Raw genomic sequence first — 62,195 nt, 5'->3', positions numbered from 1 at the left:
TGCATCCCTTCAGCCAGCAGTGCACATTGTAAGTCGGTCTTTTGACTCTTTGCTATATAAAAAAGTGGCCATGGGAGTTACAGAATCAGGAAGGTTGTCCAAGCTTTCTTGGCCTGGAGTGTTTTGTGAACAGGGGCTTCAGTCAGAAGCTGAAGGATTTTCACCTAAAGAAATCTCGTTTCTTCTGGATTTCCGTCTTATGTTTGGTTTCTCAGCTGTCTAACAGGGCATCAACACTTCATTTAGTCCCTGTAATGGTGTTTGTGATGTCTCTCTGCCATTGAATTAACTGGTGTGTAAGGCTTAAACTTATGCTGTAGTCTTTCTGCAAGTGGGTAAGTAGCAGGGTCTCTTCTCTGTGAAGTTGCCCGCTGTCTTTGGCCAACAGGATCAGGACTTATTAGGGGAAGGGCAGGTAAATAGGAACACATACACATTCTATAGATATAATTTTCTTAGGAACTCCACCTCAAACAGATATTGCTGTCACTTAAAATAAAGCTGAGGCTGCTACTGCATTTGGTAAGGTTCTGAAGGCTGAGGCTATCCTGGCAAAGTACAGGGTTGTGTTCCAGGAGAATGTTAAACAGAGCACTAACTTGGCATAGTAAGAGAACTGAGTGAGAATGAAAACAAAAGATGTTTGCCTGTCTCCAATTTTGCCAGCATCATCCTTGCCTGTTTCTCATATGTACACTCCTATGTTTTATAGCCTTAAGTAAGTTTTGGATAAGAAAGAGAGATTTAGCTATCAGTTTGTGATAAACTCCAGGTCACCAGTTCAGTTGCCAAGACTTGATTTTACTCACTCTGTCACTCGTGTTGCTGGCACCACAGGCACACAGTCCCTCTGACCTGTAACCTCCAGTTGTTGGCACTTAGACCTCCAAGCACACAAATGCACACAGAATAGAGAGTCCCTCACCCAGGAATATGCTTAGAAATGAAGTTTAATAAGGAGACAGGACAGATCAGGTGCAGAGTTTGGCCAGATGAGCATACTGACCAGCCAATCATTCTTCCATGTTTGTTCCTCCCCGAACCAGCTTGTTCCCTTTTTTGCCTGCCTTTAATTCTAAGTGTCCCATATAAGTCTCGTACAATCCCCAAATGCTCTTCCTAGTATCACACAGTTTGTCCCATACCCCTAGGAAGTAACCCATCCACGACTTGAACAGCACCTGAACTTCAGGAAACACTTACTGTGAGGGGGACTGTTCACTGGCCCAAGTTGCTTAGATAGGTGGTGTAGTCTTCATCCTTGGAGATATTCAAAAGCTGTCTGGACATGATCCTGGACAACCACGTCTAGGTGGCCCTGCTTGGGCAGGGGGGTTGGACAAGATGACCTCCAGAGGTCCCTTCCAACCTCAATGACTCCGTGATTCTGTGCAGGTGGACTTGCCAGGTGAATAGTCACACTGCATAGAAGCATTTGCAATACCGAGGTCTTGGGAAGACCTACGAGGACAAAGAAATGGAAGTGAATAGCAAGATGATCCACAGATCCATCTATCCTGCCCTTTTATTGCTTGAGGAACGATCTCAAGTCTTTTTTTTATCCCTCTGCCCCATCCTTCTTCTTTTGCATCAACATTTACTGTAGTAGAAGGATCTTGGCATCCATGACTGATTTGTTTGTCAGCAGTCTTGGTCCTTCATGTTTCACATGAATCAGGTTAAAGTTCGATGTTTTTTATAGCAGGAAAAGTAAAAAAAAAAAGGATTATACACTACTGATGTGAATTTGAAGTCATGTTTACAGCAATATGCACCTGGCATAACAGTTAGGGTTTCTGTAGCAGGGGCTGCAGGGCTGCCCTGTGGTAGAAAAGGCCATGGGCTGATATACATAAGAAAGAGCATCAGCCCTTAAGGCAGGAGGCCCCCAGAGGGGACTGCTGAGGGTGCTGCAGATGCACTCTTGGAAGACGGCACTTCTGAAGGGACTGTGGCCCATGGTGGGGGACACACCAGGGCAGGGACAGCCCTGAGGACTCTGGCCAGCAAATGACCCACACTGGGACAGCAATCCTGGGAAGCATGAAGCAGCTTGGTATTTTTATGGAAAGGAAAGCTCCATACGCTAATTATTTTTGTGAGGACTACTCCAAATTCACATATGTGTGCTAGGCATAACTGGCAGGGTTTTGGTGGTGGTGAGCTGCAGGAATGGCCTGTGTGGGAGAGGGCTGTGAAGTGCCTATACCAGTCACAATTGCTTCCAGCCAGCTCAAAACTTGATGGAAAATCCATTTTAATGTATTTTCACATTTTTGTTTAATTATATTCACAATTCCGCAGCTGCTAATGACCAAGAAACTTGCAGTTTATTCCAACTGCCTTTGTGTGTACATGTACTTTGTTGCATGACAGGCTTTCTCACAGCTGCCCAACAGCCCTGCACTTCCTACAGCATCACCCTAGGTGCTCACTCAGTTCATGTCACTCATTACACTAGCCAGTAAGAGCTGCATGCTTTATCTGATGTTGGTAACTTGTACGGGCACATATTAGCATGCAAGTGAAAACACCTGTGAGCTGTACCTTATCATCATCAGTTCTGTGACTCATTAGACTCTGTTAATTACTCCATCTGAGCAGTCTTAGCTTTCAGTCAAGTAGAGGCAATTTGAAACTGCATTTGGAAAGAAGACTCAGTGCAGACCCAGAACTGTAGACAAACTTCAACCAGCAGCAGAACGCTGAGTTTCTTTAAGCTTACAATGGCACCCTGGAAGAGACCACATAAAGTTGCACTGTTAATCTTGAATGGAGGTTTTGTTTGTTATCTGGTGCACTTACTGCAAGATCATAGAAAGGGAAGACTTGATTCCTTGGATGTTAATCCTCGATCTCTGAACCAAGACAATAACATCCTTCAGAGACTGGACCATTTGGACTGGAACATTCATAACCTCTGTAAGTAAAATGCCATACTGCTTAACTTTTTGAGGATTAGGTATCTAGATTTCCTGAAGGACAGAATAATAGATAGCAGTGATAATGTTTATTTGGGTTTCCCTGGACACTTTTGATTGTTTTGTTTGTTTGTTTTTCTTCTTGTAATCATGAAAAAGATCTGATAGCTTCTCTATTTACACACAAAACAATAAAGTCTTTCACAGTCATCATGGTGGTTTTTTGCTTATTAGACAGCTCCTGACCCTGAAGTCTTTTAGCAGTGTTAAGCAATTTCAAGGTGGTGGTTGTACCAGCATACTCATCTCAGGCATTGTTCCTGTCATTATTTTGTTTGCCATAAAAAACTATTTTTGAGAGAAACTGGAAATGCCCCGTTTCCTCTGCCTCTGCTGTGTGGGTGAGCAACAAGGGGAACTGTGACTCACTCAGTCTTTTTTCTTCATGTACCTTGAGCATAGACAAAACGGAGTTGCTGTGGGGAAAAGACTTTGATGAACTGCATCACCTGCTCGATTGGACTGTGTTCCCAAGCAGCATTAGCTGAAATATGCTGGCAGGACTGTTTCTCTCTCATCCCATGACAGTGAAAGACAAACAGCATCCCAGCAGATGTGCTTGTATATGAGCAATATTAATTTAGAAAGGGCCTTTTCTTTCTCACAGTGGGGTTTGTGAATTTTGACCTTGTTTTCAGGTATCTGCTGTAGGTTAGGCTGTTGGGAAGTGGGCACAATAGAGCCATCTGAATAAGGGCTGAAGAATCCACCTCTTTATTTCCTTTAGGCCCCTTGATTTCCCACTTTTTTCATGTCATTTGAATCTCATCACCTCATGGCAGTGGTAGGAGGGCTAAAGCAGAACCCTGCTGGCTGGTATTGCTTTAACTGTTATGTTGTCCACATCTCCTCACATTAGAGCTAGATGTGTGGTAAGTAGGAGAGAAGAAGAAACTTAAAATGTCTCGATCACCCACGCCTGAAACTAGCTGTTTGAAATGCCTCAAGTGGCACCCTTGAACTTGATAAGGAGTTTTTCCTGTATAGCTTGGGCATGTTTAATATCCCCTATCCCGTAATGTTACTGTTATTGCTGACAGTGTCTTCACTGGCACCTATTCTCATGGGCATCAATAGTTGGGCATAGTTTTTGTCGATTATTTTCGAGCCATTTGAAAGAAAGCTAAAGTCTTCACATCAGTGCTTAGTCACAGAATCACATAATAGTTGAGGTTGGAAGGCACCTGTGGAGATGGTCTATTCTAATTCCCCTGCTGAAAGCATCATCAGCTAGAGCAGGTTGCCCAGGATATTGTCCAGTTGGGATTTGAATATCTCCAAGGATGGAGACTTAACAACCTATCTATCTGGTCTACCTGTTCCAGTTTTCAGTCACTCCAGCAGTTAAAAAAAAAATAATAAAATAATTCTTACATTTAAATGGATATCCCTGGGTTTCAATTTGTGCCCACTGCCTCTTGTCCTTTCACTGGACACCAGGAGAAGACTCCTCCTCTGTCTTTGTTTGTCCCTCTCATAAAATATTTATATGTATCAATAAGTCCCTGTCCCCCCTGCCGCCCCCAAGCCTTCTCAGGCTCTCTCAGCCTCTCCTTGTGTAACAGATGCTCCCGTCTCATAATCATCTTAGTGGCTCTTTGTAAGGTTTGCTCCAGTATGTCCATGTCTGTCTGGTACTGAAGAGGCCAGAACCAGACACAGTACTCCAGATGTTGCCTCACCAGTGCTGAGTAGAGGGGAAGGATCACCTTCCTCGGCCTGCTGGCAATGCTCTTCCTAATGCAGCTCAGGGTACTGTTGTCCTTCTTTGCCATGAGGGTGAAATGTTGGCTCATGTTCAACTTGGTGTCCACCAGGACCCCCAGGTCCTTTTCTGCAAAGCTGTTTTTCAGCTGGTGCTAGTCCATGGGGTTGTTCCTTCACAGGTGCAGGACTTTGCACCTGCCTATATTGAACTTCATGAAGTTTCTGTTGGCCTGTCTCTCCAGCCTCTTCAGGTCCCTCTGAATGGCAGCAGGACTCTCTCTGACAATGAGCTTTTCAAAAGACACTGAAAAAGGCTCACTTTTACCTTCAAGAAAAATATTTACCTTCGAGTATTTACCTTCAAGAAAAATATGTCCTAAACACCCTCACACAGGCTATCTGTGCCTTTTCTTTATGCCACAATGTTGTGAACCTAATAAAACCTTGAGAGATTAGGGTTCACCATGTTCAAATCTTTCTAAGCGGAAGTCAAAAAATTCCAGTAAGCTTTTTAAAGGAAATGACAAAGGGCTTATTTACTGTGTTTACCTTCAAGATTGATATGGTATCAAAAACGTGACTTAGATGGGAATCCTGTTATGGATCCTTAACACATTAATGTAACTCAAGCATAACATCATGGAAAGTATTTGGGCCCAATTTAATAATTTGCGTGTTGCCTCTACTCCCAGATTTCTCCGCTGATGCCAACACAGTGTCCCTTGCTCTGCGCTCGTGCAATTGAGAGCAGAATCTGGTGCAGGGTATTGTGAAATGTGATGTTTAAAAACTGTCCTCATGTAGGAGGGATGGTCTGATGCTACTTTCATGTGCATATCAGTTTAGCTGTAACTTCACAGATCTCTTGACCTTCAGTGTTATAAGGAGAATTTGGCTCAGTTATGATGATGGAGAGTGTTCTCAATTACTGGTATAATCAATCCTTTTTTATTTTCAATCAGCAAAATCAATGGAAACATTCCATGAAAATATAAAACAAATAGAACGTGATCTGAAGCTACAAGATAACTCCAAGACTGAAGAACGCAAAACTAGTAATGCAAAGGAGAAAAAGAAGATTGTACACCGTTTGCTGTACCCGGACTCAGTTTTGTTTAAACGCTGGGGTGCAGATTTAAGTGAAGAGGAGCAAACTGTTGCACAGGATCTGTTCTTAAGTTATGGGTATAATGTTTATCTCAGTGATCATCTACCTCTGGATCGACCTATCAGAGACACCAGATCTCCCAGGTGCAGTATAAGCCCTCTCTACATTCACAAGGAGACATGAAATTAAAGGGAAAGGCATCCACATTGCTTTGGACTAAGTTAAAATAATCTAACAGATCTCAATCTGTGCTCTGTTTGTTTAGGGGTTTTTTTCTATCATTTTCTTCCAAATCTTGCTCAGACTTGTAATACTTCAAAGACTGTGAAAAGAAGTCACAATGTAGAGAAGACACTAAGGAAAAAGAATATAATGTTAACATTATAATTGCTATAGGACTTCTAACTGTCAGTAAAAAGGGGAAAAACTAACCATAGTATTCAGAAGATATCATACCTTCTGGTCTGCTTACATTCTATTTAAGCCCCAAAGCCCAGGACATCTGAAGCATGCTTTCTCTTGTCTCTTATGTTGTCTTATATAAGAGATATATTTGAGATATCCAAAGTGGTGTTTTTTAACTCCTTTAGAAGTGTTTTTAACTTTCCTTTGGAAAACTCCCAAGATATTATCAATGAAGAGGTAATCCCCTACATTGTAAAATTCTGTCCTTTTTGAGAAAATGCTTGTTGTTCTTAGCCATGTTGCAGACAGGAAGTGGGGAATACCTATACTGCTTATTAAAAGATAGTAAGAAATCAGATGAGAGGTGGCTGGAACTAATTATTGGCCAGTGAACCCCTTGAAGGGTGAGGGAAGATTCAGCACTTGAGCTGAATCCCTGGCACTCTTATCTTTAGTATTGTAGGCATAGCCATAATGGACTGGTGACCTTGTGAGTTACCTTATAGCTTTATTTTCTCTCTCTGTTTCCCTCTCAAGTTACCAAAGAGTCTGAGGGTTAATTACGTGGAAAATATAGTGGGGTAAACATCTAATGGATTAAGATGTGGGTAAGCAGTCCACTTCATAAGAGGAAGCTTAAGGGATTTTTTTTCCAGGAGTTGGTTGGTTCTTGAAGCCAACTTTTTAAGAAGACCAGTGGTACTATGGCAGGTCTCATAAGTAACCATCAAAATCCTCATTAGGAACAAGCATCTGTTAAAAAAAGCAAACGCATTTTTTTCTGAATAGTATGATAAGACATGGAATTTATTGCAGAAGATAATAGTAAGCTTTACAGGAATTAACTGGTGTAAACACAGAAGAATGCCACAGATATACTGCAGGGCTACACCTTTGTACCTATGGTCACTTGTACTAAATCTGATGGAGCATTTCAGAAAAGGGTGTGGGCGGCAGAGTTTATTGCAAACTGGGTGTGAATTAACAATGTCACACTTGGGAAAAGGGGAATTGTCTTACTGGCAGCCCTCAGAAAGGTGTAAAGAGCAGGTTATGCAACTGGGTGGGTCCTCATCATACTGCTTGGGTAGAGCTGGTTCAGTCTAGGGCAGACAGTAATACATTGCCCCTGACTGTGGGTGTCCTCTGAGTCTTGGATCAAGCCTTAACTCTGGCATGTGTTTCTCAGTTCATAGTGTCTGAAGTAGTGTGAGGGCTGTGTAGTAGCTTCCAGAGTGAGTTTCAAGGGGCTTTCTGTGCAGCATATCTTGGGGTGCTGAGGCAGAGGGTGTGGAGTTGTGTGAGGGCACAAAGTGGTGAGCCAGACACAGATCCTCCTGAGGCAGCCCTGAGCTGAACGATCCACACTCTGCTGGGGGATCATTTTGGGGAGAACTGCCTGGAGCAGCCACCGCAGAGGTGGCCGGAGCAAGTGCATGATTAGTCTGTGTGGTCCCAAAGAATGGCTGCAGTGCCTGGTGCTCTTCTGCTTCGCTATGAAGATGTATTTCCAGAGACCACCTTTTGCAAATATCCATTCAGGCTCTTGCGCTAATGGATGATAAAGCTAATGGAGAAATTCCAACAAAAATGCAATCCATTCATGCACAATTGCCACTGTAGAGGTCTACTTGGAGCACAAGCCTGGGTCTCAGATTGCTGCATTATGTAGCCACACAACTCATGCAGTCTGAGTATTGCTTTCATAAACGTGTTTCTACAGGAAGGGAATGATCAGCCTGAGAATCCAGCTATGCTCTTGGCTGCTCTAGAGGGAGTTAGTACTTAACACCATGAAGAAGACCCAGTCCTCACCATCTGCCTGGTGGCCAGAACGTTAATTAGCACAGCTGACAAATATCCCAAACATATACTTAAAAAAAAAAATTAAAAATTCTTTTGACAGTAAGCAGGAAGTCCAGAAGTATTCTGGACTTGAAACAAAAAAGTTTGTTTCAGCACTGGAAACAACTTATTCTGGGGCAGCATGGAGTTCCACAAGGCCTGGTTTGCTCTGTAAGAAGGATTTTGGAAGCTCTTTCAAGAATTTCTAAAGAGATCCCTTGTACAAGGAAATCCTTCTCCCATGTCAGTTAAGTATAGCTAGACCTACTTTGTTCTTCATCATTGCACATACAAAGGATTATTGTCTAATTTGCTTTTGTCTGTTGTCAGATTTGGCTATTGTCATCTCCTTCTGTAAATGCAAAAAGCCAAATTTCACTCACATGTCCACTGCCTTGTAAGCTAATCATTCCTCACTGAGTCAACTGTATTCTTTAGTTTCAATATTTGAGAAACGTTTTGGATTGAGAAACACTAATTGTTCTTTCTTGCTGTCTTAACAGAAATTTTAACTTTAGCTAAATGGTTATGTACATACATAACACAACTCAAATGAATAATGAAGCCTGGATTTGGGAATTCCTTTTTTTTGCTCTTATGCTGATTTTCACTGTATGTTTTAAGCCCAATATCCTAATTCTGCCTTCTTGCAGCTGTCTTGCTCTCTGACTTTCTTTAGAAACTGTGCTAAAGTTGTTGTTCTTCTATTACAGCTGTAAAATGAAAACATATCCAAAAGACCTTCCAACACTCAGTGTTATACTTATATTTATGAATGAAGCACTGTCAATCATCTTGCGTGCAATTACTAGTGTAATTAACCGAACACCTTCTCATTTATTGAAAGAAATCATCCTGGTAGATGATTACAGTTCAAATGGTAAGTGACCCAGGAAAGGCAGGAGTCTTGCTAATTTATGGTGCTATTGTGTTAAATGACTGTTGGTGGCCTTTTGGGTGAACACAGAGTAGACCGCTCAAAATTAAGAAGTAAATTGAGTACAGGAAAAAAACCAAACACCTTAATAGCCTGCAAAGAGGCAGCTAATAAGGAACAGGATGATGCTTTGCAAGTATTTGAAAAGGTTAAAAATTTAAATGGGAGAGTAACTAACTACATCAGTGGATGAGGAAAGAGCTACGGATGTCATCTATCTGGACTTCTGTAAGGCCTTTGACATGGTCCCCCACAATATCCTTCTTTCTAAATCGGAAGGATATGGATTTGATGGGCAGACTGTTCAGTGGATAGCAAGCTGGCTGGCTGGTTGCATCCAGAGGGATGTGGGTCAATGGCTCAATGTCCAGATGGAGATCAGTGACAAGTGGTGTCCCTCAGGGGTCAGTACTGGGGCCAGTGCTGTTCAGTATCTTCATCAATGACATAGACAGCGGTATTGAGTGCACCCTCAGCAAGTTTGCAGATGACACCAAGCTGAGTGGTGCAGTTGACACACCTGAGGGACAGGATGCCATCCAGAGGGATCTGGACAAGCTTGAGAAGTGGGCCTGTGTGAATGTCATGAGGTTCAACAAGGCAAAGTGCAAGGTCCTGCACTTGAGTCGGGGCAATCCCCGGTATCTGTACAGGCTGGGGGATGAAGGGATTGAGAGCAGCCCTGAGGAAAAGGACCTGGGGATACTGATAGATGAAAAGCTGGACATGAGCCAGCAATGTGCTCTCGCAGCCCAGAAGGCCAACCGTATCCTGGGCCGCATCAAAAGAAGCGTGGCCAGCAGGTCCAAGGGAGGTGATTCTGCCCCTCTACTCTGCTCTGGTGAGACCCCACCTGGCGTACTGCATCCAGCTCTGGGGTCCTCAGTACAAGAAGGACATGGACCTGTTGGAGAGTGTCCAGAGGAGGGCCACAGAAATGATCAGAGGGATGGAACACCTCTGCTACGAGGAAAGGCTGAAAGAGCTGGGGTTGTTCAGCCTGGAGGAGGGAAGGCTGCGGGGAGACCTTATTGCAGCCTTTTAATACTTAAAGGGGGCTTATAAGAAAGGTGGGGACAGACTTTTTAGCAGGGCCAGTAGCGATAGGACAAGGGGTATTGGTTTTAAGCTAAAAGAGGGTAGATTCAGACTAGATATAAGGAAGACATTTTTTACAATGAGGGTGGTGAAACACTGGAATGGGTTGCCCAGAGAGCTGGTAGATGCCCCATCCTTGGAAACATTGAAGGACAGGCTGGATGGGGCTCTGAGCAACCTGATCGAGTTGTAGATGTCCCTGCCAATTGCAGGGGGATTGGACTAGATGGCCTTTAAAGGTCCCTTCCATCCCAAAGCATTCTATGATTTATTACCACTGGCTCATTGGACATAGTACCAAAGTAAGAGTATGCTAAGAAAACTATCTCTGTAAGTATCTGAAATAACTCCTTGAAGAGTGGTGTCCTGGGTTGTGGAAAATAGTCCTAGGGGAAGCAGTAGGTGCATCGTTGCTCTTAAAATTGAGCTGAACAAAGCATTGTAAAATCATCTGTAAGAAAGAGATGCCCCTGATCTTAAGGGTGCTTTTTTTTTTTTTTTTTTTCCTTGCCTGATGAGATGTGTTTGATTTCTCATTTTTCTAAGGCTTTGTAGCTGCTAGAAAAATGTGTCAGTTTGGGTGGAGCAACAGTTTAAGTGAATTTCCAAAACGATGCTAAGAGGTCCCAATTTTCTGTTTCTTTTCTCTGACACTATTTTTTTCTTTGGTGAGGGAGCTGGCATGCCTACAACTCTTACAGGAGCATTTCACATTTTCAGGGCTTGTTTATTTTCTCTTTTCCTTTCCACATGGTGGAAGATAGACACAGAAATTACTGCACTAAGACAGCTAATTTCTTGCTGTTATGGCACATGTCTAAAGTTTCTACATACTGATGTATTTGTGTACAATTTGGAAGACATACAACAGCACTATATGTAAAGGAAATCTAGCTACTTAACTGAACTCCTGGAATGGAAGCTGGTTTTAAAAATAAGCCTCTTCAATTCATGAGTACCTTAATAATTCTACCTTTTCTATTGCAAAGAACAAATTAGTTTTCGATCTGGAACTAGGAGAAGCTAGAAAGCCATTACCTACATAATCATTTCCATTTCTTAATATGGAGTAACTCTCTTTTATTTTATTTTTTTTTTATCATTAAAATGTGGGGGTTGGTTTTAGATGATCTGAAAGGACCTTTGGAAACACACATCAAAAATTACAATGTAAAACATCCTGGACTGCTGAAGATCATCAGGCATCAGAAAAGACAAGGCCTAACACAAGCCCGGATTTCTGGCTGGGAGGCATCAACTGCAGACGTTGTTGCAATTTTGGATGCCCATATTGAAGTGAACATGGCATGGTAAGACTATGAAGACTGGGGGGTTTCTGAAGTGGGGAGAGAGAGGTGGACAAGGAGTGTAACTGTGTAGCTGCGACAGGCATCCCATATACGGTTCTCCTTTCTGGCCTGCTCCATGTTAATTAACAGCCACCAAGTCACTTATTTCTGAGAGGGAAAGCAATACAATTATTTGAAATAAAGAGCAAAGCAGACAGGTAACAGAGTAAGCTGTTTAGTGAAGAAGAAGAGAGAAATGCCTGCCTTAAGAATGATGTGGGTTATTTAGTTCCACTGCCAGCAACTTTGGCCCTTTATAAGTATATTAGACAGCCATAATACCCAATGACTTTAAATTCGTTTGATTCTTGTTCCAACTTTGGCTAATATTTATTTGCTGTTGCATGTTAGTTTAATAGTGCATCGTAGTTCTGTAGGACTCTTCTTGCAAAGAGAGACAAAACAAGTGGCTGATGATGGATACTTACATTCTGTTAGGTAATGATATCTATGGTACTGTTTTGTGTGAAATGTATTTGCATTCTCTCCCCTCTGGGTTGTTGAATTCACTGGCTGACTATTGTCCATGTTGTCTCACTTTCTGGGAGTAAGGTTCTTCTCCCAGCCCTTCTCAGGCCAAAATGGCTCTGTGTGGTCCAGATCTCTGTTTGTCTCTTGGTAGCACACTAACTGACACTCCCTAGCTCTTACAGTTTTAAATGTAATGCTGAAGTACTTTAGTCATGGCTTTCAGGACTCATTGGGATAGGTTGGGCTGGCAAGCGTATGTAGGGAAAGAAAAGGTCAGTTCTTTTAGGCCTAACAACAATTGGGGTCCAGCAAAAAGACTCCCTCCATTGGAGTCCAATATTCTCTGACTGGATTCTTTTAGATATTCCACATGAGGAGGGTTTAATGTTTTAATCCTAAATTTACTTATTTGAAGATACATGGGATTTTGTTTTAGAAAAGTGATACAGCAACCTACTGAAATCACAACACAAGCACAATATAGCAATTGCAATATACAGTTGAATCGCAATACAAATTGTGATTCACATTACCACTCTCTATATGCTTACTGTCAAGATGCTGGGCATCCCTAGTTGCTGGGAAGGAATACATAGGTTGAAGCCAACTCAAGCATGTTGCTCTCTTCGAAGTTCATTTTTCTGGGTGTTCAATTTTTATACTCTATGTTGGGCTGAGCCACATATACACTTCCCCCATGTTGGTCTGTCTGGCTTAGGAAGATAATAATTTCTATTGATTATTTAAGAAGGCCGTGTACATAACCAGTTGAGCCACTCAACTGATACTGCTGTTTATCTGCAACAAAGGCCACTCTCCAGTCCCACTGGTGTTGGGATAAGTTCAGCTTCCTTTATGATAGCTGTGGCCACTCCCTACGTTCTCCTCTGAGCTTTACAAGCACATTGTCCTTGCCTATCTTCTCTGAGCCTTCTTCCATTGTAGGGATCCATTGATCGGTCACGCCCTTTCCCTCATACACCAGCTGTGCCACCAAAGCACAGGGGAAAGACATTGAGTGGTCAATCTCAGGGCTTACAGCGCTCCTCAGGGTCTCCTTCTTTTCTTTTTCCCTTCTTGTATCTTCATGCAGATAGTGAAGACTCTCTAGAGCCTGTAGGAAGCAGACCCAGGTAGCAATAAACGCAGCAAGTTAAGCGTGCAACTCACGGTTAATTTGGTTAGTGACAGTCAAAATGCAGAAGCAGCCTAATGGAAGGGAGAATTGAGCCATGGCATTAGCCATTAGTTTGGGTTGCTAGCACTCCAAGACTGGCCTGTAACTTTCTGCAGAGGCCAAAGCCAATGACTTAAATAAAGTAGCTAACCCAGTTTTAGAAACAGGTGGTAAAGTTTAGTACTGTTCATTAGCTTTCCACTTTTTCAAGCTGAATAGACTCCTTTTCTTAATTTTGGTAGGGCTGAACCAATTTTGTCTCGACTAAAAGAAGATCGCACTGTTATAATATCACCGGTATTTGACAATATTCGTTTTGATGACTTTGAGCTTCTTCAGTATTCAGTGGCTGCAGACGGGTTTGACTGGGCACTCTGGTGCCTTTATGAACCTTTACCAGCTGAATGGTATGCTCTGAAAGATGAAACAGCTCCAGTCCGGTAAGTATGAATAGCATTTGAGAGTGAGCCAAGATATATGATATCCAATGTAGAGCTAACAGAGGGAAGATGTTTCATAGGCAGTGGGATAGATACTTACAAAGCACATTATATCTAGATAGTTGGTTTGGAAGTGTGGGTTCTTTAGCAGCCCTGAAAATCTCAGTACACCAGTTGCAGGGTTGTATTACAGAATTTACCCAGTGCTGATACTGCTGTCAGATTTCCAGGAAAACCCCATGTCATTGATTTTTCTGTCATGTTCCTTAGCTAGGGGTGTGGTAGCAATATTTATTGACTGTACAAGATAAACTGTGGCCCCTTTCCATGCTTGCCCAACAATAAGGAGTGAATCTCACAATTTTGCTGGACAATTGCATGTCTGAGCTGTGAGGACTCACATGGATTCCAGTTGTGAAGTTCTTTGGAGATGTTGGAGTGACATACGATTACAGTGATCTCAGGCAGCCTTTTTCAACCCTTATCACTTGTGTATCACACAAAAGCAAGAAAAAGACATGGCCACAGTACACACAGCTGTTATACCTAAAGTGACACCTTACTGCTAGGCTTAGGATGCAATATATGTGCTTCTGTTCCTGATACCTTCCTTAACTGCTCAGATTAGTTTATGATGTATTCAACACAAGATGGTTGCTGCTACTATGATACTGTGCTGAATATGCAAACCCATTTGTTTCCTTGTTCTACAAGGGTGTCAGATGTTATTAACTGTCCCTTAGCAATTAACAACCATCTGTCAAGCAATATTAAAAAAAACTAACAAGAGATAAGATATACTCATCATATTTTCCTAGTCCTATCTTATCTTATTGGGTTTACATGGCAAGGTTTTGATAGTGGGGAAGGCTGCAGGGGTGGCTTCTGTGAGAAGAGGTGAGAGGCTGCCTCCGTGTTGGACACAGCCAGTTCCAGCTGGCTCCATGGTCATGGTGCTGGCCAAAGCTGAGCCAATCAATCAGCAACGCTGGTAGTGCCTCTGTAATAACATATTTAAGATAGGGTGAAAAATGCTGCACAGCAGCTGTGAGTGAGAGGAAAGAGGAAGAAATATGAGAGAAACCGTTCTGCATATACTGAGGTCAGTGAGGAAGGAGGGAGAGGAAGTGCTCCAGGCACCAGAGCAGAGATTCCCTTGCAGCCTGTGGAGAAGACCATGGTGAAGCAAGTTGCTCCCCTGCAGCCTGTGGAGGACCACACCAGAGCAGTTATCCACATGGCAGCCTGTGGAGGACCACACCAGAGCAAATATCACACGGCAGCCCATGGAAGACCACGCTGGAGCAGATATCCATATGGCAGCCCATAGAAGACCCCACACCAGAGCAGGTGGATATGCCCTGAAGGAAGATACAACCTGTGGAGACTCCACGCTGGAGCAGGCTCTTGGCAGGAGCTGCAGCTCATGGAGAAATGCTCGGGCAGGAACATGTTTTCTGGCAAGAACTGCAGCCTGTGTGGGACCCGTGCTGGAGCAGTCTTCTGAAGAACTGTACCCTGTGGAAAAGGACCCATTCTTGAGTTCTTGAAGAACTGCAGCCCATGGGAAGGACCCATGTTGGAGCAGCTCATGAAGGACTGTGTCCCATGGGAGGACTCCATGCTGGAGCAGGGGAAAAGTGTGAGGAGGAAAGACTGGCAGAGGTGAAATGTTATGAACGGACTAGAATCCCTGTTTTCCATCCTCATGCCCCGCTCGGGGCAGGGGGAGGAGGTAGAAGACTCAGGAGTGACGTTGAATCTGGAAAGAAGAGGGAATGGAGGGAAGGTGGTTTAGTTTTGGTTTTGCCTCTCTCACCATCCTCCTTTATTTTTAATTGGCATAAATTGAATTAGTATTCCCCAAGTTGAGTCTATTTTGCTGGTGATGGTAACCAGTGAACGACCTCCCTATCCTTATCTCGACCCATGAGCTTTTTCATCTTATTATCTTCCTCTGTCTTGCTGAGAAGAGGGAACGAGAGAGTGGCTTCATGGGCACCTGGTGGCAGCCAGCCAAGGTTAATCCACCATCCTTATTTATATAAAGGGCTTTAAGATTTGCTATGTAGATCCTGAGGAGGAAAGGCACTGTGAAAACATTTGAAAATAATGTACTTTGTTTATCAGATGAAATGGCAGATTTCTTCATTCATATACTACTACACCTGGTAGCCAAGCATTGGAGATAAGGCTGCACAGATACATAGATAAAGAACTATTAGTGAAATTGGCACCTGTATGTGTTCAAAAACATTATATAGTAAGCATTAATGGTTCAGACAGGAGAATGGAATGAAAGCAAGCCAAATGTAGGTTAAAGAATGTTTCATGGGAGGGTTGTCCACAATTCTTAGACCAGAGAAAATAGAAGCAGGTTTGATCATAGAGAATGGGGATACCAAAAGAGCCCCAAATCCCCTTTCAGTCCCCTTTCCGCCACCTCTAGGGTGGATTCATTTACAGTGGAACTGGTCCTGCCACACAATCGTCTCATCTCTCTTTCAAAACCTCAATTGACAGTGATTCCACAATCCCCCGTTCCAATGGGCTTTAGTGTTTAAGTTTCCTTAATGTTAGGCAAAATTTCATCATGTCCAACCTAATTCTTCCTTACTGCAGTTTAATCTGATTTCTTTCTTCTTGTTTTAAATATGTGAAAATTGTTGTTACATCTCCTCTCAAAACAGATCTAATTCTTTAAAAAATACTAAATCATTCTTTTTAGACCATTGATCAAGTGCATTTGCTGTCTTCTTGATTCTTTAATGTTGATGCACATGTTGTTCTGAATTAAATTGGATACAATGGGAATCCTTCCGGAAGTTCAAGATTTGATTGATGGCTAATTGACTTTACTTTATTTACATCATTGTTGCTTCTTTCTAATTTTACTTGTTTGGTTCTCCAGGAGCCCATCTGTAATGGGGATTCTTGCTGCAGATAGGAAATTTCTGGGTGAAATTGGTGTACTGGATGGTGGAATGCACATATATGGAGGAGAAAACGTGGAACTTGGCCTGAGGGTAAGCCTATTTTTTCATCTTTTTCTGAAAGACAGTGAAAATTAGTATGAGATTTTTTTTTTTTTAAAGCACTCAGGCCACTGGTTGTTGTCAAAAGCATGGGTTAATATCTCAGAACAATTCTGTTTTATTTTGGGTACCAAAGGGAAGTGATATATTTCCAAAAGTGTTTAAGGCTCATCAGCAGGCTTTTGTTGATATTTCTTAAGGATTTTGATTCCTGACACAAAAAACTAGTTCAGTGAGGAAATACTGAATCTTGCAAGATGTGGTTCTCTGCAGAAATTTAAGGTGTATGTCTTTTGGCTCAGCACAAGAATAAGATAAGATAAAGTTAAATGAAGTTATGTATTACGAAAAAAACCCAAACTGAACCAAAAGCAGAAAGAGGTCTGTCTGCCCTAGAAAGTAGTGTGTTCTTCAACTTTGGATGTCTTCAAATCAAGAATGGAGGCCTTTTTTTTTTTTTTTTTTTTTTTTTTTTTTTCCCCAGAATAGTTTTATCTGGAGTGTCTTCAGTTATTAGGGAACATGTGAGAGCACTAAAAATTCTATTGATGAGTATTTTTTAAAAATGATGGTGGTTAGAAATATTCTAGAAGACCTGAGAATAAATAAAATGAATACAGCGCTTATCTCTATAAAGAAGAGAAAGGATGGTAGGATGTGAAAATTATAAACCTGTTAGCAAGACTTAAATGTCTAGGAAAAAAGGGTTTGATTATTCTCTTTCTCTTTAAATATGAAAACTTAGGGGCTTTGAAAGAAGTTAGTTATGTGTTTCAAAATGAACATGAGGAGGAACTACTTCATTCTTCCAGTAGCAGATCAGACCAACAGACCAGAAGCAGATCTCCTTCTAAAGAGTATTGTGGGTCTTAAAAACTTGCAGCCAAAGTCCCCTGACCTGAAAATAATTTGGGACTGTGAGAGGCAACATATGTACTTGTCTTGCTCTTAACCTTCCCCAAGAATAAGTTTGCAGAAACTGCAGGATACAGAATATTAGGCTAGATGGACTGTTGGTCCAGTATGGGCATTTTCTCATGTTCTTACAGCTTTTTCTTTTTTGTTCTGGTATCTATTAGTAACCACATAAAAGGTAATACAGACAATATAAATTTGTCTGAATAAATCATGTCAAACAAGTCTAGGTTTTTTTTCTATAACAAGGTATCATGCTTTGTGCAAAGAAGAAAACCAGCAGTAATTAGGAGAAACATGAGGAATAAACAGCTACAGAGGTGCAGGTTGGGGAACATCCAGCTAGAAAAGAACTGGGAGTAACAGACTTCGTATCTGTCAACATGGCTGTGCAGCTGCATAGGAGAGGATGGCATTGATGATCCTTCTCTTCTGCTTTGGAGTTGTGTTTTGATTTCTGGGACCATACATCAGGAAAGATGTGGAAAAATTGAAGACTCTGAAGGAAAGGAAAAAGAACAAATAGAGTTCCTGCAATATGCAACATAATAGCAGAGATAGGCCTAAATGAGGTTTCTTGATTTGTAAAAGAGACAATCAAGAGGAAGTATAGCAACAGTCTTCCAAATGTGCCAAATCCTATGTTAAACAAAGCCGCTGTGTGTAAGGCACCACACTGAGTCACGTGGGTGTACTAACTTGGGTTGATACTATATTGGAGATGTTGACACATTTCTCCATTACTCGTGGTGCACATGGCCAAAGACCTCATGCTTCAGATTCTGTCTGTGAGATTGAAATGTCACATGTCATCACCTCATGCCATGTGTGGCAGGCTGTGAATTAATATTTCAGTTCTGTTGTTTGAAAATACATTTACACTTTATTCTTTAATGCCCTGCACCATTCACAGTGAGGGAAATGTATGTCTAGTCATTTACACAAATGCTGGAGGTGAAAACAATGGAGAATCAATTTGGTTAAAACACAAAGCTGCTCTGAAAATTGACTGTAAAAATAATATTAAAGGTCTCTGTTTATTTCTATCCTGAGAGTTTATTGTGTCAAATATGCTTGGTTAGCAAGCAAGAAGCCTCTTATATTTTTCTTTTGCTAGCTGCCAGCCCTGAAAAATTTAATGTGAAGATGCAAAGGAAGTCTATAGCACACAGTGGAGCATTGTGTGGTGAACCCTAAACTAGTACAGTAAATCTGCGTTAGGCAGTGCCATGTGGACTTGCCACCTTGAGTTCAGTTCTGCATAGCTGCTCGCCTCTTGAAGAGCTTCCACACTTAGACTGGTTCATGTATAGTCAGGTTGGGTGTGTTTGTTCTGGACCTTTGGTACTTTTGAAGCATTGGTTGTGGCCTGCTTAGGTATCTCATTGAATTCCATGTAGATATCTTCCAGGAATCCACTGGATTTTGTCTTTTTCTTGAATTCTTCCTAATATGTAAGATTTTGCAGGACCAGTTTTGCTCTTGGCAGTCCAATGATAGGACCCAAGGGAACGTCAGGAAGATATGCCAGGGGTGTTTTAGGTTGGACATCAGGAAAAGGTTCTTCACCCAAAGAGCAGTGGAGCATTGGAACAAGCTCCCCTGGGAGGTAGTCATGGCACCAAGCCTGACAACATTCAAGAAGCAATTTGACAACGCCCTCAGGTATATGGTATGATTTTTGGGGTTGTCCTATGCAGGGACAGGAGTTGGATTCGATGATCCTTGTGTGTCCCTTCCAACTCAGGATATTCTATGATTCTATGTTCTGGGTAACGTCACTGCTTCTGAAGGATTCAGGCCCATAACCACCACGGTGTTTAGCAGTCTAGCTCCTAGTGAGATCAGTTGGAGGTATGTATCAGTTTGCCTTAGTGCATCTATGCCAATTGATTCGAGTGCCTTGTCACAGGAAACTGGTGAGTAGTTTTGTTAATGGTGATGGCAAAGAAAAAGAATGAACATGTCTTTACTCTCCTTGACCTGTGATAGGACTATACACAGTAGAAATGAAAGGTATTGAAAAATTCTTTTCATTCACTCAAGCCAGGAAATAGAGCTTTGAATATTGAGGGCCTGTCAATTCATCTGGTGAGGGGAGCAGAAATGGGAGCACTTTAACAAAAAGTGCAAAGAGTTTGAATAAATAGGCAACTTTTAACCTCAAATTCTTTCTTCTTGACCTAGGCCTGGCAGTGTGGAGGTAAAGTAGAAGTGCTGCCCTGTTCAAGAATCGCTCATTTGGAAAGAGCTCACAAGCCTTACCTGCCAGACTTGAGCATCGCAGTGAAACGCAATGCCTTGCGGGTAGCTGAAGTGTGGATGGATGACTACAAGTACATGGTCTACTTTGCATGGAATCTTCCAATTGAGGTGACAGTGTTTCTTTGTGTTTCAAATCGGAATCCAAAGTCTAAAAGTGGTCAGATGAGGTCATGTTGTCACACAAAAACAGGCATAGTGTAGTTATAAAACTCACTGTGAAAAAAAAAAAAAAATTAATATTGATATGTGAATAATTATTGATATGGATGCCATCCAAAAGCCATGATCATAGACATGTTCCTCTTAGGCTCAGACCAAGAGCTGATGCTTAGCTTAAAGAATATAAAATAAAATTGTTTAACATGTATTTTAACTTCTTTAGGGAAAGTAGGGAATATTTTACCTGGAATATTAATAATTTTGCATGAAAGAGCATGTCTCTAGTGATCTGGGTGTCCCTGAATATCTTTTAAATAAGCAAAATTGAACTTTAAATAGAGACTTCAATTACTCTTCATCACATACCCAGTCACTTTTATTAAGTGAGCTCTCCTCTCTGCAGCCCAAAGTTCTGCTTTTGTTTTCCTGGAAGAAAAAGGGGAAAGTCTTATAACATCCTTAGAAGGATGAAAAATGGTAATACCAGGAAATTAAGAACTTTCCTTTAATAATAATAATCTAAGTCCTTTAAATTACATGGTTTTTTCTCCTTTTGGTTAACTTCGGTACTTCTGAATATAGTTTTAACTTTTCCCCAGCACAAACTGTTGAAGATACTGGAAGTGTCAAGACCAGGTCTTTTGAGTATTGATAATTTCAGTTAATTAAAAAAAAAAAAGTATTAATTTTACCAGCCTGCACTTCAGTGGATTTATGAATCTTTAACAAAGGAAGAATAGCCTCCCACCTCCTTGTGTTTTCTTGAATAGATATTAAAGAAACAAATTAAAATATATAGTGATATGGCATAAATTAAAACTTCAGAAGAATCCACTTTGCTTCCCCATTAATTAACTTTTACTGTAAATATTTGGAATTTTGCATCTAAAAATGCTAGTCATCAAAAACTAAGCTGTTGGTAAAAACACAATTATCAGTTTTAGCACTGAATGAACTTGTTCATCTTTAATGATGCCTTTTCTCTGGGATGTACAAGTCTATTCGAAATTCCTAACCAAACTTATTCAGATCACAGACTGTTTTACAGAACTGCTTAAAGACAGGGCATAAGATCCTGTTGGACTGATTTCCTTCCAACTTTCCTGCTGGAGCTGTTCCACTTTGCATAAGAAGTTCGTAGTCTTGGAAACAACAGTTTGAATCTTGATTGCTCCCATATGAGATGAGCGTCACAGTCAACAGACTATTGATCAAACTAAGGTGGTTAACAAGCTCTGTCCTATTTTTCACTTTGAGCTAGATTTTTTTTCTCAGTATGAAAACTACCTCCTAGCCATATCTAACTTTGATATTCTTTATATTTATGAAGTCATAACACGTTAGTTTTTCAGTAATTTATTGGCACCTCTAGACAAACATGTCCTGAAATTCTGAAGTTTAAAAAATGTACAGTTTTTTTAAAAAATGAACTTTTAAATATATTTTTTATGTTATGAATAAAAAATATGGAGAAATAAGTCTGTATTTTCCCTAGTTTCTCAGACCACCTAAATGTTCGGAAACTAAATATGTTGTTCTTGCAGAATCCTGGAATAGACTTTGGAGATGTTTCTTCCAGAAAAGAGCTAAGGAAAAAATTGAACTGTAAAGGCTTTGACTGGTACATAAAAAACATTTATCCTAATTTAATCTTTCTTCCCAACATTGTTGCCTATGGAACAGTAAGTATTGAGTCTGTTTATTTGAAATATGGAACAACTAATTAGCTCTACTGTTATGAAGAAATGTTGTGAACACTGTTTTGCTGATTATGATATGTTTTCCTAGAAACTTTAAAAAGACTTTTACATGTCTTTCTAGACACTGAAGCTTTCTAAAGTCTTTTTCATATTAGTTGTCAGTCCAGAATTTCTCAGCTGTGGTTATTGTGTATGTACTCATGGAGCACAACAACTTAACGCGTTTTTTTACTGCATGCAAAACTCATCTATTGACCGACAAGAATGGGTCAGTATCTTCTTGTAAGAGCCTGAATTTTTCAATGGAATATATGGATTTTCTTCTCCAGAGATTAACAGGATAATTTGGAAAGCATGCAGACATGAATCAAGATAGCATGTAGTATATTGGAAATCAGGCTACTGTTTGTGAAAGAGAGAACTAATCATCTAGGCTGCAGTGGCTTCTTAATATAGGTAGGCATTTTCTAGACCCAAGCTTGCATGTCTTGCTGGAGCTGGGCAGTGGTACTCACCTGTTCGGAGCTGCCTGGTGACTTCTGACATGGTGCTGCATTGGCACGATGTCGATGATTCGTTGAAGGACCTTAGATTTGCTTTTGGTATTTGCTGTGTTGAATCATTTCTACAAAGGTAATCTGAGATTTGTTTTCTAAACCCATATTGTATCTTCCACTTCAGGATTTGATGCAGAGCTCTGAACAAACTAGTCTTCCTCTCAGGACAGTTTCTAAAATTAGCAGTGAGGAGTTGAAAACAGGATTGCTCTTCCTCACGGTAATTTCCTGTTTTATTCTGCAGATGAAAAACACATTGAAAGAAGACATCTGTATTGATCAGGGCCCTGTCCCCGGAAACACACCAATTATGTATCCCTGTCATGCATACTCACCACAGGTAATGCAAGCAACTGATCAGATCTTCACATATGAGGTGTTGCTAACTGTTCCTTTCCACAGGGCCGTGAAATAGGCACTTCAAAACTACTGTCTCTGTGCTATTTGAAGGGGAATACTAATCTTTACATTACTAAATTCTGCCCCCCAATGTAACTGGCAGCAGAGCAGGTTCCAATGGAGATTTAAGTGCATTAAACTAAGGTGTTTGGTTTAGCCTTGCCAAAAACTTGTGAGACCTCATGTTGATACTGATTGGTCTTGTTGATTAACAAAAGACCAGTGGGATGAATGAGAGAGATGTGGAGCTCTTCCTCACACCTCACTGCCTGTCCTCTCAGTAGGAGCGAAGCTAAGGGTTACCACTAATTTGTAAGCATCTTGCTTTTTTTCATTGAAAAGCAGAAGGAGGTTGTATAGGATAAAATTCATCCTGGTTTAATTGTTGAGAGATCAGTGAATGCTGGTGCTGTACAGCTGATACCTCTCAATATCAGTTTTGGAACTGTCTGCTATCAACTGCTGATGAGATTTCCCTGGTATCTTAATTCACTGACAGTGGTGTCACCTTTCCTTTCAGCACATCTTTTATCACAGCACTGGAGAAATGTATGTAGGAGGTTTATATGCCCGACGGAATACAGCTGATAGATGCCTAACAGACCCTGGGAATGGGGACCTGCCAGTTTTAGAGCAATGTCACACAGCTGTGAATAAAGGCCTGAACTTGCACTGGGATTTTAAGCAGGTGGGTGGATTTCTATATCCCCACGTTTCAATAAGCATTCCCATTATAATGAATCCTTAGATGCTTTCCTTGCAAAGCAGTTTGCTTCTGAGTAATGTTGCCTCAATTTTAAGGCTTGCAGGTGCCACTGCAAGAGCTATGGTGAAGCTGATGGAGTCTTCAGGGGTGTGTGATGTTAAAAACAAGGGGATGGTCACACAACTGAAGCTGACTGAGTTACCAGAATGTAACCAGTTCTCACTTGTTGTCTGAACCATAGCCACTTACTTATCCTCCAACTGTCTGTCAGTCTTGGTGGAATCAGCTGGTTTAGGCCTTTTACTTAACGGTTTAATTCTTTTAATTTTTAGCTGGGCTGACTAAAAACACTCACTTACTCAGTTATCACAGTTCAGCTGATGGTCAGGGAATGTTCAAGCCCAGGTGCCTCTGTTGCTTTTGATGGTCTGACTGCACATTGTGAACTCTTGCCACTGTCTACCATCTGTCTTCCCAGCCTCCTTATGGCGCCTGCTGGTCTTAGGGAAAAAGTGGCCTGATGCCTCATCCTGCTCACTCTCTGGTACCATCTTCCATACCAGCATCTGAGCACGGAAATCCTTGTTGGAGATTAGGCTAGGTTCATCCTTTCAGAGGTCAGGTTACAGCTGGTGATTAGAGCCTTCACACCATGTTCACTTGTCTCCATTTGTGCAGGATTTATGCCAGCTGATGCTGGCATGCTTAAGATCCCAAGTCATACTTTCATATTCTGTATTCAGTACCTCTGAATACAGAATACGATAATACTGGCTTTGTGAGATAGTCTAAGACAGATACTGCCCCTCTGCTGGGGCAGGATAAACAGGCAGCAGCGATAATGTTGGAGGGAGATGTGGGAAAGGAAGCCATGCAGCTTCTCCCCTCTTAAGCAGTTCAAACCTGTCCTGGTTTCAGCTGGGATAGAGTTAATTTTCGTCTTGGTAGCCGGTATGGGGCTGTGTTTTGGGTTTAGGATGAGAACAATGTCGATGATACACTGATGCTTTGGTTCTTGCTAAGTAGGGCTAAGCTGTTGCTAAATAGGTGCTAAGTGGCGCTCACACTGGTCAAGGACTTTTCAGCTTCCCATGCTCTGGGGTGCACAAGAAGCTGGGAGGGGGCACAGCCAGGGGCAGTGCTGACCCAGACTGACCAAAGGGCTATTCCATACCATATGACATCATGCTCAGTATATAAGCTGGGGGAAGAAGAAGGAAGGGGGGGACACTGGGTATGATGGCGTTTGTCTTCCCAAGTAACCGTTATGCGTGATGGAGCCCTGCTTTCCTGGGGATGGCTGAACACCTGCCTGCCCATGGGAAGCAGTGAATGAATTCCTTGTTTTGCTTTGTTTGTGTGCACGGTTTTTGCTTTGCCTATTTAACTGTTCTAATTTATTTTACTTCAATTATTAAACTGTTCTTATCTCAACCCACGAGTTTTCTCCCTTTTACCCTTCTGATTCTCTCCCCCATCCCACTGGTAGGGAGTGAGCGAGTGGCTGTGTGGTGCTTAGTTGCTGGCTGGGGTTAAACCACGACAAAACCTTATCAGCTTTATGTAATTAATAATTAATTAATTTTATGTGTAATGTATGGGCCTGCTTACTCTATCCCTCTCAGTGAAAAACTAAGCAGAGGACAAATCTTGTGAGAGAGTGGTAGAGAATAGAGGAGTTGAATTGGTGAAAGACAAAGGTTTTAGTGATGTGCACCAAATAATATAGACCTACATGGTCCGAAGAAATTCTGCTAATATGGGCTTTGGTTTATCTTTAGTCTGGTCTGCAACCACAAAATTTAGAAGAAGTTGCAGGTATGTTTCTGGAAGATTTAGGCCCACCTTAAAAGTAAACCTTCAGTTCCTTGTGTGCATCGGGTGTTATAATAAACAACTGGCTGCTTGAAAGAGCTGGTTAACATCTTGTTTGTTCTGGAGCCCAACCCTTTATGAAAATCTTCATTTCCAGCATGATGAGTTGACTTAATCACACCCCACCCCATTCACAATAGTTGATACTGAAATATTGACTTAGAGATAAGAGATGAATATTCTCTTACCTGTTATTAGTTCTCTTTTTTCAAAACAGGATGTAGTACTAAGATTTACTAAAATGATTTTTTGAACTGCAAAAAAACCCTCCAAACACCCCACAAACCCCAACCACCACTCCCCCTCTCCCCCAGCTCCAACAAAACAGACACAAAATAAACCTCTAAATATATTTTATTATGCCTTGGAGAGTTCAATAAGCTGTCATGCATCATTAGTCTGAGGAAAAGGCAACATTTTTCATTCAGGTCTGTGACATACTGGTGTTTCTCAGACACGTTTGTAGAGGCCAAGATAATTGTTTCCTGTCTGAGCACTAAATATATAAGTCCTCAGCTTCTCTCATATTTCCTTTCCTTTTGTAGGGATCAGCCATCATCAACAGGAGCACTAAAAGATGCCTCGAAATCACAGCAGACAATCCAGTTTCATACAGACTTGTAATGAGGACCTGCACAGGACAAACTTGGAATATCCAACACACAGTTAAGGACTGGGGAAAGACAAAAGACCTGGAACAGAAGGCACAGCACTCAAAGCATTGACTAGAGGACGTTTTTCCTTGAAAATTGCCACGTTCATAATGCAACACTGAAAGCAATGATTTCAAGATTTTTTTTTACATGGGATTTTACCATGTAGTAGTTATTGCAGGAGCTATGAGCTACTCACACAAATGTGCAAGCTCATCTCATCCTATTCTTGGGGCACCACCCCCCCTGAGATTCCTCAGTTAGGAGAGGTATTGTCTTTGCTCTCTTTTATTATCACCAGAGAGAGGCAGTTATGTCTACGAGTATTTCAACCCACCTGAGTTCCTTGTGTTGTCCTTTAGAAGCGCCTATCTCTGCTCATTAATGAAAGACCGCTGTAACTTTGGCATTTTGTTCAGATATGAAAAGTCAGAAGAAATGAAAGTGGGTCTGACTTCCTCTTGTACACAGAGTTTATCTCAGGCTGAATGGAACCATTTTTCTTGTCTTGTGTGATATAGATAATGCAAAACTTCTTGTCAAGGTGTGCTCATGCTAGTGGGTGAAATGAAATACATCCTTGTTCTTCTGTCCCTATAAATTGCCTAGACATAATTCAGTTTCTCAGTGAAGTTTATTAGATTCAGCAGTGTGCCACACTAAGGCTGTTTTATGTTTACCTATGTGAAGTTCGTTTGTGCTAGCCAGCTGACAGCATGGATAAAGTCCCCTTGGAAACAAGGGGATTCAACTCAGTGGTTTCCACAAACTAATACAAGGTCAACACAACAACATATGTCTGTAGAAGAAACTAAGTAAAATATGGTACGAGTTGCTAATGGGAGGCAACTTCCAGGTAGATATGATATGAGTTCTTGTAGAAATAGGGTTACGTGGAACTTGCTATCCTGCTTCTTAGAGTGACTACTCCTAGGACTTATGCTTATTTGTTAAAGGGAGCCCCTGTAAAACAAACTCACTAAAACTATACAGAAATTCATCCCAAAGTCATTTTGTTATCAAAAGAGTGCCAAGCATTTTATCTGAATAGAAAGCGTATTCAGGGTTTGTTTGAATATTTGTTTGAATATAATCCAGTATGATTTGTTTTTTCCTTTCTGATTTCTCTGTAAACTTGATGTGAACAATCTGGCCCTGATATTCAGGATTGGAATTGGACAAGCTCTTCTTTTAGGACAGTCTTTGGTCCTTAGGGTCTGTATTTTTCTGTTCTGAAAACTGATTCTTAAAAATGCCACATTTAAACCAGACTGAATTTAAACTACTAAAATAAACTTTTATTCCCATGTCCTGGGTCAAAGCCAAAAACACCAAAGAAAGAGAAACACATGCTCTGGTGGTTTTCTGCATTTTCAACACTGTGTCTTACCAAAGTCAAAGGATTAGTATTTTGGCAAGTGCTGAATGAAGACAGTGGGAATTTTGCCAGTACAACTAAAATGATAATGTGGCCTAGTGGTGATGATGAATAAAAAGTGTTCATGTAACCATTTTTCCATCTCAGTATGCCACTTCAATAGAATCAAAATGTAGTGGACATTTGGACAATTTTGTTTTGAACTTAGAGTTTGGGAAAACATCAAAATGTTCCAGAAAGCCTAGGTTTTCTGGTTCTTAATGTATGGCCTCTGGTTATACACAGGAGTCAACACTGAAACAAAATGCTTCAAATATTTTGATTTATCTCAAGTATGAGTTGTTTTAATTTCCTGAAGCCTCTCCACAAACATTGCTTTTTGGATAATTTTGTAGCCATAAAATAGAAATTATGAGCATAAGAGAAGAACTCAGTTTTCAGACTAGTGCTTTCTGGTGATGCTTGATGAAACGTAACAACTCAATGTTTTTTGTGCTACAGTAGTAATACATTGCTCTCACTAGTGATACTTCTGAACTTGGAAATTCACTGCATGATGAAGCAACTGATGCATGATTCCTCAGCAAGTCTGCAGTAGAGGTAGGACTCTACTGACATGGTGTATCACAAGAAGGCAGCTATGACTGCAGCACAGCATAAGGAGTGGGATCTTTTCTTGACCTGAAAACCAGTCATTAGCTGAACTTTCAGAAATGCAGAAAATCACCTCAGCTCCTGCAAAATAGCATGAGAGTACTGCAGTGCCATATGCTGAAAACAGGTAATAAATAATAACATAATAGGCAGGAGTTTTTAATGCGTGTGCAGCTGCAAAGGAATGGGACAGCTTAATTCACAGCAAATATAAACAAAATGACCAAGGCACATACTACTGTGAAGGTAGGCCCTACTGGCCACTGCAGAACAGTAAAGCTCTCCTCCTTGGTTTTGTGCTCAAGAAAGATTGGCTTTACTGCATGTGCAACAGGAATCCACCTTGGGAAGAAGAATTAGAAGAGGTAAAAACGTTTTTTTCTCTAATGTCTGGTGGAATGAGGAGAAGAGACAGTCTGGAGACAGGAACTATTTAAGGGACTACTAACTGTCAGTCTCTTTAAGGGGAAACTAAATCAGAGAACAGACTCACTCATTTAATCTGTCACTGGGGGATTTGTTTACTTCTGACCAAATAATGTGTGGTGCATAATAAAAAAAAACATTGCTTTCATTCACATTTTTTTTTGCTTGAATTTTCCGATCTAAATTTACCTCCTTGTTTTCTCCCATCTTTGTGAAATTAGCTTTTTTTGAAGCATTAAGTGTATGTGTTATCAGTGGGATATAGCCCTCTCCTTGCACTGAGAACAACACAATCAGGACCAGTGGGCAACCTTTAACCAAATTATTATTTAAATTTTATCCACCTTATGTCAAAAGCAAGAGTACATTATTAGGTACAGAAATGTCTGGCAGAAAAATCATGATTTTCAGAAAGTTAGATCATTTACTGCTGGTTTCACCTATTTGCCACTATGCATGTCTCTGTCACAGCACAATTTTTCCATTCCCACACAAGACAAGCAGCTCACTTTGTTCTCTGGTTTGATTTTATATTCCTGGGCTTTATTCACCTTATTTAAACTGCTATATACCTGTTTTTCTGCACACATCTTCCAGCCCAGTGTGTTTTTCTTTTTTTTTTTTTCTGCTACGTAACCTATGAATGCATACTTTTTGAAATTTTTAGCAGATTGGGAGCCTGACTTTTCCCTTCTGCTGAGAGATCCGGCTGAGGTGAGGACATCCACTGGATTAACAATTAATTGCCAACACTGAGAGAACCAAAGGGTAAAGCTGGTCACAGTCAGTCACCCAGAAACTCTCAGTAAACCGTGCAAGTCTGAAGACTGCCAATGAGAGAGAGGGTCCATCAATCACATAGGGTAGATCACAGTCACACCCTGTCCCTCATGCCTGGAAAGTTATCATCAGCCATGTTTGTAAACTCAGAGTAGATTTCCGGCTGCTTTTGCTGATTTCTGGGAGACTCGCTGTTACTTTGAAAACTGTGTTCAGTTTTGGGCCCCTCACTACAAGAAGGACATTGAGGTGCTGGAGCGTGTCCAAAGAAGGGCAACGAGGTTGGTGAAGGGTCTAGAGAACAAGTCTTGTGAGAAGAAGCTGAGGGAACTGGGTTGTTTAGCCTGGAGAAAAGGAGGCTGAGGGGAGACCTTATTGCTCTCTACAACTACCTGAAAGGAGGGTGTAATGAGGTGGGAGTCAGTCTCTTCTCCCAAGTAACAAGCAATAGGGCAAGAGGAAATGGACTCAAGTTGAGCCAGGGGAGGTTCAGGTTGGATATTAGGAAAAACTTCTTCACCAAAAGGGTAGTCAGGCACTGGAACAGGCTGCCCAGGGAAGTGGTTGAGTCCCCATCCCTGGAGGTATTTAAAAGATAGGTAGATGTGGTGCTTAGGGACATGGCTTAGTAGTGCACTTGGCAGTGCTAGGTTAACGGTTGGACTGGATGATCTTGAAGGTCTTTTCCAATCTAAAAGATTCTCTGATTCTACTTCAGAACATGTTTTTCCATCTGTTCACTCTGAATTTACTTGCAGTCCCTAGTCCTCCCAACCTCCCCTCCCAGACAAGGCAAAATGGTACCTTACAGTGTGTCTGTTTGCCTGCAAAATTCCCCAGAAATGTGCCATCTGTTGCTAAGTGCCCAAAGCAACAACGATAATGGCAGTAGCTTTGAGGCAAAACCATGTTTACTTGTGCCCTACTGTGGTGGACGCACAGAGCTCTGAATTCAGTATCATGATAGCTGTTTGCTTTTAATGCCTTGTGTATTTCTGTTACAGTGGTTCAAAGGAGATTTGCAAATGTAGGTCAGTTTTGTGTAGATTATTTAACAGAAATTCTCACTATAAGTGTTTTTATGCAAGTGTCAGTATTCAAATCTAGGAACTGCACGGTATAATGGCACGCATCCCAAAACTACTACTTCTTTGGGAAGAGTAGTTTGATAAAGGGGAAATACTTGTCTTACACAGACAAAGATATTGTCAATTCACTGTATTTCAAGGAAGAGATGCAGCATTAGAGCTCTACACTGAAAGTCACATCCAAAAAAGACTGAGACAAATATGTACAAATCTATGATGCAAGGAAACTCCACGTGATATCTGTCACACCACAGGATTGCCCAAGTTTTCTTCCGTGTCTCCTTTAGACTTTGAATTTCTGTGTGGCTGCTGTCTTTTTTGTGCCATTTTTTTTTTTGGTGCCATTAGCCTGGGTGAAGTGAGCCTGGCTCATTCTTCACCCCCACTGGAAATGATCCCTAATGTGTTCAGCTCAGTCTGTATTGAGTGCCGTATTTCTGGGACTGCCATGCTTCTGGCATGCAAGTCAGTTGATTTAAGTAGTAGCATACTATGCTTGCAATCTGCTGTATAATTACACACTTAATCAGATTCACAGTTTGCTACCCATGTCACATTGTGACAGGGCTTGTTGCTCTCTGGGAAGGAAAAAATTTCTTCTGGTTATAACTTAGAAAAGCATCATGAGGGTCGATTTTCTCCCTGAAGGTGTGAGTTCCTTTTAGAAGAACCTGCAGAACAGATGAAAACTCAAGTAATCACTGTTTATTAAATGTCTGTGGTTAACACCCCCCAATTAAAAGTATGCCTTTGAGCTTGTAAGGAAAAAGCCCTGAGAACAAGATGATGATGGCACACACACGTACTGCTGTGGGATAAGCAAAGATAGGAAATTTCAGTATGTGAGTTCTGGGGTAGCTGCCTGGTTGCGAGATCTTGCACTACACTGAGATAGCTTGTATCTCTGCCCTCAAGGGAAGAATTATCTCCTACTTCACGTGGGCAAATATGCTGTTACTTGCTCTTCTACAGTACACTTCAAGGTATCTCCCTTATATACCTTAAATCTGCCTTGAAACTGTGTTCGTGATGGGTACTGCTTGTGTGTGTAGACGAACATGTAATAGCCTTAATTTAACGTTGTTCTTCCAAAACAATAGCGTGTTTTGGAATGAAAGTATCGGTTCTTAAAACATTAAAATGATTTTCACTGCTGCTTGTTGGATAGTCTTTAAAGTCTACAAAGGGAGTGCAAAAGAAGTCAGGGCTCTCTGGAATGAGGAAACAAGAGTTCATTTGCCTTGTGCTGGCAGCTACAGATAGAAGTTTAAGGAAGTAAAGGCAATATGAGTGTTCATTGTCATTATTTGTCTGGTAATGTTGGACAAAAGGTAAGCTACTAGTTTTGTAATTTGTCAGTTTCCTGGTGCTTGAAATTCAAATAAGTTTATGTTCATGTACAGTAAGGAAGCTGGTGATTGTGTGATAAACATGAAAACATATGATTATCTAGAGAAAATGAGTCACCAAATCAAGCTATTTGCTTTGAATAGAGATTGATCTGCATAAAAAAATCAGAGTAGCATTTCCGGATAAGCAATACAGTTTTTAGCAGCCATGATTCAGAGACTGCTAACTGGCAGACTTTGAGGGAGGCCCAGCTTGGCCCAGCCCTGCTGTGACAAACTCAAGCTTTTATCATCAGACAAGTGGGTTGCAATGGCTTGCAATAGGATTATAAAATTTGAATTTTGTTTGCTCTGGTGGAGGACTGCAAAGACCCAAGGGAACTGGGAGGTAACTGAAAAGCAACAGTTTCTTCCTTCCCCCTTGTGATTGGGAAGATACTGAACTGAAATTATTCTGAAAGTTGGACACTTCAATCTATTATGATGGACTTGAAGAGAAAAACCTGCTTAGTTTGCCATATTGTAGACCTTGTGGGCACAGCCTCATAGCATGCATTCTTGAATGTGAGAAACAGTAGAAGCAGATGTGCTACGTAGCGGCTTCCCCTTCATTAGCCCAGCTCTGTAATACTAAGACCCTGTGGTGTGACTGTCATGCTTTTTTCCAATTCATCTGCAAGTCCCAAGAGCCCAGTACATTACCAAAAAAAAGGTGCATAAGGTGAATAGAAGGGAGTCAAGCTTAACATTTCTTAAAGAGAGAAGGTATTATGCAGGGGCAAAGCATTGGTTTGAGGTGGCTTCTTTGGCTACCCAGCAGCATATGTATGCCATGAAAGAAAAGAAGCCAGTCCACATTCATAGCTTGCCTTTGCCTTCCACTGTCCTCAGCACCCCACCTTCTAGTCCTTAGCAGACAATGTCCTATCAGTTCCACCACTGTTTTACTTAATACTCCAACCAGGGCAGTTGATAGTGCTCTGAGATGCAGGGCACAAACCAACCTTCTATTCTTTTGTCATTTGATCCTTCATAGAGAAAACCTTCAATCCTCTTTGAAACAAGATGAACAAATGGGCATAAAAATTATCTTTCTCATATTATTCCTCTGCTTCCTTCCTATATAGAAACTGTAAAAGTGACTGACAGCTTGAAGCCTCCACAGATGGGGTGTTTCTCAAAGCATGATGCTGTAATGAGCAGTATTTTAAGGACCATGTCAAATTGTCTGGAGTTTTAAACATATCAGAAACATAAGCCAATGTTTCTCACTGGAAAGGAAGAATTCTTCACAACATCTTGCTGGTGCAAATATGGCAGATTGCATTTGTACAGACCTTGCTATGATACTGTAAAGATGAGTATTGTGCGTTTCACTGAGAATGTCAATACTTAAAAGTGTATGCTGTTGACTGTGCTGCTGTTCAAGGTGAGTATGTCAGGAAAGGATGATCTACAACTTTGCACTAAAAGTCTTACTGGAGGAATGAGAAAAACTGGAGGGAACGGAAGGGCAAGGGATTTTAGCTGACAGACAAGAGTCTGTGTCAAAGTATCTCTTAAACGAAACTGAGCAGTGGGTGCCATTGGGTATGGAGAATGAATGGCCCTATCTGGTTACAGCCTTGGGTTATGAGACTTCACTAAGCACAAAAAGTGAATGAGGCAAGATGGAGCTGAAAGCAGAAACACAAAGGGTTGCCATAGAAAAGGCAGAATCTGTCAGTAGAGTCTGTTTAACTGATGCTGACCCTTGATTGCGTGATAACTGTTTATTTTGAAAGGCTAGGTAGACCTGGGCCTGGTGCTGCTGGTACCACTTGCCTGTCCATTATTCAATGCTGCAGGCAGGTCATGGTCTGCCCTGGCCAACGGATTGCTCTACTGGTCCCACAGGGGAGTCTGCTCTGGCATAGAACAGAGCCAGGTTACCAAGATGATGTTATACATAGCTTCCAGACCAGTAAAATATTTTCCGTGGATGCCAAGAATGGGGAGGAAAAAGATACCATGGAAGGAACTTTCTTGATATGGACTTTCTCTTGTGTTATATCATCCCAGCGATGGGGCTGACTGATTCTATGCAGAGCAGAGTTCATTGTTAAAGTAACATGACAGACATTGTATTTGGAAATAATAGATTTAAAGCATAAATCTCATAAAGATAGCCCAACTGTAGCAGAAACGCATCTGAAAGAAAATATATAAGGTGATAGTTTCATACTGTAGTAGGCATTAGTTTTATGCATGTACCTTTGTTTTGAGGGTGCTGATTTGGGACAGCCCATCACAAATGGGTACAGCCGCTCCCAGATTGAAACACTTATCTTCCTTCCCTCCCTCCAAAAGAAAATAATAGCGAAAAGTTTCATAAAAATCTGTATGTCTGCATGTGAATGCAGGGAATGGTACCCATTCCTCACGGGTTGTTATTTTTTTCTCTTTGGGAAACCACAAATTATTTTGAAAGAAATAAAATAATTGTTTATTTAAAACATAAGTATACTGGCAGGAGAAAAACAATTTTTCCAGTCAGTCCATGCAATTTTCCTTGGTTACTGTGGGGAGAGAGTTCACAAAGCCAGGCTGTATGTGCTTTTGCTCCTCAGTGTCATAGAATCATAGAATCATTTAGGTTGGAAAAGACCTTTAAGATCATTGAGTCCAACTGTAAACATAACACTGCCAAATCCACCACTAAACCATGTCCCCAAGTGCCACATCTACAGGTGTGTCCATTGACCCTGCAGCAGATCTAACCTAAAGGAACAGAGGTCTTACAGTTAAGAGCCTTCAAGGTTTGTGAAAACAGACAGTCAGGTAGAGAACAGGGAAGGATGTGCCTCAAATGAAGGTTTCACCTACCAAAAGCAACACAAGGGAGAGAACGTGCACAAGTTATCTTGCCACAAGGAAAACTTCAGTCTAGTTTACAACTCTCAAGTGCTAAAAAGTCAACCTACTCTTAAATTTAAATCCATAGGAAGCCAGTGTTTCTGCATTCTAATATTAATGGACATAACTTTGCTTATTTTTATTTTGACGATCTTCTGCATTTTGAACTCAGACCACTTTTTATTTATTTATACATCAGTATGCTGGAATAGATTGAAATCCGTATCCATGCTAAGATTTCTCAGGCTTTTTAGGCTTTAGTTGTGGGACTTTATGACTTGGTGAAGGGCCACTTTCAGTTGAAGGTCCTCTCTGTTTGTGTGCTTTTAATTAAATCCTGGATTTGGAGTTTTTAGAATGCACTAGGAATTTTTTTAGAATCCACTAGGAAGAATATTGAGGGAGAAAAATAGAAAATAATGTTCAACAGCAGTGAAAACAAGAAATACTGTCAGAGAGATGTAGTGGAGAAACTGGAGGGGATTGGCTGCCCTCTGTGAAATATGTAAGCTGCTTTTAATTAATTGAAGCTGCTTTAGACAGAACTGATGATGGGCAGAAAATGGTTATTTTTCACTTTCAGAAATTTTACGGGAGTGTTGCAAGGTAAAAATAACAAAAAGAATCATTGCAAGCTTGGCATTTAAAGATTTTCTGTGAAAGAAAATTTTTAGAAAGGTATGGATTTTCATTAAAAATATTTCACTCTAAATTTAACATAAACCAAAATAAAACTATTCAAAAATATTAGTTCAAAATAAAACTGAAACATTTTGTTCTAATATGTCAAATCACGCATTTTTAATTTGTTGGAATTCTATTCTGTTTTTCTCCCAAAAAAGAAGACAAAAAGGCTGACTGCAAGAAGTTGTCTTATTTCAGTATAATTTCAGATCAGAAGTTTTTGTTTAAAAGAAAAAAAAATCACAAAACCAACACCTTTGGCAAAGTTTCTCCAATCAGATCTAGCGCAAAATAGAATATTACTTTGGCAAATATAACTGAAGCTTGCTTAAGTGTGGTACAGTAAATGGCAGTCTATAATTTCTATGACACCTCTGTTTTCTAGGTATTAATTGACATGCATCCCTCCTGAACTCTTGTTAGAATTCCAGTTCTGCTGCCTTGGGTAAGATTAATCCAACAAACAATATTATCTTCTATGATAAATTACTAGTTGGCTCAATACTACGTATGATTGCATATCTTATCCTATTATACAGATAAAAGTATAACATTTGAGTTTTTAACAAAAATCTATTCTTAATAAGGTTTTTTAGTCATTAATCACACCAACTTCCGTGGCAGCACTGAGCTAATTATTAAATATTTTAGCTACTGGCTTCAGCAACCAATGTCTAGGGAAATGCCTTTAAGATTAATTTTATTAAGTGGACTGCTTATCTAGCTCTTAATCCTTTAGTTCTTTATCCCATTCTCTTTTTCATGTAATTATTCCTAGAGCTTTTAGATACATTAAAAAAGAAAAGAAGTAATTCTGTGAGAACTGTAAAAAGCTGTTTCTAGTTGCTGAAGATGATGTGAGCTTTAATTTTCTGTTGCTATTATACAAAAATGGGAATATGTATATATATTATATATAAATGGGAAAATATATATAAAAATATAGCTATATTAAAATGGAAAAAAAGTCTTGGAGGGCTGTCATGAGTTGAGCTTGAAAACTTTGACAATTTTTATTAGATTAGGATGGGATGGTATGAAATTCCAATGACATACAAAGCATGTGTTTTTTTGGCTGCTCTAAGGTAGCAAGGTAATAAAAGTTCTGACACGCTCATTCACTATAACTGGAATGATTTTAGACTGTTAATACTTTTTTACATCCTCTACTGATAATATTCTGTGAAGGAAAATTCTTTTGACTTGCTACAGTAATAGAGTAAGCATGACCATGAATGATATTGTGAGGTAAGTACAAAGTTATATAGATGAAACAGAATATATTGCAAGACCATATCCCAAGATGGGGGTACTCTACATGTACTCCACATAGTGTGTTAAGGAATACGACAATTAAATGACACTTTAATAAAGGGCGTATTAAACATTAAAGTTGATTCCACAAACTGATGATTTGATGATTTGTTGATTATCTTGTTTCTTTTAAGTTAGCATTTTGTGTGTAAAAGAACATATTTATGTGCTCTTTTATGCGTTTTAACATTGACTTCTAATGTTAATTATAGTTACCATGACTCTGGCTCAGGACTATGTAAACACATTTTCCAACAGTGACCACTGTGTTTAGAGGCATAAACTTAAGGAAAGAAACAGAAACTGTCTTTTTCTTTTTTTAATGTTTACACATGATAGTCTGTTTTCTCAGTGAGTGTCCTGACAAAGCCCTTTTCTTCCTGATGGTTTTCAGGAAGGATGCATGAACTTAATTAGCATTGAAGCCTTTAAATGTGTATCAGACTAGGCTGGAACTGTCCATGGGTACAGAAGCAATTGGAAGGAATGATGGAGCATGTAGATGCCTGCACTAACCTGCATGTGGACTGTGCATCTATAAGTCTTGTTTCCTGAAGAAATTATTCAAAAAAATGCTACCTTTGATGCATTTTCTTTCTTTTGTTGTAAAGTATTTCTTTAATTTCCCATGCAAATTTGTGTCCAGTATTTTCACTTTTAGACAGCTCTTTTCAAACTTACATTTGTATTTCAGCAATGTGCATTTAATTGAACAAAAATTTAAATGTTTCTAAACAGACTTTTCAGTTCAGTCTGCCCCCAGACAGGGGGGCAGACTATTAGGGAGGTCAATGCATGTTGGCCCAGTTCTCTTGATTTTTATTAGAAATCACACAATAGCTGCTGTTCTTCCTACGTCTGTGGCTAGTACCAGACCTTGCAATAAAATTATAAACTTTTCTTCAAGTAAAGAAATTAGGTGAAATGCTGAAAAGGATGACGCTAGTGTGAATTAGAGTCAGAAACCAGAAGGAAAATTAGTCCAGATACATATGACCTTGAAAAATCCTTGAATTGTCTAAGCTAGTCTCAGGATTTGCCTCTTTTCGGGGCCTGACTTGTGGTTTTTGAAACTCAAGGCTTAACTGAGAGGAGACAGAACATTGGGTACCTACTCAGCTGGGGATATCTATTCCACACCTGACCCCAGGCCAACCAAAGCTAAGGAGCTTGATCTACCTTGCCTAGGACTGGTCATGTCCATCTGATGAAGCCCTTGTGCAACACTTCCCTGAGGTTATTAAGTTCTAATAATTTATTTTGGTTTGGGTTTTTTTTTCCATATCAAAACACAAAAAATAACATGAGCATTGTGTTGCAGCTCTGCCAAAATACAGGTTGTCATGGGGTGTGCTGTATGCCTGGGAAAGTGGCATGAAGTGTATATAGGCTTGTGCTGGGCTATGAGCCTGCTGGGAGAGCATGCATCTTGACGAGGTGACATCTCATCCACAGTGCCAAGAGGGAGTGAGTGAGTCTGGCACCCCAGAATTTTTCCAGGGTTTGTGCTTGGAAAGAGCTAATCAGTTCACTCCAAAAGGGAGGCTGCTAGCATGGACAGTCAGGAGTGCAGACACTGTGGGTGAATGAAAGAGCTAACCTGGCTGACACTGTCTGTGTACCAGTTCCAAGTCTGGTTTTCCATCCCTTAGCATCTCTTGGGTTGTGGACCCCAATATGCAATGAACATACCACACTGCAATTCTTATTTTGTGACTGTGATGGCAGAGTTCAGCATTTGTTTGTAAAAACATCAATATTTTATTTCACTTGGACTTGTAAAAATGACCTCACATGTACCTCCTGCATCACTCCATACTGAATGCTGAACTTTGCAAGGTTTCATACAAAGGTGTGTCTTTAAGAATTTGCTGTGTCTTTCAGAATTGATGTTCTGTACACGCACTTTACAGCTTGACTCATTCTCTCTCAGTATTTACTACTCAGCAGCAAGCTTCAGACCCACAAAGCTGGTAGCACAAGCTGGTTTTTATGTTTATGACTTACTATTTGTTCCCATAAATTGTCATTCTTCTTTATTAAGAACTTGGACATATTTAGAGAGCTTTTGGAGAGGGAAACCTCTAACGACCCAGGAAAAAAGTAAGGAGACATCAATGTTGAATTTCAGAGCTTTGACAGAGATGTGTTAGGATGGCAGAAGGAGAGGACCCAACAAGAGTGATGGGCATTGCTGGAGCTGGGCAGAAAACACAGGACTGAGCCAGAGAGAGACGGAAGAGCCACCCTGGGGTGGGATTAAAGAGAAGTGGCAACACTCAGAGAGAACAACGGACTCTCAGGACTGAGCAGCGCGAGATGCTGCAACATAGGTGTGAGGTGGGCTGAGAGATTCATGGCTGGGTTGAGAAGGCAGGTAAGCTGTCAGTCTGCACAGTGAAGGCTGAGTGAAAATATTGCCATCTCCTGTTTGTGGTCATCATTAGCAGAGGTCACCTTTTCCCGCTGGGAAAAGTGCTCTCTGTGAGGGAAATCAAGTGCAGTGCAGGTTAGATGGGGTGTCCTGGCAGGTGCGTGTGTGGTGGCTGCTCTTTATCCATTGCAACAGGCATAGCCACAGCAAATTGCATGGGCTGCTCATCCACCCATTGAATGCATGGGCTCGCACATCTCTAAACGTATTCCCCTGTGAGAACAGCTAAATTGCTCTTTCTCTTTTCTGCTTTGCTTTCCTACTCTCTCTTCTCTTTCCTACTGTTGTTTTTACTTGCTCTGTCATCCTGCTGCTTCTTTGTTCACTCTCCATCTTTCCCTTTCTCTAGGTCTGTCATTTCCACCCACTGTTTCCTTCCTCCTTTTCCTTCCCCAACCTCTGTATGCATTTTCTGCTTTGTCCCACCCTCCTATTTTGTCTCCTTTGTTCCTCCTTATTGGTCTCCTTTGTCTCTCCTGATTCTGGATGCATCAGTGAAGGCTGAGATGGTCCCACACAGGTCTTGGTCTTCATGCTATCTTGTCCACTCTCTTGATGGGGAGTTTGCAGAAGACTTAGTTCTCATTGAAATTTTTCTCCTTCTCATCAATTAAAAAGTGACATCTTACTAACTGGGGAAAACTACAGTCCACCCTGCTCCTCTTACTCTGTTCTGCTTACCCAGGCCTGGGGTAACTGTGGTAGCACAGTAACTCTCACCAGCATTGCATATGTTGAAGGCTCTGCAAATCCCCCACAAAGGGCAGTAGTAACACTCCAGAGACAGAATCACTAGGGAAACAGGATGACAAAATGCAATGAGTGAGTGAAACAAGCCCTGTTAAAACGGCCACCCTCCCTTCAGGAGTGACATGGTAAGAGAAACCTTGCATCCTCCTTCACAGTTTTTGACATACAGAGGTGCAGGAGCAGGAAGATAAGCCAGAAGGATAGCCTGGAGACTTGTGGTGCTGGTCTGGGACTTGGATTCAATCCCCTGCTCCCTTGCAGTTTACTATTGTACAAATCACCCCATCTTATGTCTCCATGTATAAAACAAAAGAGCAGTGCTGAAATCTCACAGCAGTGTTGCAAAGAAAAAGTATCTGAGTGATTCCTGAGGGATGAGAAGGAAAAACCCAAAAGGCTACTTTTGGTGGATCTGCTGACTTTCTTCTGGCTTGACTCATGAAACCCCAACATGCAAGTTCAAACCTGTGTTGAGGAAAGGGGCTGCTTTGTTGCATTGTGGATGGGAAGACAGCTTGAGCCAGAGCTTTGACCAATACAGGGATCTCAAGCCATCTCTGGCAGCAGTGTAATGCCACAACCCTTCATCTTCTACCGGTATGCCAACCATGGCTAGTTTGCAGGTCACAGAAGATGCTGATTGAGTGTGCCTTTCATGGGGTGGGAAAGAGGCAGTGACACTTCTCCACTGTGTATGAAGTATGGATATAGCTCTGGCGAGGAAGAAGGGGGAGGTATTTCTGTGATTTTACACACTTTTGGTTTGTAAAACTTGCTGGACATTTGTTGAACCTTTGGGCAGTTACTCTCATGCCTCATACAATTACTCTTGATGCAGTTAAGCCATTCAGTTCAGACAACTAAAACAAAAAGGGCTATTTAGTCAGACCTATTAAAATTATTTCAGAAAACCAAGCTAAAACTTTAAGACTGTAATTACTAGTTAAAATGCAACTCTTAATCAATGGAGTCCAGGGCATGTTTCACCTTGCCAGGAGGTTAACTACTGTGTTTGATATTCCCTGTCCTATAGCAGTGCCACTAGTTTTAATGAGATTTACGTGCTTTCATTAAAAGCACAGCCACTTAATCCTTAAATCCTTTCAGAGCTTTAAATACCTGCTTGTAGCTATTTATTTTATCAGTTTGTTTCAGCAACTGCTCCTTTCGTCTCTCAGTCTCTGACTTGTCTACTCAGACAGACTGTCCCAAGTTACCCTCCATGCTGCTCTAGGGTGCCTGCTGATACAGAAAAGCACCTTGTTTCTTTTGCTGTTCTTGATCTCTGTAAGTGCTTTGATGTTGCTCTCATCATGCAATGGACCATGGCTTGTTCCTGCATTGTTCTGTGGCAAGTATCCCCTGCAGCTTTCTACAGGCCTCAGTTCCCTGACTTTTCAAACCATCCTAGTCTTGTAATGCACTGAGGGGCATCTAAAAAGCAGCCTATCCAGAAAGGAAACATTGAGGCTGCTGGCCTTTCCATCCTTTTCCACGTTATATCCTGTTGTGGTTTAACTCCAGCCAGCAAGTAAGCACCACACAGCCACTCACTCACTCCCACCCAGTGGGATGGGGGAGAGAATCAGAAGAGTAAAAGTCAGAAAACTTGTGGGTTGAGATAAAGACAGTTTAATAGGCAAAGCAAAAGCCGCGCGCACAAACAAAGCAAAGCAAGGAATTCATTCACTGCTTCCCATCAGCAGGCAGGTGTTCAGCCATCCCCAGGAAAGCAGGGCTCCATCACGCATAATGGTTACTTGGGAAGACAAACGCCATCACGCTGAACGTCTCCCCCCTTCTTCTTCCCCCAGCTTATATACTGAGCATGATGTCATATGGTATGGAATAGCCCTTTGGCCAGTCTGGGTCAGCTGTCCTGGCTGTGCCCCCTCCCAGCTTCTTGAGCACCTGGCAGAGCATGGGAAGCTGAAAAGTCCTCGACCAGTGTAAGCACTACTTAGCAACTACTTAGCAAGAACCAAAACATCAGTGTGTTATCAACTTTATTCTCATCCTAAACCCAAAATGCAGCACTATACCAGCTATTAAGAAGAAAATTAACTCTGTCCCAGCTGAAACTAGGACATATCCTCAGAGTGACCTGAGTTTGCTGGCAGACATTTTACAGGACGCTGTGGCTGAGACCAGCTCTGTAGCTCACCAGAAGCTCTGTGGCCTTGATAGGATCCCACCTTTTTCTTTTTTGCACTGCTTTGTGCTGCCACATCACCAGCAGGAGTTCACAGAATCACAGAACGATTGAGGTTGAAAGTGACCTTTGGAGATTGTCCAGTCCAATCCTCCTTCTCGAAGCAGCTTCAGCTACAGTGGGTTGCCCAGAACCGTGTCCAACTGGGTTTTGAATATCTGTAAGGATGGAGGCTCCACAAACTCTCTGGGCAACCTGTTCCAGTGTTTGTCCACCCTCACAGTAAAAAGTTTTTTCTTACCTTCAGATAGAACTGTATTTCAATTTGATCCCATTGGCTCTTGTCCAGCCACATGCCACCACTAAGAAGAGTCTGGCTCCATCTTCTTTACAGCCTCCCATCAGATATGTCTACACAGTGATGAGCCCAAGCCCAAGTCTTCAATTCTCCAGGCTAGGCTGTCCCTTAATCATCTTTGTGGCCCTGCACTCTACTTGCTCCAGTAAGTCTATTCCTCTCTTGTACTAGGGAGCCCAGAGCTGGAGACAGCATTGCAGATATGTGTTCACCAATTGTTCTGCAACAGGAGGTGCTGTTTTTTTGTGATCCCAGTAAGAAAGGCATTCAGACTCTGTGAAGTATGATATCAAATATTGTTTATTAGACCTAATGCTATAAAAAATGTATAGGTAATATTAGGTCCCTTCAGATGCTGGGAACCCCAAGCTGTGCAGCATTAAATGGGCTTCCAATCAGCATGCCATGCAGACCTCGTCCATAGAAAGGGTTACCCCATTTTGATCATTCGAGTTGCTACAGGATTTTCTTAGAAGAAAACAACTCTATTCAGCATTCCTACCATCAAACAAAAGGGATGTTTGCACAAGAACTTCTTGCTGCACATTTAGATAAAGGCAAGGCCAGGCAGGCAGTGCAATCGCCAGTGCCAAGTGGAAGCTGCTTACAGTCTCCTCTGTTACCATGAGCTGGCTGAGCTCATCCTGCAGTCAAGGGGTTTGTGCAGCATGACATGGCCTGAAGGCCACACTGCATGTGCAGCATGGCGAGGCACAGACCTGCGCCTGCTCATGTTAAATGATATGTAGATCACTAACTCCTCCATGTACAGTGCTCTCCTGGACAGGATCACTATACCAGTGGTGGGCAGAGAGGAAGGATGGCCTACCTCAAACTGCTGGCAACAATCTTCCTAATATAGCCCAGGATGCTGTTGGCTTTCTCTGCTGCAAGGGCATGTTGCTGGCTCATGGTCAACCTGCTGTCCACCACGAACCCCAGAATGCTCTCTGCAAACCTGCTTTCCAGCCAGTCTACCCACAGTGTGTGCTGGTACATGGAGTTATCCTCCCCAGGGGCAGGACTTCGCATTTCCCTCTGTTCAACTTCATGAAGTTCCTCTCTGTCCAGTTTTCCAGTCTGTCCATGTCCCTCTGAATGGTAGCGCAACCATCTGATATATTATCCTCTCCTCCCAGTTCTGTATTATCTGCAAACTTGGTGAGGGTGCACTCTTTCTCATCATCTAGGTCATTAATGGAGATCTTAAACAGTATTGGACCCAGTATTGACCCCTAGGATGCACCACTAGTAATTATCCTCCAGCTGGATTTTGCTGCCTTTGCTTGATTTTATGCTTGTTAGGATGATTCCTGAGTAGGTGATCCTTGAATACCAACCAGATCTCTTGGACTCCTCTTTTTTCCAGGGCTGTATCCCATGGGATTCTTCCAAGTAGATGCCTGAAGAGGCCAAAGTCTGCTCTCCCAAAGTCCGCTCTCCCAAAGTCCAGGGCTGTTGTCCTACTTTTTGCCCCATTCCCTCCTCTCAGAATCCTGAACTCTACCTTCTCATGGTCACAGCAGCCAAGACTGCTCTCAGCCTTCACATTCCTGATCAATCCCTCCTCTTTTGTAGGTATGGTCTAACGGAGTGCCTGTCCTTGTTTTCTCCTTAGTCACCTATGTTAGGAAATTGTCATTGATGCATTCCAGAGACCTCCTGGATTGCTTATGTTCTGCTGCGTTGTCCCTCCAGAAGCTATTGGCATGGTAAAAGTCACCCCATGAGGACCAGAGACTGTGAACATGGGGCTTCTTCCACTTGTCTGAAGAAGGCCTCATATACTCCTTCTGCTTGATCAGGCAGTCTGTAGCAGACACCCACAACAATGTCACCCATGTTGGTCTCCCCACTAGTCCTGACCCATAAGCTCTCAGCTGGCTTTCCTAGGCACAGATGCATGCATCCCCGTGGCACTCTCATATAAAGGGTACCTCCTCCTCACCTTCCTGGCCTGTCCTTCCTAAAGAGCCCAGGTCCTTCTTTTGCAGCATTTCAGTTGTGTGAGCTATCCCATGTCTCTGTAATACCAATGAGACTGTAGCCCAGTAACTGTACACAGATTTCTAATTACTCCTGCTGTGCCCTGTGGTGCATGCTTTGGTGTACTGGCACGTCAGAGAGGCACCCTGGCATGCTGGTTTCCCAGAAAAGGTATGGGAGCTTTCCACATAATGCTGTTCCATAGACACTCCTTATTTATGTGCATATGCTTGAGGTGACCCCACTCAGCCCTATTTTATTGGTTACAAGGTCCCTTCTGTTCACATCATCCCAGACTCTTTGCTTGCTAACCCCATCCACCACTTCTTCACTTTATTGCTGGTCACTCTCTCCCTTCTTCATTGTTCTTACTTTAAAGCTCTTCTTATCAGGTTGGACAGTCTGTTGGCAAAGATACTTTTTCCCCACTTGGTCACATGTCTTTTCTCCCTTCCAAGCTATTATTGATCTTCAGAGAGGTCCCCATGGTCACAGAAGCCAAAACCTTGTTGCCAACACCACTTGTACAAACAGTCGCTGACCTGCAGGATCCATCTACTCCTCCTCAAGCCCTTCCATCTCACTGGCAGGATCAAGGGGAACACCACCTGGGTCCCCATGACCTTGATCATTGCCCCCAGAGCCATGCGGTCGTGCTTGATATGCTTCAGGTCTCCCTCAGCAGTATCATTGGTGCTCACATGGAAGAGTGGAGGGGGGTAGTAGTCTGAGGACTAGACAAGCCTTGGCAGCCTCTCTGCAATGAGCAGGCTCTTAGATCCTCCTGGTGAACAACTATTGCTTCTTGAATGTTGTTACGTCTCAGTCCTTTGGGTTATTTCAGTTCATGTGAAGAACTTTGTGTTTTCTAGTCAAAGAGATAATTTTTCAAGTTCACAGGAAACCTGCTTCTGGAAACAATGTCCTATTATATTTGTGCTGCCTCTCTGATATTTCGCACTCAATACTCTTGTACAGGACTCTGGTAATATAATAACAATATTATGCTGACCTGGGATGTGTTTGTCTGCAGGTACTGCTATGTGTGTACACAATGTGTACACTTTCTTGGTCAATTGAGACTGGTGGTAGTGTACAAAATGTATTGCTTTTCATGTTCAAAGTGCTGTACTATGTGGAATGCTAACTAAATGTCACACACACATTAAATATTTGCACATTAGGTGGAACCATGTTCATCTACATTGTAGATTGAATAAAGACTTCACTTGCTTCCTACTACATTTTTAGTCAAAATGTAGCAGTTCTGGCAAAGGACCTGGCTTACCTTTGTTTAGCTCTGGTGATTTCATCACCTCAAGAAGATTAGTAGTAACAGGAAAGATTCAGTGAACTTTGATAAACATAATGCAGAAAAACCTGCGCAAGTGTTTCTTAGTTCTGCTCTATAGTAGTTTCCAATAGTACTGTTTATGGTAATTTCTCACACACACACAGTCCACACAGCCTGTAGGCCTATGATCATCTGCTCTAGTCTTGTGATCCTCTTTTCCTCCATAGGAGTTTTCACATCTTTCCCTGTTCCAAATTGCTTTGCAGCAAAAGAAGACCAAAAGATGAAAACTCCAAAAAGCCAAACCCATAAAGAAAAAATGTGTAAGAAAGGGATAAAAAGAACCAGATGGAAAAGGCTGAGAGACCAATTGGAAAGAGAAAGATGGCAGCAACTGTACTAGAGCCTGGTTGAAGGTTGTCCACCACTCTTGCAATTTTCTGTCCACTGCTAGATTTCAGAGTGGTATTTGCAGTCTTAGGAGTGCACAGAAAAAGCACATCAGATTATGCTTGAGATTTGTTCTTGCAGGTTGTCTTCAATTTCTCTGTTTTCAAGTGTTATAGTAAGTTGATTTATTTGCTCTTTACCAGCTTGAATTTTTCTCAACTACAGTCTTATAAAAATATACATGTGGTCCATATTATTAACAATAATAAAAAAGCTTGATCTGTGCTTTCTGACTCATTTTACCTTAATGAGCAAAGTTATTTACAAAAGCACCTGCCACTAAGAAGCATTTGTGGTGTTCAGAACATATTTTTTGGAAAGTTAAAGCATTCACTATCCTTTCTCCCTCTCTCTCTTCTGTCCGCATCCGACCCCTTTTTAAAACTCCAATGCAGTGTTGAGGACCAGGAGTCTGAGCAGGAATACAAGGCCTCCTATCACTCCTTTAATCATTATATCTGTGTTCACAATATTGCAAGTGGTCTCTTAAATCCTGCAATTTCAGAACTGGTCAAGCTCTCTATCAAAAATAGCTCCTTTGCCCCTCACCCCTGGAAGGCTGTTCCAGAACTTCATAGTTCTGATCATTAGAAACTTCTCCCAGATTGTCAGCCCACATCCTTCCTTGGGGAGTATAAATAAACAGACCATATGTTCTTCTGCTAACATTGTCTTTTAGCTTAGAAGTTCCTTCTCCTTTGTATTTTCCCTCCTGGGAAAACAAAGAAGCAATCATATCCCCTTTTCAACTTCATTTTATTAGGCTAAATAAAGTAAGCATTCTTTTTTTTCTTTTCATATGATCTCCTTCACAGGTCATCCTGCTTGTGTTTGCTATGCATCTGTTACAGTTATAATTCATCCTCTTCAAACAGTAGGATTAGATTCATATACAATATTACAAAGGAAGGCTTACCAATACCTAGAGCAAAATAATTTGTATTTTACTATTTGCTGGAAATACCTTTCTTGATTTTCTTAACTGGTTTCATAGGCTTGTCCTACTGATGTTTCGTAATCATGCTGTAATCAAGCAGTATATGGAGTCTCCATCTTAATTTTTTTCCAGTCCATGAACACATAGTAGAGAGAAGAAATTCTTATTGATCTCTAACTATACACTCCTATATTTTATACTACAGAATTTAATCTCATTTCTATAATTTTGGTCCTCCAGTTCACCCAATTTTTTGACTCATTTCCCAATCTTTCTGAAGAAGCCTGTTTAATGAAATAATGATATGGCTCTTCATTATCACAGCCAAATAAGCAGTTCTTCTAGAAGTGACAGTTTCTGGTTTCAACTCCAGATATTTTTGGCAATGAGAAAAAAACAAACCAAACCACAAAGCAACCAGATCCCTTTGCCCTCTTCACCTAAAGAACAATGTTTTAGGCAAGACACTGTCTGTAAAAAAGCCAAAAAGGTACATAAGTGCTGAAGGAAGAAAACGGGCTGGAAAAAGTTTGGCTTTATTTGAAGTGGGAATATTGGGTGTTCATCGGCTTTGAAAATAAGGTTGTGGGGGCAGGGAGGTTGGGGAATGTACAAATTAGCATCTCCCTGAGCCAGTTTTGGAGTATAAGGAGAGTTTGTTTCTGCTAGGTTGAATGAAATGCCTATGGAGTCCACAGGCAAGGACATTACAATTGATCATCAATAGGGCTGAGAAACCTTAAAAGGAATTATCAATTTTTTGCAAAATTAGTTTTTACCCGTGTAAACACTTGAGCCTGCAGCATTCCTGTCAGTCAGTCCCGTGCCAGTGTAGCTAGAGTTTCTCGAGGGGTAGAACGCTGACCTTTCTCTGTAGAAGAAATAGCAAGAAAAAGCTGCCTTAGTATTTTCCAAGGAACCATGCTTTCACAGAAAAGTATTAGCTTTGAAAATACAGCGTCTGATGGCATATTGCTTTCAGAAAACTCCTGCAAAAACATAAGCAGAATTTGGTCTTGCTGCAACCCAGTGTCAAGGCTTGGAGTCCTCCTGCTTCTGCAGTCCATGGCTCTAGGGTGAACCTTGTGGCCTGTCTCAAGGGGAAAGGCAGAGGGTTTCCTGGTTACTTACTGGCAACTCTCCGCAGCAAGAGCCATAGGAGGTTTTGGATTGGTTCTTCATGGTACAGAAAATCCGTGCTATGCTTGAGCATGTGAGGAACTTCAAAGCTGGGTGAGGCTCAGGATTCAGACTGTGTCATAGTTTAAAAATGAGAAATTCTGCACAAAACAGCAACATTTTCCAGCTGGGGAATTTTGGGTTGTGACAAATTGCAATGAAGAAATCTGCTCCCTAGAGACTTCACTTAGCATATCCTTTATAAAGCTCTCCTTTATTTCTTCCATTATTAACACAACCACCCACCTTACTGCTGCAACTGACTCTTCCTTGCTGCAGGGCCAGCTACCACTGCCACTGGAGGGAGACAGCAAAAAGCTGTGTGCTCTCAGATGGATGCTGTACAGCAGAATGAGCAGGCTCAAGCCAGATCTCATTGGAGAAAGATCCCATGGAAAAAGAAGGTAATTCCATTCTTCAGCACTAACAGGTGCCACATGGAGCAAGTATGGAGTGAATTGCCAGAGTGGGGACTCTCGTCAGCTAACTGGTGGAGTCTACCAGTTGCCAACAGGGACATAAATGTTTGGAGGTCACTGTAAGTTTAGGTGAATGCAAGGCAACAGTTCAAACAGGTTGGCCTAGGGCAGGTGGAGTAAATGCAAAGCAAAGCAAATATTTGCAAGACTTAAGGAAACGTTCAGAAAACAGAGACCTTGCAGCTGTGCATCTATGGCAGTTCTGCGTTGCCTACATTCTTGCCTGACCTGGATATTTTCCTTTTTCTTCCCTGAGTGGTTCCCTTGTGTTCTTGACAGTTTTAAAGTTGATATTATCAGCCTTATGAAACAATACAAATTAAAAAAACTCAAAAGGGAGTTCTCAGGTTGCACATTTTATTAATGGTCCACAATACCTTTGGCTGATGATGTGTGTTAGCAGAAGAGTTTTCTGGCAGAAAATACAGATTTCATTGCATCAAAATATTTTGCAGGCACATAATGAAAACCTGTTTTGTTAGAAGTTCTAGCAGCTTCTAACAAACTTGGTCAGCTGCCCTTGACCCAAGCCTGCCTGAAGATTTGTTGTAGCTGCCCCGTGTTTAGGGACGGTCAAGCACGCTTTCAGCTGATGTGAGAGAGACCTATATGAGAGCCAGGTCTAGAGCACAGTCAACAGACAGCAGCTTGCTCAGAAAGATGCAAAGAAGAGGCCATCATCTGAGTTCAGATCAGCTTAAACACTTTCAGGTACGGTGGGGATGTGCCACAGGCCACTTTCCCCAGCAGGTGATGAAGCAGCTGTTCCTGCCAGGACAGAGGCCTCTACCCAGGTGGAAGTTTGGATGGTGAATGCAGCCCTGCAAGTCCCAGGCTGCAGGGAGTGCCTGCAGCTTCTCTGAGGCTGGAAGAGATGGCCTCCTGTTCTGCAGGAGGTGTTACTGTTGTCAAAGAGCTGTGTCACCAAGTGGAGGAGTGATGGGAAGAAATCAGCTGGCTGTGCAGCATCAGAGAGGATGAAAGAGAGATAGTCAGGGGCATGGGGGTGATAGTCAGGGGCATGGGGGTCAGGTGGTATTCTCTTCAGTCCTGCTAGTGAGGGGAAGAGGAGGGGACTGTGTGTCAACAACTGTTTGCAGAGCTGGTGTCAGCAACAGGGTTTTGGTTTGGACCATGGGACCCTGTTTGAGGACCTACATCTACTTGGGAGAGATGGGATCCACCTCACTAAGCAGGACAAAGGCATCTTTGACAGCAGGATGGCTGACCTGGTAAGAAGGTCTTAAATTAGGAATTACGTGGGAGGAAGAGTTAACAGAAGCCCTGTGGGAGAGTGATGCACAGGGCTGACGAGCAAAGGGGCTGGGGTGATGTATACAAAAGGGAAGACAAAATCAACAAGTCAAAGCTTAAGTGGGGTCACCTCAAGCATCTGTATTTAAGCAAGGAAGGTCCCACAAGGCACTATAAAGCAGGGGGAGAGGGAAACAGACCCTTTCTGGGAAATGAGCATGCCTCTCTGAAATGCCTGTGCACCAATGCACATGGCGTGGGGAATAAACATGGTGAGTTAGAGATGTGTGTGCCATTCCAGACCCCACTGGGATCATAGAGAATTGATGGGATGGTTCCCATAACTGGAATGTTGCAATGGAGGGATACAGACTCCTTAGGAGCGACAGGCCAGGAAGACTAGGAGTTGCCATTTATGTGAGAGAGTAGCTGGAGTGCCTGGAACTCTGCCTGGGGGTGGATGAGGGGCCAACTGAGACCTTATGAGCGAGGATTAAAGAGAGGACAAGTAAGGACATTGTAGTGGGCATCTGCTATAGACCACCTGAGAAGTAAGAACAAGTGGATGAGGCCCTCTCTAGGGAGATAGGAGCAGCCTCGCATTCCCAAGCCCTGGTCCTCATGGAGGACTTCAAACACCCCAATATTTGCTGAAGGGACAGCACAGCAGGACATAAGCAATCCAGGAGGTTCCTGGAGAGCACCAATGACAACTGCCTTACCCTAGTGGTAGAGGAGCCAATGAGGAGAGGTGCTATGCTGGACTGCATACTCACAAATAAGGAAAAGCCTGTTGGGGATGTGGAGGTTGAAGGCAGCCTTGGCAGCAGGTGAATTCATTAAGATTAAGTCTCATCTGGAAGGAATTAGATTCACCCTCCATGACACTGTCCCATGACATGACTCAAAGTACAGTAAGTAGGTATGATCAGGAGATTAGCTGCAAAAGCACAGTTCCGATCCAAACTAAGGAAGCACAGTGACTTTCCCAAGGCTATGAGTAAAGCCAGAATTTCTCATCACAGTCATGATCCCTGCATTACTGCACCAGGTATCTGTGTGAGGGAGCCTTTGCAGGTCTGCAACTAGGAGGCAGTGTGCAGATACATTTTCAGTGTGCAAATAAGTCATGGTCTTAGCAGAGAGGAAAAGCTCCTTTAAAAATCAAGGTTGAAATGAGTAAGGCAGTTACTCTGCAGGTTTATGGGGCTAAGACAAATGACATTGATATACCTTTTGATGATAACAACACACAGGAATGGCTGGTGAATATGTTTAGACTAGCAGTGTGGTAGAACCACGCACCCCAGTGTTATTTAACATCCCAGCAGGCAGACCTGACTGGGGGAACTTTGTTGCTGTCTTAACACTCAGTTGAAATTAGATATGCATTTTCCTCTCTTGTCTTGCTAGAGGAACCTCTATTCTTCTGGTCATGAAGGCTCAACAGGGAAACTGCCAGTTTCCTGCAATCTAGCTTTACAGTGTAAAAACTTGTATTCCTTGCATATAAATGTGCAAAACCTTTTCTCCTGAGAGTATTGTCAGCATTATACAGAGTTTAAACAAAAAGGTATCAATTGTAATAATATTTCTCACTGGGGAGTTTAAAGTTACAGGAAACTATAAAAGTACTGCAGCTTGTTTAACTTAAGGGTCAAGAACAGCTGATGGGATTTGATTTGGTCTGAATGGGATGTTAAGAGGTAGTCAGCAAAGGAAACTACATGTGGATATTCACTTTCTCTGTCTCTTATGGACTGTGATAAGGAAGTTTTGATTATTTTGGGTTTTCTTTAATTTTTTATCTGCAAACCTTAGTATGCTATCTTCACGCAGAAATCTGTGTATTTTAGACATTTGCAGTGGGAGAGGGTCTTAATGTAGATTTGGAACTAGAGAAGATACTACTAATTTTAGATTTCTGTCCAGGTATGCAGCTGTGCATAGCTCTAGTCTAAATCTTCTTCTGTAGGAAGTAAAAAGTTCTGAGCCTGCAATTTCAACTTTTAATAGTCTAAACCACAGACAGAAATCGCAGCCCCAGGAACTTTGCTTTTGTGTACGGGGAGCCAGACTTCAGGCAGGAGATGGGGTTCCCATACCTGTTGTGCCACCCCGAGGCCGGGACAGGCACCGCGCTCTGTCTGGGCTCTCCAGTACCCTTCAAGGGGAAAACCAGGCCTGTTAAAGAGCTCACAAGCCATCCTTTTCATTTAAGAGATTTTCTTTTCTCCTTAGCTGTTTGTGCTCCTGCTTAATCACTTTAAACCACCCTGGGACTGCTCTGCCTTGGCTGCTGCTTATCTTCAGGTTTCTTAGGGATCAGCTGGGTATTAGAAGTGCTCAGCGTTGAAGTGCTTTTTTATCCCTGCGGTTTAGTGCACCTGGCTGAACTTGCTGACAAATCTCCTTAGTTCCAGCACTATGGCTTACTACAGATACTGAAGAGATATGTTAGCTCCAGAAATTCTAGATGAACTTCAGAATTTACTGATGGCAGGGTTGCTTTTGTTTTTTTCTTTTTCCATGCAGAAGTGCCTTTTTTTTTTTTTTTAATCTTCCCTGAAGTTTTGTGGGGTTTTTTTTGTGTTAAGCTTTTCCAAATCCCACTTGGACAATTTTAAAACAAAGTGTTTTTTTTTTTTTTTTTTTTTTCTTCCCTCCCCTTAAACAACCCTTTAGATGAGAAAATAAGCCTACTACCACATAAAAAGTAAATTATCCATGTGATAGCCCTGTGCTTCAGGAATCATTCCTACAGCTTTGAAATCAGTGTCTGTCTGTGTGTGTGTAGGGATTTCACCTTGTCTTTCCCCTCTGGAACAAGGTCTTCCCAAAGCCTTAGGTCTTTTCAGGTTGAGAAATACAACTCTCACTCATTGCTTGTAAGTACTTTTTGAAAACTATACAGGAAAGCTACATAATAAATCAGAAAAGAGTTCTGGTTTCCAAATAAATGAATTGTATCTCCTCCCCTCCCCAGTTCACAAGGGTCTGTGTCCAGGATTACCGCATTTCAGTTACCAAATAAATCAGAGGACCTCTTGGTGGAGTATGTTGCTTTGTGTACAAGACCATGATCTTATCTGTGTGTTAAATGATAGTTTTTCACAGCTTTGGAAGCCAACATTAAAAAATGTAGCATTAGCAGATTATTATCAAAATAGTAAAAAGCTGAGGAATAGATACTTGAATAACAGATAAAATGTCTGAAATGAGCTTCTTCCCCACTCCCAGTAATAAATGCAGCCTCATAATGGTAGTGCTCAGATTGAAGCTATGAGTCTGCAAACATGCACTTGTATAGTTCCCTTCTTCTAGGTGGGAAGAGCTCCAGGCTTTTGTGGAGTAAAATTTCTTAATAATGTTCTTATAAATCCTTGGTCTTAAGGTTTTATGCCTTGGTTAGGAAAGTTCATTCAAGGTTGGCAGCTGGTACAAAAATGTTGGTCTGACCTCATGATCAAACTTTTATTTTTGATACAACTAATGGGAGAAAAATCTGACTGGTTGTGCACTTCCCATCAGCAGACAAATTTCAAAATAGGAGTATAACAGGTCTCAGCTGCATGGGATTTAAATCTGAATGACTTCTTTGGATAGGAACACTCTGTCAGTGATGGTACAGCACTGGAGCATAATACAGCCTGTATGTTGCCTGGGACCTTTGCGCAAAGTTTTAATAAGGACTTGAAGTATCTACTCACTTTATTTTTACAGATGTCATAGAATAGTACATCTAGTCTAACATGCTTAATGATAGTAGGTATGACAGTTCATCTGGTTCTTCCTGTATTAAGCCTAGGAACTTATTGAACCACGAACATAATTTAGTCTTTCATGAGCTGATGGATTGGGTCAACCACAATCCCATTAAGTTCAACAAAGACAAAAGTGAAGTTCTGGGAGGGAATGACCCTATCTGCCTGTACAGACTGGGCACTGACTGGCTAGCAAGCAGCTCTGCGGGGAAAAGCCTGGGATTCTTGCTGGACAACAAGTTGAACATGAGTCAGCAGTTGCAGCAAGGAAGGCCAGCTGAACACTGAAACATGTTATCGAAGGCATAGCCAGTACCTCAAAAGAAATTATCATTCTCTTCTACTCAGCACTCAGTCACCTCTGGAATGCTGTGCCCAGTTTTGGGCCTCCCCATGTAAGAGAGGTATCAGCCAACTGGATTGAGTCCAACAGAGAACAACTAAAATGGTCGGGGGCTGGAGCACATGATGTACCAGGAGAGGGTGAGGGTGCTGGGCTTGTTCAGCCTGAAGCAGAGAAGTTTTGGGGGAGATGTAATTGCAGTTCTCCTCTACCAAATGGAAAGGGAGGAGAGTTATAGCAAAGATGGAGCCAGGTTCTGCAGAGGTGCACAGTGAAACAAAAAGAAGCAATGGACACAAGCTACATCAAAGGAAATTCTCACCAGACAGAAGGACCCTCCTTCCACCTATACCCCTACCCCAGGAGTGGTGCAGCACTGGAACAGGTGCCCAGAGATTCTGTGGGATCTCCATACTTGGAGATATTCAAAATTCAGCTGGACATGGGCCTGAGCAACCTGCTCTGGCTTTGATCCTGCTGTTAGCAGTAGGCTGGAAGAGAGACTTCTAGAGGTCCTTTCCAACCTAAATTTTTCTAGGATATCTGAGTACTTAGGGAGTTACTAAGACCTTGGAAGAGGATGGTGTCTTACAGAAACAGCTTGGAGTATTAACAGATGTGGAATCACAATGTCCCAGCAGAGCTCTGGCAGAGGCTGCGACTCAGTCTCCTAGGGCATGAGCAAACAGTTGTTAGGACACTGCCATGCAGTGAAATATATTGCCCTTTGAGCTTGCCATAACAGCATACCATTACAAAATGACTGTGCGGTTCCTAATCCCTCTAACGTTGCATGATTTGATCAGCCATGTGAAGTCCTATGTGTAAGGCAGGCTACCTTCTACAGGATGGACGATGGAGCAGACAGAACAGAAAATAGAAGATAAGATATTGAACTATAGATAGAAAACTAGAACCAGGAATGCTTTTGTAATTAATGAGGCATTATTCATGTGACTACATGAAGGGCAAGGATGTGTAGGTACAGATATGTGAGAATGGGACTTCATGCCCCCATTAGAAGTCACCAGTAAAATTCATCACATGAGAGCCCCTGCAACTGTACAAGCCTATTCCCCTCTCCTATTCAGTCTGTACCTGTCAGTGATCTCCAGGACTGTGACAATGTCAGCCAGACCATCTCTGGTTAGATATAATCACACACTAAAAAAATGTTGAGAAAGGGCAAAGGCATCCATGTGAGGAACAGGATATAAATGCAGATTTTTCTTTTGCAGTAAAACTACTAAATCATGTCTTCCCAGCCTGAAAACTCAGTTGTTTGCACATGAAATTGGAGAGAAGAGGGTATTTATTCTACCTGATCCCTTTGGTTCCCTACTTAAAAAATGAAGAGCTTTGATCTGAAATTAATGAAAAAAAAGCATAATCTGTTTTATACAGATGTACCCAGGAGACTTTTCAAATAGCACTTTTTTTTACTTGTATTTTTTTTCATTGGAGGCAAGGAACCTTAGCAAAAGAAGATATTTTTCAGGCTGATGTGCACAGCAATTTTTCCATCTAACTCTTAATAGACTACATGAGGAGATATCAGTCCCTTGGCTCCACAGTTTACTCTTGTGCATGCAGATTTGATTCCCTGTCTTACCACTGGAAAATACATGTGTTGGAGAAAAGGACTTTTGTGATTAGCCTGGTAAGTGTTGCAGATTTTCAAAGGTCCATTTTCTGAATGCACTTCTGTATGACCAGTGAGTTACAAGAGTTACGTTGAGGGGCTTTTGAAAAATCATAGAAGTGTTGGCTGGAGGGTGCCTCTGGAAATCTTTAGTCTGTCCTCCTGCAAGGGCAAACTGCCAGCCAACACCAGGTCACATCAGTCATGCCTTTGCCTGTCTGAATCTTGAAGACCTCCGAAGATGGAATTTCTGTGACACAGGAGCCGTTGAAAATGATACCCCGTTATCTGTGTTAACTCACTATCCCACAAGAGGTACCATGAAGCAGCTTTGCAGGAATCCATGACTAAAGAAGAAAATGTGCCCACAACTGCAGAAATAAAGATTAATTGGTTTGTTGATTTTAAAATGAATTAGCGTATTATACTTTAATGGTTTAAGCCAGATCTATATTTGGCACCTATTCTTCTAGAAAAGATTAAAAGGCTTTTGTTCCACTGATCCTTAGGATAATCAGACCTCAAATTTGAGATCAGGATATACAGAATGGGTTAGGGGAGTTAATTGTTGTTTAGAAACTGAGTGGCTCAGATTTTTTTCTGTCTTTTCAAATCCCTAAAACCTAACTGTTTTGCCTGAAAGTATGAATATTCCACTATGGATGCATTGTTTCAAGAAAAAGCCTCATGGCCTTGGTCTCCTGTTGTGTCTTCTGTGTTTCCAGGTGATGGTTTGGGGAAGCCTCGGAAGCTGGGGAGCCATATACTGTTCTTTATTAGTTTCCGTATGTTTGCACAAAATACAAAACAATTCAGTGCTGCACAGGCCTCTAAGCATCTACCATTTTATGGCATGATTCAGGGCCATAGCTTCGAATCACAGAATCATTTGGGTTGGGAGGAATTTCTGCATGTCAGAAGTCCAACCTGCTGCTCAAAGCAGGAGCGACTCTGAAGGCAGACCAGGTTGCGCAGAACTCGTGTCAAGTTGGGTCTTGAAAACCTTTAAGGACATAGACTGCACAACATCTCTGGGCAACCTGTTCCTGTGCTTTGTTATATTGCTGTGCATTTTTTCCCACCCTTACATCTAGTAAGAACTTCTCTTGCTTCAATTTATGACATTATCTATTGTTCTGTAGCTGGGCACCTAAGACCCTGGCTCCTTATTCTCAGTAACAGCCTGTCAGGAATTGGAAGGTGGCTTTAAGGTATCTCCAAAGCTTTATCTTCTTCAGTATAATGAAGCTCCATTCCCTCAGCCTCTCCTCACGAGACAAATTCTCTGTCCCCTGGACAATCTTGGTGTCCTACCACTGACCTCATTCCAGTTTGTCAGTATCTTTCTTGCACTGAAGGATCCAAACCTAGAAATAGCATTCCAGATGAGGTCTCATGAGCACTTAGTAAAGGAAATAATGATTTTCTACTATCTACTGGTTATGCTTCTGTTAATAGAGTGTAGCATGCTGTTAGCCTTCGCCATGGTCATGGTGCACTGCTGATTCCTGCTTAGTCCATTGCTCGCTAGGACCTCCAGTTCATTTTCAAAGCCAGTCAAACCTTAGGAAGTAGTTAGTTCAGCTCAGGTGCAAGACTTTTTTCATTTGTTAACTTTCTTGAGATTCCTGTAGGCCCTTCCTCCAGCCTGTCTAGGTCTCTTTGAATAGTGGCTGTGCCCTTGAGTATAACAAGCGTATCCCCGGTTTGGTATAATTTGCAAACTGTATGAGGGGGCACTCTATCTCCTCTTGTGCATATTTGATGAAGATGACATTGAACATGACAGGACAGGGCTATTGACTAGAATAGGTTCCTGCAACACTCCACTTGTAACCAGCCTCCAGGTAGAGCCCTTTTGATCCCAACAATACGGCCGGTTTTTCAGCTAGCTAATCGTCCACCCATGTAGACTGTAACTTCCCAACTTGGATACAAGGATGTTGTGGAAGACAACATTGAAAGCTTTGCTAAAGTCAAGATAATCAACATCCATGGCCTTCCCCTCACTGTGTATATAGTCTTTTCATAATAGAACATAATCAGATTGTTCAGGTTTGATTTATCCTTTGTAAATCCATGCTGACTGTTCCCAGTCACCACCTTCTCCTTCATAAGCCCAGAAATGGATTCCTGCTCCTTGATTTTCCCAGGGACTGGAATGAGACTGACTGACCTGTAGTGCACTCTATAGTCCTTCTCATCCTTTTTGAAGGTAAGTAAGTGCAATATTTGCCTTTCTCCAGTCACCACAAAACCCCCCAATCTGCCTTTCAGACATGATGAGACTGGCCCCACTATGACATCATCCAGCTTTCTCAGCACCTTCAGATCCACCCAGTCTGGTCCCATGGACTTGCATAGGTTGAGATTTCTCAAGAGATGCGTAACTTGTGTCTCCCTGACCAGTCTCTCCAGGCACAGAGGCCTGGAAGACCTTGTTGGTGAAGACCAAGACAAAAAAAGCATACTGTTTCTCGGCAGCTGTGAAGCTTGGCATGGAGGGACCAGGCATTGTAAAGATGAGGATAGGCAGAGCAAAGAAGAACAATTTTCTGGACAGGGACTTCATTTCATTCCTTGTAGCTGGACTGAAGCTAATCACATTCCAGCTCCGGACATAGGCAGCGATACTTGCTTATGAAAAAAAAGCCAAAGAGTAACACCCTTACATGAACAGCAGCTCCATAACCTCAGGTCCAGGCAGTAGGAAGGCTGAGTGTGTGAGGCACACAAGCACATTTACATGCACATACACAGAACAGATATATACATATACACGTCTGGCCACACAGATCAACACATGTGGAAAACACAGCATTCATGCAAACACGAACAGCATCCACAGCTTCATCCTGCTCCCCCCATTCCCTGTTCATGATGAAAGCCCATTAATGGGTAATACCTGTGCATGTAAATATATATATATATATATATATACAATATTGATCACTCCAGTAGCAGGTCTTAGACACCCAGTCTATCCAGGAGCTGGACCCTGCACCACCAAGTCTTCCCAGTTGCTGGCGCCTGGAAATATGAACCCCTGAGGCTTGCAGCCCCACTTCAGTCCTGTACAATCCCAAAATACTCTTCACAGCATCCCATAAAAAGTCCCATACCCCCAAAAGCAGTAACTCCCCTCCATCCATAAGATGACCCAGAGATTGTCTTCAGCTGACTCATGTGCTGGGTTTCACCTCCCAAAATATGGGGCTGGTCGCTGCCCAGTGGCAGCCCTGGAGGGAGCTGGGTCAGGGTGCTCCAGTGGTTGTGCTCAGGTTACTGGGGTTTCCCCACCTGTTGTTTTTCCTCTGTGCTCTTTTGTGTTTGTGGAGATTATCCTTTAATCACACACCCTAAGAAAAAGTTAATATGGTGTTGTAGTCTAGACAAACAGCAGAAACAGATCCACTGTGTGGTTTGGTTGGTTTGGTTTGGTTTTTTCAAAACAGAGCAAACTTGACCATTCATTCATATTTAACATTTCTGCCAAGGAGCCCGCAGATCTGCATGGATTAAGTTTCCTTCCACACCTTGCCCATCACCCCTGTGTGAGTCTTTGAGATACCATTTGCTCTGGATGTGGTCAGAAGGTGCAGCTAGGTAAAATCAAACCATCGGGACAACATCCAGTATAGCGGAGGTCTCAGGAGGCTCCTGTTGGGACATAAGTGAAGAGTTGTGAAGCTTCTGCTGAGAAGCAGATACGGAAAGCAATGAAAGAAAGTGCTCCATGCACTGTGCATTCTGGTGCATTCCCCATGAGCAAAGTCAATCATCTCATAAGAATTGACCATGTGCAACATCACCCTATGCTGATACAGATAAGTGCACTCACCTGTGCAAGCCTGTAAGGTGACACATTACACATGAAGACCACTTATGTGGAAGACTTGGGCATGGCATTGAAGTAAGGAGTATCTCCAAATACTCAAAAGCTCTTTGTGGGTCTAGTCAGAGAATTTCAGAGAGGGTAGCTCTTCACAGAGATGTCAGACCTGTCCCATTTCCAGTTCTGAAAAGCAGCCCCACCTGGGGAGTTTCAGATTCATTACACAAGAGAAATACATGTTGCGGACTTCAATCTCTTGCTTCTGTGAGTCTGGCATAACACCTGTTACCAAAAATACAGTCTGCATAGTAGGATGACCCTGTCAACAGTGCAGTAAAGCAATGCACTTTCTGGCCAACTGATTAAAAAAAAATATATTTGCAGGTATTGCTGTGTGATGAACATTAATCTATTTTTAAAAGATTCCCTGAAATAGCTATTTATGCTTTAGCTGTTTTTTATGATTCATCTAAAAGGATGGATAATCATGGCTAAACCATTTCGACTGGATTTCCTGTAGGCCGATGTTCAAATATATGAGCACAGAATCTGATTCATATTTCCGTGACATCCTGTCTGGGTCATCTTTTCATTTTTGTGTCTCCCCCATGACACCCAGGAGTCCTATTCTGTTTCCATGAAGAAAACACAGAAGTTTTGCTTTGAACTTCGGTGAAGCCAAAAAATTGGGTTCTTTACGTTTTTGTCCTACTCCTACTGCTTGTTTTGTTAGTTAGGCAAAACAGCAAGGAACTGGTGCTTAGAAATCTACAGCTGTGTTTTGTCAGGTAGAAAAAAATCTGGCTATTGCTGTATATGTCTTATCATCACGGTAAGTGTTAAACAGTGCAAGTAATTTACATTAATAATGCAATTGAATGAGCTTTCCTGTCAATTCAGCTGAGAACATTATGTGTAAAGCCCAGATTTCCCCCCCACCCCACTACAAAAGAATGTTCCTTCCCTTCTCAGACTTGGTCAAGACAATTACTTCAGGAATAGAGATGAATTATATAAGGCTGTACCCTGGCCATCTGACAATCTTATATCTTCCCAGTAGGCACAGTACTAACTTTATCCCAGCACAGCGCTAGGGCTAATATGAGTCATCTGATAACTTCCTCATTGTGCATTGACCTCAACCTTGGACCAAAATAAACATAAATTAAATTACAAACCTATACTTGGTACTCTCACACTCTCTTTTGTGTCTCTGAAGCTCTGAGAAGTGTGCCAGACTTGGAGGCTTTGCTTTCTTTCCATCCGGCTGTTGTGAAATGGGAGCTGAGTCTCAGAATATATTGTTGCCTTTGTCCTTTAAAAAGCCTGAGGGCCTGATCCTGTTTTCAGTGGGTTCAGCACTTATGCTGCTCTGTTCCTTTCAGGTGAATTACTTCTGAGTGATGCTGGTGTAAGTGTGAGCCAGTGTCCTCTGTCATATGGGAAAACCATTGCATCTTTCTCTGGAGGCAAGTCCTTGCTTCTAATATCTAGTTTCTTGACTTTCCCTCTGATTGCATTAATGGATGGGAAAGATATCTGTAGTTTTACAGTATTTTACTGTTCTCCCTGCCTGAAAGATACATGCAAGTTGGGGATCTCCATGAGGAGAATAGGGCGGGGGAGGGGGAGAAGAATCGGGGATAGGATATTGGGGATAAGGTCTTCTCTGAAACAAATCCACTTTGAAGACAAAAATTTCTATCTGCCTCCACACCTCTAGCTAGAGGTCCCTTAGCTGAATGCTGCATCCAAGAATGGTCAGCTGAGATGTGCTCTATGTGACAAGAGAGTGATGGCACATTGCCACACATGGATATGGGTTTATTAGAGCATTGCACTGAGACAAAGATAACCTCAGCTCTGGGGCTCACTCTGCCACTGATGTGCTTTGTGTCCTTGGGCCCTCAGCTTGCTGGGTCTTTTCCCCATGTACAAAAAAGGGCTCATCACTAAAGCTGGCCTGTTCCAAAGCCATATGCTTTTTAGGGAAACATCTGGGGTTTGGTAGTTTGTCTGGAGAAGATTCCAATGGGGCTAACTTACAGAGAGTGCTAAGTATCCCTGCATGAAAAATACGACTGCTGATCTTCTAAAGTCTTGATTTAAATCTCACTGGTCTGTTTTCTGTGAGTAAATTATAGAACAAATCTACCTCAGACTCTGGAGCCGTCCAGTCCTGATTTCTCTTGAAATAAATATTTGAAACTTCACAGTTAAAGGCAGATGTAAAGTCATGTTATTCTACAGACTGTCTCTGAACTGCTTGCTTTAAGATAAGCCTTGCACCCTTCACTGTTCTTGCTATGTGTTGGTCATGTTCTCTCCAATGTCTGAAACCACTAAAGCAGGAAAGTAATCAATGAAGAAAGAATAGTGAATGCAACACTTTTTAACGTGTATTTTCAGATACATTGTGTAAAAAACTCCCTAATGATTCAAAAACATTTTCATGCATAAATTTCCAAAGATACATATTTCTACAACCAGTGAATAATTCTGTAAATAAGCACAGCCCTGCCACTAGATGTGCATGTAAAGATGCACACATACACATAAAGATTTGTACAAATCCTACAGTTATTTGGCTTTAGTAACTACCCACGTATCTGGACAGAATAAAGGTGAATCTGACAGCAATTCCAAAGGTGAGTCAAGAAGTTTGGGTGGAAGACATTACTGAAACATGGAATAACTATTTCTAAAAAGACCCCTAAAAATAGGGACTTGCAGACAGTTCCAGCAAACTTTCAATACTGAATCTGACCTGACTGAATATACAGAGAGAGAAAAGATGGTTATGTTCTGAGAAAGAGCCTACTGACTTAATTTGTACCTGAACTACCCCAGAATGAAAGGATTCTTTCATCTGAAGCATTCAGGCTCAATACACCTTTTGTTTTACATGAAGCCTGAGGTATTCACCTCCTTTATAACTTGATCAGAAGATCTTTGTACTTGGCAGAATGTTCCCTTTAATGACAGTCA

At 41.7% G+C, this 62,195-nt stretch overlaps 1 protein-coding gene across 2 annotated transcripts; it reads left to right on the top strand.

Annotated features, from left to right (window-relative positions):
* The first annotated feature begins 2,606 nt into the window (after nucleotides 1–2,606).
* On the top strand, nucleotides 2,607–27,103 carry GALNT8 (polypeptide N-acetylgalactosaminyltransferase 8). Of its 2 annotated transcripts, XM_009475568.2 has the most exons (11): nucleotides 2,607–2,922; nucleotides 5,651–5,939; nucleotides 8,760–8,926; nucleotides 11,208–11,391; nucleotides 13,321–13,518; nucleotides 16,430–16,544; nucleotides 19,656–19,841; nucleotides 21,437–21,574; nucleotides 22,394–22,489; nucleotides 23,069–23,236; nucleotides 25,675–27,103. In XM_009475568.2, exons 1-11 carry the CDS (start codon nucleotides 2,727–2,729, stop codon nucleotides 25,852–25,854), a joined length of 1,917 nt encoding a protein of 638 aa, XP_009473843.2. In that variant the 5' UTR covers nucleotides 2,607–2,726; the 3' UTR covers nucleotides 25,855–27,103. The 2 variants fall into 2 exon arrangements, with proteins under 2 accessions (XP_009473843.2, XP_087621858.1); XM_087765732.1 differs by lacking the exons at nucleotides 5,651–5,939; nucleotides 8,760–8,926.
* Nucleotides 27,104–62,195: the final 35,092 nt, after the last annotated feature.

This window comes from Nipponia nippon, unplaced genomic scaffold (assembly GCF_047370975.1).
Source record: "Nipponia nippon isolate SJK-2023a ecotype South Korea unplaced genomic scaffold, ASM4737097v1 scaffold_3, whole genome shotgun sequence".
Lineage (NCBI taxonomy): Eukaryota > Metazoa > Chordata > Aves > Pelecaniformes > Threskiornithidae > Nipponia > Nipponia nippon.
Note: the sequence above shows the minus strand (reverse complement) of the source record. Positions and strands in the feature narration are given on the sequence as shown.

Excerpts from the sequence above, each read along its gene's own strand:
- GALNT8 (XM_009475568.2), top strand. The coding sequence starts at position 2,727 with ATGGCACCCTGGAAGAGACCACATAAAGTTGCACTGTTAATCTTGAAT. Across the intron at positions 16,545-19,655 it reads ACGTGGAACTTGGCCTGAGG|GCCTGGCAGTGTGGAGGTAA; the intron begins GTAAGCCTATTT and ends TTCTTGACCTAG. Across the intron at positions 19,842-21,436 it reads CATGGAATCTTCCAATTGAG|AATCCTGGAATAGACTTTGG; the intron begins GTGACAGTGTTT and ends TTGTTCTTGCAG.